The sequence below is a fragment of the Scomber scombrus genome, chromosome 15 (genome assembly GCF_963691925.1).
Source record: "Scomber scombrus chromosome 15, fScoSco1.1, whole genome shotgun sequence".
In the NCBI taxonomy this organism is placed as follows: Eukaryota; Metazoa; Chordata; class Actinopteri; order Scombriformes; family Scombridae; genus Scomber; species Scomber scombrus.
The window spans coordinates 2,537,028-2,609,116 of NC_084984.1; the positions used below are offsets into that span (position 1 = coordinate 2,537,028).

At 39.3% G+C, this 72,089-nt stretch overlaps 5 protein-coding genes across 6 annotated transcripts in view; 3 read left to right on the forward strand and 2 right to left on the reverse strand.

Moving 5' to 3' along the window:
• Window positions 1–7,095: 7,095 nt before the first annotated feature.
• Window positions 7,096–11,797, reverse strand: LOC133995679 (ADP-ribosylation factor-like protein 3). The gene is made up of 6 exons (XM_062435152.1): window positions 11,789–11,797; window positions 10,694–10,837; window positions 10,473–10,589; window positions 10,276–10,326; window positions 9,795–9,980; window positions 7,096–7,143 (listed from the first exon to the last, which is right to left on the reverse strand). Exons 1-6 carry the CDS (start codon window positions 11,795–11,797, stop codon window positions 7,096–7,098), a joined length of 555 nt encoding a protein of 184 aa, XP_062291136.1.
• A 1,849-nt stretch (window positions 11,798–13,646) lies between these two features.
• wbp1 (WW domain binding protein 1) lies at window positions 13,647–19,494 on the forward strand. Its single transcript, XM_062434279.1, has 4 exons — window positions 13,647–13,851; window positions 15,649–15,751; window positions 16,629–16,796; window positions 18,911–19,494. Exons 1-4 carry the CDS (start codon window positions 13,789–13,791, stop codon window positions 19,429–19,431), a joined length of 855 nt encoding a protein of 284 aa, XP_062290263.1. The 5' UTR covers window positions 13,647–13,788; the 3' UTR covers window positions 19,432–19,494.
• Window positions 19,495–29,242: 9,748 nt separating this feature from the next.
• lman2la (lectin, mannose-binding 2-like a) lies at window positions 29,243–38,755 on the reverse strand. The gene is made up of 9 exons (XM_062435153.1): window positions 38,554–38,755; window positions 38,113–38,231; window positions 35,316–35,433; window positions 34,605–34,687; window positions 34,432–34,464; window positions 33,012–33,173; window positions 32,530–32,644; window positions 29,541–29,663; window positions 29,243–29,385 (listed from the first exon to the last, which is right to left on the reverse strand). Exons 1-9 carry the CDS (start codon window positions 38,753–38,755, stop codon window positions 29,243–29,245), a joined length of 1,098 nt encoding a protein of 365 aa, XP_062291137.1.
• Window positions 38,756–41,638: 2,883 nt separating this feature from the next.
• On the forward strand, window positions 41,639–50,914 carry mtfp1 (mitochondrial fission process 1). The gene is made up of 4 exons (XM_062434600.1): window positions 41,639–41,752; window positions 47,165–47,292; window positions 47,877–48,109; window positions 48,898–50,914. Exons 1-4 carry the CDS (start codon window positions 41,683–41,685, stop codon window positions 48,962–48,964), a joined length of 498 nt encoding a protein of 165 aa, XP_062290584.1. The 5' UTR covers window positions 41,639–41,682; the 3' UTR covers window positions 48,965–50,914.
• Window positions 50,915–68,444: 17,530 nt separating this feature from the next.
• Window positions 68,445–72,089, forward strand: part of LOC133995034 (mediator of RNA polymerase II transcription subunit 13-like) — an 88,003-nt gene continuing 84,358 nt past the window's right edge. For both annotated transcript variants that reach the window (XM_062434304.1, XM_062434305.1), the window contains exon 1: window positions 68,445–69,367. In XM_062434304.1, coding sequence (XP_062290288.1) covers window positions 69,296–69,367 — 72 coding nt within the window. In that variant the 5' untranslated portion in view covers window positions 68,445–69,295. The remainder of the gene's footprint in view (window positions 69,368–72,089) is intronic.

The window sequence follows — 72,089 nt, forward strand, 5'->3', positions numbered from 1 at the left end:
GGAAATTGAGAACACTCTCTTTCTCTCCCTCTCTTTTACCCTCTCTGGCACTCGCAAAGCTTGAGCGCAGGCCATAAAAGGCAGGGAGATATAAACAAAATAAAAAACACAAACAATATTTCCCTTTCTCCGCCTGCCTTTGCCTCGGTGGCACACACTCTTGCAGGGAAAGCGTAGAGATTTGTGCACAAATACACACCACTGTTATGCATTGGGATGTATTTATAATATGAAATCATTAACATGAACGTTTTATTCATGCTGCTGCAGGAAATGTGCATCATATTTATTTAAAGAGAGGGTATCTGGTGTTGTTTACTGCAATATCTCTCCATTTATTATGGGTTTGTTAGAGTTTTACAACTTTTTTATTCATAAATTCAAACTTAGGCTGGTAAAATGTGTGTTTACTGAGTGGAGAAAAGAGTTTGAGTTGCACTAAAACAAACTAGTTCTTAAGTGGACATTTGTTGTTTCTGAATATTTACATCAACTCATTGCCAGGTGTTACTGTAGCTTTACTGATTTAACTGATAAAGTTGATGTTATCTTGCTAATAAATTACCCATTCAGACTGACAAGGTGATCATATTACCAATGTGATCGACATATCTGATTTTGCTGATTAAAATGGGGGATCAATAATGTTGTAAAATTATCCCAAATAAGAAAATCATGCCAATAAAGTCAATCTAAATGAGCAAATATTAGTTTAATTGGCTTAATTGGTTAAAAATGATTATTCTACACTACATGAACTAACACACAAGACAGACTCGTGCATTTATAAAGTGATCTGGTGAGGTTAATATATCTTTTGGCCTCCTAAAACATATTATATATATCTTTAATTAATGTTACACCTTTTTATCTTATAGATTGTGATGTTAACGACTTCCCCATTTACATAGTAGATAGATTTTGACTTGACAGCCTTTAGTTTTAATGGTGAAACCTGGTTTAGTATCTCACTAGTTTGAAATTAGTGAGTTACTATGAATTGAGGAACTTAGTAATGATTCATTAATAGCTGGTGAAATTCAATCCAGAGGTTGATTAAAACACCCACACAGATACCAGCGTGCAACATTCATTCACACATTCTTGTTGTAACGCCTAAGAAACACGTGAATAACATAAATTAGCAAGCAACTCATATGAATAATTATGTTTTTATTGCACAAATTATGCTCTTTCCCCTAAAGTAGCCAAGCTCTGAGGACTGGGAAACCTATTAAGGCCGTGCTATAGATCATCCCATCCACTGTGGCGTGTATATAGATCGGTTGGCTCATTTGAGGAATATTGAATCGGTTACAGTAAAGTAAGCCTCCGGATTGAGTCAAATGTAAAAATCCATGCATGTGTGAGGAGCTGTCAGTGTGTGCTGTAATGACGGATGGTGCTGGGTCTCACTTTCAGAGAGAGGTGATAAAAAGTCAAATTATGAGTGCCAGGCAGGGACAAGAGAGTGTGGGGGAGCGGAGACAGAGAGAGAGAATTGGACCAAATCCGTCAAATGATAAAGGCAATCAGTCAATCTGAGAAAGGCTTCGGACGATGGAAAGTGTTATTTCCTCCCGGTGCAGCGTGGAGTCAAGGGGTCGGCGAGGGGTCAAGAGTATGACCTCTGACCTCGCGCTAGTGAAGAGTGAGACACCAGTCGGTAAGTCATTGATTCATGCTCCTTACAGTTTACTCATGTTATTATCTATTGGACATGACTGGTTTCCAATTACACTGATTTGAACAGGAAAATACTTTCACAAAGGATGTTTTTAATGCTGATTAGTGAGTGGAAATAATTTTTAATTTCACTAAAATTACTCAATATACTGAAAATAACATTAAAGTCATGCTAAATGACCAAATAGGATGGTTTAATATTAGCTTAATGGGTTAAAAATGCAACACATAACACACATATTTCTTCATGTATGCATATATAAATTAAACTAATTCATACATTTAAATAGTTGGTATGTTTAATATATCTTTTGGCCCTCTAAAACTTATCTATTTCTTATTAAATTTGAATTCTTCATCCACTGTACAGACATACACTCAAGATTTGTTTCCTTGTAGAAGAGAATGAGTGAGAAATAATGGAAATAATGGAAATAATGGAAATAATGGAGTAGCAGAAAGTAGGAAATAAACAACCATTGAAACGCACTTACTTAATATTCAGATAGCTAATTATGTTGTTTATTGTGATTTTAGTGCTTTAACAACAAACAACATTTTGGGGCTTTTTGGTTAAAGTTAAACATCCAACAGACCATCTTTTCACATAAGGCAGAATTTGTGCTAAACATCATGAATATCATTCTTTAACCTGTTTTTATGAATTAAAAAAAAAAAATGAATCAAAGAAAAATAACATTTAACCTCCAAAGTCAGGGGGTGTTCATTCAAATTGTTTAAATGAGCCGCTGTTTGGGCAGATTTCAGAAGTCTGATCCAAAGTCCAATCATACTTATATCACTGCTGATGGCCAGAACTATTGAAGAGCTCTGTTATAAACTGGTTTACACATTCAGGGAACTCCCAAACACCAGAGTATGAACCTCTAGACCCCTTTATCGCTGTATTACTCAACCTCTGAGTTCATCTGGACACCACCTCTCTCCCTCTCTGCTTTCTGTCTCAGGAGCATCAAACAGAGCTGTGGACCCCCTACCAGGCTGACCCGAACACTGACCCCCTCCACGCTCTGACCTGCTCTGAGGTGTGAACTTCTGTCCCCCAAGCTGATAGAGCCTCATGATCAATTTTATAGTCGCCCCCCCCCCCACATCCCTCGCTCGTTTATGACTCTGCAGTTTGATTATAGCAAACGGGGCTCAGAGAGGTAAAAGCCCCGGAGAGGCAGACACACACACACACACACACACACACACACACACACACACACACACACACACACACACACACACACACACACACACACACACACACACACACACACATCAAAGGAGCTATGAGAGGAATGTGGACATTTGTTGTTTGTTTTATCATCCAGTACCAGCACTTATCTGCTTAATCATAAAGGATTGGCCTGGGAATGAGGCAGGAGGGACACTCGGCTGGCCAAAACAAACTATTCACCAACTCTGTAATTGTTGCATGTGGGATGGACCAGGTTCATTTTGATTATAGCAGCTTAGAAAGGTACATGATGAGTTTTATTTGGGAATAGAGTGGAAGGACAGATTATGAGGAGGCCACAGTAAAGCATTAATTAAAGCAAATAATGGATTACTGCTGTTTCAGTAAAGATGCATTGTTGATATTCCTCAGCATTACAGTTCGAGACAAATAATTAGAAATGATTGATAGACTGGTACTAATATTACAATTAACCATCAATACACTGCTCACTGATATATGGTCAAGATTTACACAGGAAGTTGGTGTTGTCTCCCCGCCTCTTTATCATACTTTGATACAGTGAATGAAATTAGTATAAAATTGGTTCCTGTTTGATCATTTTGATTTTAAGCTATATTTTCACACTTTAGTATTATATATTGAAGTTTGCAACCTTATAGACAAACTTAGCTATTCTATCGGATTAACCGGTTAATAAAAGTACTGTACATGTTCAGATTTGGTTCGCCAACATTTCCCACAGACGGAGATTGACCAGTAGGAGTCAGATAATGCAGATAATCACTTTAAAAGGTGTTGAGTGATAATATATCACACTTAACTGTAACTGTGGCACTCACAAGAGACGGAATATAACAAATTGATCCAGCAACAGTCAAGATGTTGCATACCCTGCTTTATCGTCAAATATAAAATCAGGGAGGCCAAAATGTCCCAAATGAACATCATACTGCATTGAAGAAGGCTTTAAACTAGCGATTGAGACCATAAACACATTTTGAAAACGTTTACTGAGGTTAGAAATCAAGTGAGAAGTTGGTGAATTCTCCATTGACTTGTATAGAGACGGAAGTCCTTTTGACACCAAAACGGTCGCCCCCTGGTGGCCTTTTGATAGAATGCAGTTTTAAGTTACTTCCGCGTTGGCCTCATTGCAGAGGACCGGAACTCCCCGCTTGGTCAAGCTCTATAAAAGCAACTTATTTTCAAGTATTTTTGACTTCAGATGCCCAGCTTAAAAAAAAAAGTAAGCTCAAACCCAAACAGATAACCCAGGTAACATCACAAGGGTTATTTTCTCAGACCTCACAAGGCTCCCTCCAGAACGACAGAAGACTAGAGCTGCAATGATCAGTCAAAATTCATCAGAAACTATTTTGATAATTGAACTTTTTTTTTAAAAGAAGAAATGCCGAAAGATTCTCTGGATTTTAAGCTTTTTTTGTGTCATACATGATACTAAACTGACTGAATCTTTAGATTTTGGATTATTGATTGGACAAAACACATTTTTTTGAAGACAACACCTTGATCATAACAGGTATTTCTTTTACTATTTTCTGACAGCTGACAAAATAATTTATCAATGAGTCAAGAAAAAAAATGGGCAGTTTAACCGATAATGAAAAGTTTCAGCTCTACAGTGGCATACTCTGTCTCACACTAACTATGCATCACGTTCTTGTTTATTTATTGTACTGATGCACTTTATAGTCACATTCATATTTATTTCTTTATCTTTGCACTAAATGTTACCTGATTTATATTGTTTGATGTACTGTTGTTGTGTTTTATGTGCCTTGTAAGGTTAAATAAATGCATTATTATTATTATTATTATTATTATTATTATTATTATTATACAACTGTCATACTGTACTGTACAGCACAACATACTGTATACCAGAGAGATGGCCACACACAACTCACTATCATTATTTGTGTAGAGTAGCTACACGTCTGGTTTATCACTATTTGTTTGGCCTCTATGTATGAGTTTCCCCCCCTTAGATAATTAGAACATCAAAAAACACATCTATCATCCCACAGTTTTCTTTCAGTAATCATCATGTTTATCCCATCTCCTATCTCCACTCCATGTTCTCTGTTACATGAATTAAATGGTTTTTTTTTTCTCTTAACATCTGGTTGAGGTTGCAATACTTTCTTTAAAGTCATATCAGTCACATCCCACATCACGGCTGTAGCGCCCGACTGACTGAACTGTAGTTACAGTGTGTGAGATACACAACACTTTAATTAAGTCACAGGATCTCTCTCTCCTTTTTTTCTCTCTCTCTCTCTGGCCCTGTGAGTCAATCAGCCTATCTGCCCTTCGTTTCCCCTGTGTGGGAGGCCGGAGTGCTGGCTTGAGTTGCTGGGAAAGTCCCATGATTTATGGCCCTTTGCAGGCCTGACTGCCTCTCACCTCGCTCAGATTGAGCCAGAGGTAATGACGACTGGTTGCTCCAATCCACTCTTCTATTTGGTAAATCCAATTTTATTCATTTGGGATTTAAAGGCACTTCACAGCCTCTGCCGTCTGATTCACATGCTATCGGTAGATAAAATTGGAAAGATTTATCCGGGTACTTCTGTGTGTAATTGGGTATATTTTTTATAGGTTGGGTGATTATCACATGGATTAGATGTTAATGATTAAGCAATCCAAAGGGAGAGAGAGGGGCATTTCATTCTCAGTCTCACATGGTAGACTTTCATTTCCTTATTCATTACTTTTTTTTCTCTTTCCATTTATGCTTCATGGAGCCTTGTAAAAGTGTTGGATGCATTTATACGAACAAAATGAAAGCAGCTTCAACTGAATAATGGTAGGTCTCCTTTTTCACTTTGTCCAAGGAGATCTGTTGTGGCTAAATATTTACCTTGTGACTCTTTGCCCTGTTTAAGTGCCTCACAGTGCTGTATCGACAATATTCAAATACAACCGTAAAGCTGAGAACACACTGCTGCATGAGACCAAAGCCCCTCACTCTTGCACTGACGACTGAATCATTACAGGGTCCATTTTGAGGATTTGTGCATTTGTTTCAGTCTCCATCAGAGGATCAAGCAGCTCCATATTAAAATCAGCCAACCTTACACACGGAGAGGGACACGCGTGTACACACACCAGCAGCAGGGCAGTAACTCAAGGCCAAAGGAGGAGGTTTATTTTTATCATGGGCAAAGGCGCCAAATCATGTTGGTATGAAGGGGGCTATATAAATGCAAATTGTATTGGAGCACTATTAGTCCTGGAAAAGGTTTGTATGTAAATGCCCTATAGGACCACAGTGGAGCACTCGTCCAGTTCAGATTAGTGGGGTTTGTGGCAAATGTGCTGCAAAAGACAAAATAGAAAAGTAGACATAAAATGCAATTGCCTTGTGGTAAATCATGGTGAACAAGGTGAGAAGTTGAGTAATTGAATGGCCAAGGTGTTTCTATGTAGTTTATTGTGCATGCAGGTATTGAGATCTGTTCCTGTGAGCATGTTTTATAATCATTTTATGCACGATACAGATCTTTTGTAGCACTTATAGTACATTTTTGTGCTCCTGAGCAGAACACATTGTGGGCATTAGCAGCTCTGCAAGACAGCAAAGTGGGAATGTGAAAAAATGCTGAAGCATCACTAAATAAATTACGGTTGATTAATGTCTGCCTAGTTTATGGCTGTGCATCAGTTTGACAGCATGTCAAAAATAGACTTTGTGATTGGTAATAAAGTAAGTAGCGTATAGTATTGAATGAGAAAAAAAATCGTGATCATTAAATGAACAAATCAAACATGGGACAGGATGCCACATCAGTGGAAGGAAAAGAGAGGGCATAATAATTAGGCATTAAGCTTCGAGAGACAATACTAGCGCAAGGTCGCCCTCTAGCTTCGACTTTAGAGACTCACAGGCACACATCACCTGTCTGTCATCAATCCATCACACAAAATACAGAAGTTTCTCTCAGTTTATTCAGTCATTGTCCTCCTTGCATTTAAGGTCACACATACAAAAATATTATGAGCAGAAACAGCAGTTAAAACAGCCTATTATTTACAGTATATACATGTTAGTTATCATCTGTTTTCTGTTTCTATTCATGCAATCAGTCAACTACTTATCCTGGACACAAAATGACTGAAAGGGTCAAATTTAAAGTGCAACTGCAGTTATTCAGGGGTTCCTTCATCTTCTTGTATTATTTCTTCCGAAAAGATATATTCCTGCAAACCCAAGTCATGCCATCCTGGAAAAAGCAAACAGACAATCAATGACAATGTGCTGTTAAAATTAGTGAGGTGAAATTCATGTGAGCCTCTACTTCAAAGTCTGCGTATGTGCTCTAGTTTATTGCTGATTTTCAGGGCAATAACATCCTCCTCTGACAGCCTACTGATGTTTTTTTATGCACTTAATAGAGTAAGAAGGAAACTGCCTCGTAACTTGAAAGCACTCACTGTCTGAGCCCTCTGATTCATACTAACCAATAAAATTAGTCAGGAAATGCTGCTACTCAGAGTGTCCTTTTATCTATCTGTCATCTATTTGATGATGTTTAAAATACTGACTGACAGCAGGGATTTTGATGTTTAAACGAACTTTCCTCTGGAGACTCAACAGCAAAGCCTCCAAAGAAGACAACATGCTTGACTATGAGACATTTATCTGGGCAATCATATAGTATCTATAATTTAAGGTCAGGCTCCATTATATCTTAAAGAGCTTATAGTACCTTATGTACCTACTAGAACACTTTGCTCCCAGCATGCAGGCCTACTTGTGGTTCCTAGTATCTCTAAAAGTAGAATGGGAGGCAGAGCCTTCAGTTATCAGGCTCCTCTCCTGTGGAACCATCTCCCAGATTCGGTCCGGAGGGCAGACACCCTCTCTACATTTAAGAGCAGGCTTAAAACTTTCCTTTGTGATAAAGCTTATAGTTAGCCAGCTCCTAGTTTATGCTGCTATAGGCTTAGACTGCCGGGGGACTCCTACCTCCATGATGCACTGAGCTCCTCTCTCCTCCTCTCTCTCTTTATCCATCCATCTATATCCAATAACATTCATGTACTATTAATGCATCAATAAGCTAAACTTCTTCCCCGGAGGTGTCTGTGCTTTCTCATCTCACAGGTAATCTGAGCCTGTAGACGTCCGGATGACAGATTCCAGTCCCGGACCTTCTAGCTTCAATGTTGATTTTCAATGTGCTTCTCTCTCTCTCTCTCTCCTCTCCTTCCTCTCTCTCTCTCCTCTCTCTCTCTCTCTCCTTCCTCTCTCTCTCTCTCTCCTATTCTTGTTCTCTCTCCTTCCTCTCTCTCCTCTCTCTCTCTCCTCTCCGTCCTCGCTCTCCTCTCTACCACCAACCGTTCTCCCACTGTGAGCCTGGTTCTGGTTCTGAGGTTTCTTCCTGTTAAAAGGGAGTTTTTTCTTGCCATTGTCGCTAAGTGCTGCTCATGTGGGAATGTTCGGTCTCTTTAAAATTAAAACCTGAAGAGTTCGGTTTAGAACCTGCTCTATGTGTAAAGTGCCTTGAGATAACTTTGTTGTGATTTGGCGCTATACAAATAAAGATTGATTTATTGATTGATTGATAAGCAGGGAAATGTACAGTTCTAAGCCTTGAAGTGGATTATAAATCTATGTAAATGACAATCTTAAAGTCCCCCTTCACTCAAAAATGTGTTTTCTTCTTGTTACTTCACTTGGATTTATGTGCAGAGTCTGACACTAGAAGGATGTTTTCACATTCATCAGCTGAAGGGGTAAAAATACTTAAATCTGCAGCTCTAACAGGTGTGACATGGAAACCAGAAACCTCCAGCACACATACATGTGAATGAACTACAGTTATGTAGGACACATCTTGTTTCCAATGCATTTTTCGATGACGGAGGAGTAGATGTAATTTTAAGAATTTAAAGAACTTTTTTATCAAACCCAGAGTCAGTTGAATAAAAGAGGAATTAACTAATGCTGCTGGCTTGTTAGTTAAAATGAATTGATATTTGTTAGTATTATAAGTATATAAGTATTTGTAGAGAATTGAGTTTTAATGTGATATGTGGGTCAATGACGTATAAGGATTTACAACAACTCAATTTTAGAATAATAAAAACAAGCATATCTAATGCAGTAGTTCAAACATTCAGAATGTTGTGTACCTGAAAATTCATATTATACATTTGAAAGTGATTTTAGTGGGTTTTAAAGATTAATTGGCACTGGCCTTAAAAAAAAGTCATGTGGTGCGACCATGATTCATCTTGAAATAAATTAATTTACTTAACACGCTTCACATCTTTTTTTTCTTCTTTTTTAAAATTTTTTTTTTTACAAGTTTTCAGTAATATAAAGTGTTTGGAAACAAAGTATTTGCATTTTTTCTTTTTTTTTTAAAATTTTTTGTAAATGATGATCTTTTATTTATATAAGATATTTCAAGATGAATCATGGTCGCACCACATGACTTTTTTTAAGGCCAATGCCAATTAATCTTGATAAACCCACTAAAATCACTTTCACATTTATAATATGAATTTTCAGGTACACAACATTCTGAATGTTTGAACTACTGCATTAGATATGCTTGTTTTTATTATTCTAAAATTGAGTTGTTGTAAATCCTTATACGTCATTGACCGATGTGCAAAATTAACATTGTGTTGTCAGTTCAGCTGCAGTTATTGTACATCCTAAGTTTCAGTCAGTTATGATGATTACTTTATGATTTACTGCTGCTTTTAAATGTATAAACTGTGTCGCTGAATAGTACTGCTGCTGTCAAATGTCAATATGCTGTGAGTCCTCAGACTGACTGTGAGTGCTGCTGGTTTCACTCTGCAGTTTCAACCCTCACTGGAGTATTAATGTTGTGTGTCTGCAGCAGCCAGCGTTCACCTGCACTCCCTCAGCAGTGAGTGCTGAGCAGGCCTGGACCTGCCACATGCGGTCTCGGATGGTGTGAAGGTGGAGACTCTCTGCCAGCTCTGAGGCTGGCGTGGCTGTCATCAGGTCCTGCTTGTTGGCAAAGATTAGCAGTGGCACGGCAGCAAGCTTCTCCTCGTCCAGCAACTCAGCCAGCTCCTGAAAGACCAGACACACAAGTCGAGTCAGTAACATGATCAACTGTCTGATCCAGGAAACTAATTAGATTCAAAAGGTTAAAATGAGAATTTATAGACTGTAATTGACACGCTGTAATCCTCATCAACTGTAATCATCCATAATCAAAGTTTGATTCTTACTGTTTGTGAGGAGTCAGCACCCACAATGAGGATATTTTCTAAAACTCAAAATGCTCTCTAGTTTCTGCACTAAAAAAAAAATCACATACTAAAAACTGTTATTCTATTATTGCAAAATGTAAGTTGTGTTTCACCAGACCAGTCTCTTCCAACCGTTTCCTGTCTGAGCTGTCAATCACATAGATCTGCAAACAGTACAGTCAAAGATATTAACAAACTGATCCTAACATATGTAAAATAATACATCATGATAACCACATGTAGATGACGAGTTTATTTCATTCTGGCATTTATAACAAGCAGCTTATGTAATTTTCTCAACAGGACCCACGAGCACATCTGTGTTCTCAAAGTAGTTCCTCCAGTAGGGGCGGATCTTGCGTTGACCTCCGATATCCCAAACATTCAACTTAAAGCCAGATGACTGAACGCTCTTTATATTGAAGCCCTGTTGAAAAAGCAGGTGAATTAAAGCATGATTTGGACATCTGTTTGACTGTGTAAAGATATCACTAAGCTACTGGATGCATGCGAGTGTGTGCACATGTGTACTTGTGTCGGTGTGATGTGGCTGATATCTTCAGCCGCCAGCTGTTTCAGCAGAGTGGTCTTGCCAGAATTATCCAAACCTAGCAACAGTAAGCGCACTTCCTGATCGGGAGACTGCTTTAGTCTTCGAAGAATGGACAGCAGGCCCTGATGGTGGATCAGAGGGCATGTTACAAATGAAGCTTAGCGAAAGTTCAGTCAGAAGACTCTAAAACATACAGGCATAACTGGTAACTTCTGCCTCCTTCAAGCATGCTCATCTATTACCTAGATGTCTATGTTTAGGGCGTTATTCCAATTGTTGCCAGTCACCTGTCAATCTCAGCAACCAATAGCAAATCGCCACACTTCAGCCTTAGCCTATCATCCTGTAGCGGTTCGTTTAAATGTGCCTCTCTCCCTTTGCTTCAGTCCTGTCATACAGCTGTTCCTGTGCCCCACCACCTCCCCATCTCCGCCATTCTCTACAGGATCTGCAGTCTATTCCCATCTGCCATCTTCTCTTCAGTCTCATTAGCAATCACCATCACCAGTGTCTGGACTGCATGGGGGATCTATACATATATGCAGCCGTTCAGAGATGATTCCTCATGGAGTTCAAGCGCCAAAGACCTTTTCATTACTAAGATTTTGTTCATTACATATTTACAATAAATATCTTTCTATTTACTTGTCTCTCCTGATTGAAATTTAGATTGTATTTAAAAAGCCACTTCAAAAGACCTACAAGCATCTTCTCACTTTATTGTCAAAGGATCAAGGCCTAAATTGTATCAGGTAAGGATGGAATAAGCAGTTGGCTAGCACCCAGTGCAGCCTGCAGCAGTCATCAGCCTGCTGACAGGGATTGGCAGACGAACCTGTCGCAGCATGCAAAGGAGGTTAAACACTCAGACTACAGCAAGAACCATCTAGAGCACAAGGATTTAGCTGTTAGCCGCTTGCAATGACACACATGTAGGGGGACAAAAGCTCTCATTGGTTAGCCCAGATTAGCCGTGTGCCCTGTGAGTGGCTTGTTCCCAGAAGGTGCTGAGGAAGGCTTTGACTCGTGCAGGGTGCTTTCCTAAGAATGACAATGTTGTGACTACAACCTACTGTACCCATACTGGAATCAACAGATTGTATGTCAATAAATTGATTCATATAGTAATAATTTCAGTACACATACAGTAAAAAAGCATCTTCATCATCAACAACTCACCTATTCACTTTTCTTTTTTAACTTTACATTTTGTAGTTTGAACACTTTGTCTTCCTCTGTGTCTCCTTTTCTTCCCAATGTCTTTCCTCTGCTAAGCACTTAATGACTAGCTACTTTGAAAAGTACTATATAAAAAAGGGTTTGCTAGCTTGCCTGCTACTAAACAAAGTGAATAATCCCAAAATAAACAATATAAATCAATACATTAAAATAATTACAACTTGCCAAACCACACATTTGAGCATCGCAGGGATACAGCTTCCTATTTCCAGTGACAGCATGTGAACCAGTATGTTATTCATCCTCACTAGCTACTCCATTCATAGGTATCTACTGTTAGACAGTTGTAGTTAACAATATCCAGTATCACATACAAGTCCAGAAACAGCAACTAACAATCATTCAGTGTAAATATAAATAAAGATTTTCATTAAAGCAGCTATGGCTATGATTGTGATAACTCACCATGTTTTTCCTCAAGTGGAGGAAGTGTGGTCCCTGCTCAGGCTGAGTGGATTAACTTCATCCTCACCATGCTTCCTGGGAGAACAGCTATTAAGTTCTGTTGCCAGGGGAACCACGGCGTGACGTGAGCGTGAACAATGATAGACGTCCAAAAAAATGAACCAGAAAAATATTTGCATGATTTTTTCTGCACAGATACAGAAATCATATTTGAAAATGTTGTTATGATGGAAGCTGCAAGTTAGTTAATGAAGTGCAATTTACTAAAAAAGGTAATAATGATATTTCCCAAGTAAGTTGTTCCAAATTAAGGTGCCACAAAAAAAAAGTACACTGACCCATTTTTTTATGTGTTGAATAATATTTCTCAGCATCTATAGGCATATTTATTGAGTCAACTTAAATTTCTTGTTTTTTGATCTTTTGTTGCATCATCTTTGCATCAGAAAGAAATGTTGATGTTGTTATACAAGCAGGTAGCAATCTCCCTTTTAACAGCTTATTTTGTCTGTACAGTCAGATATTGTAATATGTGGGTCAATGACGTATAAGGATTTACAACAACTCAATTTTAGAATAATAAAAACAAGCATATCTAATGCAGTAGTTCAAACATTCAGAATGTTGTGTACCTGAAAATTCATATTATAAATTTGAAATTAAGTGATTTTAGTGGGTTTTTCAAGATTAATTGGCACTGGCCTTAAAAAAAGTCATGTGGTGCGACCATGATTCATCTTGAAATAAATTAATTTACTTAACACGCTTCACATCTTTTTTACAAGTTTTCAGTAATATAAAGTGTTTGGAAACAAAGTATTTGCATTTTTTTTATTTATATAAGATATTTCAAGATGAATCATGGTCGCACCACATGACTTTTTTTAAGGCCAGTGCCAATTAATCTTGAAAAACCCACTAAAATCACTTAATTTCACATTTATAATATGAATTTTCAGGTACACAACACTCTGAATGTTTGAACTACTGCATTAGATATGCTTGTTTTTATTATTCTAAAATTGAGTTGTTGTAAATCCTTATACGTCATTGACCCATGTAGCTTTACCAAATTACATGGGATGGGTGAACAATAAAAAAAAAAAAGTAGGTCACACAAAAAATAGTAAGCAATTTACTTTAACAGAACTTATGAACCCTGAGGCCTGTCTCATGTGAAATCCTTTTTTTTTTTTTTTTTTTTTTTTACACAGGCATACACAGCACCCCCTACAGCTTAATACTCGCCTCAGTTTCAACGGTACTTTTGCAGCCGCTGTTTCTCAGTCCAGGAACAACAAAAACATGTCTGAGTGCGACGAGCCGCACCGATAACCGGCAGCAGAAACCTGCAGTCACCTCAACCAGCCGTCGAGTCGACCGACTGCTATATGATTCCCGTCGAGTTATCGGCCGAAACCCCAGAAAGATGCCGCAGAAAGCACTGGGATCCATTGTAGGTCTTCTTTGTACCGGGACCTGTCTGGTGCAGGTAAGCCGGCGCAAGCGTTCGCCACGTCGGCGTTCCATCGCAGTCGAGGCCGAGGCTTCTATGCTGGGTGGAGGCCTCACGCCGATCCCTTTTTTTTTGTCTCCTCCACAAAGAAAAAAATGGGCACGGCTCGCTACTGTACACTGGGTGACGTCAGTTAGCCAAAGTTTTCATGTTTATATCGACATTTAATTCACTTTGAGATTTAATTAAGCTGGAAACTCGGAAAAAAAACTACATTACTACTACATTTTGACCTCATTTTGACAGTTTGAATTAGCGGTGTCCAGATTGTTGCTAGCTGATGCTAACTGGTACCCGGCAATTTAACGTGTGTATTCACGGTTGTTTCTATTATAGCTGGACAGACACAGCAGTAGGTCCTAATATACTCCCCAGGTATTCACTTTTTATTTTAATTTATTATCAAAACAAGCTGATAACGACATGAACCCTCACAATGGTACTTTATCCCACTCGTTTTGTTTATATTATATATATATATACTAATTAGCATAATGGCGTCATTAGTTTATTATTGTTGTCATAAAAACTCATCTAGCTTGATGTCTTTAACAAACGATATAAGGTTTTTTTTTGCACGTTGCTATATTTTAAAAACACATGCATTGGATTGTGTCTTACTTTCTTACTTGTTGGACCCCCTATTATACCAACCCTACTCTTTTATTTCCTTATTTATTTAATGTGTATTGTCTTCATATTGTCTTTATATGTGTTGGACTAGTCATGTTCTGCTGCTGTTTTTGGATGCATTTTTAAAATTTAGGTTTTAAATCTGAAGCTTGTTTTATTTGTATTTTAAAACGACTGTGAGATGTGTTTGAGCCTCACTGTGCAGACGGATGTATGTGCAAAAAGTTTGACACTGTGTTCATATTCATCTGCTGGAAGTGGAAAGTTTTCTCTGTTCTCTTTAAAAAAAAAAAAAAAATCAAATTTCAAGGGGTGGGCTTACACGCAGGATTTTTCTGACAATCACAAAATAGTTTGGAAGCCAATCCTGATCCAATACTCAACTTTAAACAAGTGTAATGTGGAAACTTGAAGGCTCCTCTGCACTTAAACACTTAAAATTGGCTTTTTTAGTGAAGTAGGAGACATCTTGTGTCCAGCAGTTAAACTTCTAAAGTGAAATATATATTTGCGTATTTATAGATTTTGTCATCTCTATTAAGGGAGAAGGAGTAGATGTAATTTTAAAGTACTTTCTGCACTTCTGACTCTGTTTCCACCTTTAAATCCCTCCTGAAAACGCTCCTATTCAGAGTAGCATACTCTGTCTCACACTAACTATGCAATACGTTCTTGTTTATTTATTGTACTGATGCACTTTATAGTCACATTCATATTTATTTCTTTATCTTTGCACTAAATGTTACCTGATTTATATTGTTTGATGTACTGTTGTTGTGTTTTATGAGCCTTGTAAGGTGTCCTTGAGTGCTTTGAAAGGCGCCTTTTTAAATAAAATGCATTTTTATTTATTATTTATTAAAGGTTTTAGCTTGATAATGTAACTTTTTTTTAGTGGATTAACCTCATCAAACAAATTACTATGGAAAGGAAGGGGTTTTATATAAATCTTTAAATACAAGCATCCCAGTACAGAGAAGAGAAGCACAATAAATGACACTTACTTGGCATAAATGACAACAATGACCCATGTATTGTGATGTCAGCCTATCGATAGCTTGCTATCCTTTTCCTTGTTTACTTGTGTGATTGAATATTGACTCAGACGTCCACTGTGTGTACCCTTTGTGTGTATTTAAGGGGAAGGAGTTCTGTTTCGGGGTAAACAATGAGCAGTACCGCTGTGAGATGGGTTACTGCTGCGGAGAGACGGAGTGCTGCACCTATTACTACGAGCTCTGGTGTAAGTTACGATTATTATTTTTTCTTTATTCAGATAAATCATTTACTGTTTATTTGAGTCCCATCCATATTGTTTATTTAATACTCTAATTTAGTGATTTAAAATTTGCATTGATTTGTTTAATTTGTCTTATTTAATTCTCAAATGTAACTAAAATACATGAATGGGTCAATGGCGTATAAGGATTTACAACAACTCAATGTTAGAATAATAAAAACAAGCATATCTAATGCAGTAGTTCAAACATTCAGAATGTTGTGTACCTGAAAATTCATATTATACATTTGAAAGTGATTTTAGTGGGTTTTTCAAGATTAATTGGCACTGGCCTTAAAAAAAGTCATGTGGTGCGACCATGATTCATCTTGAAATATCTTATATAAATAAAAGATCATCATTTACAAAAAATTTTAAAAAATGCAAATACTTTGTTTCCAAACACTTTATATTACTGAAAACTTGTAAAAAAAAAAAAGATGTGAAGCGTGTTAAGTAAATTAATTTATTTCAAGATGAATCATGGTCGCACCACATGACTTTTTTTTAAGGCCAGTGCCAATTAATCTTGAAAAACCCACTAAAATCACTTTCACATTTATAATATGAATTTTCAGGTACACAACATTCTGAATGTTTGAACTACTGCATTAGATATGCTTGTTTTTATTATTCTAACATTGAGTTGTTGTAAATCCTTATACGTCATTGACCCTTAAAAGTAAAAAGCAACTTGAGTCTTTAGCGATTAAAAGATTATTATGATAATATTTGAAGCCCCTGGAGTTACTCCCTTTGGCCGAAGCTTTGCTCAGTTTCATCAGCTACCTGTAGATGATGATCAGATGACATTGAGCCTCTCCCCCCCCCCCCCCAACAGGGTTCTGGTTAGTATGGACTCTGATCATCATGCTGAGTTGCTGCTGTGCTTATCGACACCGGAGGGTTAAAATGCGCCTGCAGCAGGAGCAACGTCAGCGTGAGATCAGTCTCATGGCCTACCAAGGAGCCTCCAGCGCCTTCATTTCCCCCCCACCACTTAATCTAAGTGAGTAATCTTTCTTTTTTTTGCTATTGGTTTAAATTGGTTGCTGGTGATATCTTTTATTCAGCTTACAGTGTACAATTATTTTGCAGTTCCATACTCTGTGTCATCTTGTAGCTTTATGATTAGGTGGTGAGTTTCCCTGTCAGAGCCGTCTCCAGTCGGATGTCGCTTATATGTTAAATACAGATGCGGACAGGGTTGCAGTTGTGTGTGCTTAGAGGCCTGGATCATTCTTCCATCAGCACCTTCATGCATTTTCATATATGAAGAGATTCCAGTCTACAAAATCTAATAATTATCAGATAAAAGTTAGGTTTCAGTTTCACCTCTTATTTCTGTCCATATGTAGCTTAATGACTTATTCTCTCTCTTTCTTTCTTTCTTTCTTTCTCTCTCTCTCTCTCTCTCTCTCTCTCTCTCTCTCTCTCTCTCTCTCTCTCTCGCGCTCTCTCTCTCTCTCTCACACACACATTTCCTCTTACTGTCTTTTTTCTGCTCTCATTTTTTGTTGGTAAGTCAGTTAAATGACATTTAAATGTTGGTATCACTGAATTACTGAATCACTGAATCACTGAATTGCCTCAGAATGTCCAGCCCTTGTCGAGATGGTCGACTGACCCACATTTATTCATTCAGATAAGACTCCCAACTCCAGTTTGACCTGTACGTCGCTCTGATTGAGGTATTCATCTTGGTCTGTCCTGAGGTCCTCCCTGATTCAGTGGAGGATCTGCAAACAGAATATGGCCAATTATCTTCAAAACTTCACGTTGGCAGCTTGCTTCCACAGTATTATTCTTTTGTTGTTGAGGGTCAGGGTGCACAGGATCAAAAATCCATATGTAGAACTTTGCTTTCTCAACCACGAAGATCCGATACAGTGTCCACCTGGCAGCAGCTGATGCGCTTCACCAGCAGTGATTCTCAGACCAACAAGAGGCCTGAACTGTTCTTGAAACAGCTGCCCCCCCCCCCGCCGCCCCTCTCCCTGAATTAAATGGGCACCTTTCACTGTGAGAGTCATAACCTTAGAATTTGAGGTGCTGATCCTCATTCTGATCTTGTCACACTCAGCTGCAAATTACCTCAGGATATATTGGAGTTCATTGGCCGATGCTGACAGCAGAGATGCCACCTTAATGTCAGTGGACACTCCAGACCTCGCCTGAAACTTGATATTGTGTCCACTAATATCACAAACAGGAGAGGACAAGGTGCACACTTGTCAGAGTCTGAGGTCCAAAGTGAGCACGTTTGACTTAATGTCGAGAATGTGAATCCAACTCGGAGCGTCGGTGTGTGCAGACGGTGATTCACACAGAGACCCTCGTAAAATGTACTCCACTTCTGTTTAAACATTCAAATATTATATCATCTGTTCAATGATATATTACATAACTCTGAAGAAGAATGATCTGTTTTGAAACCATACATATAAAACATTGCTATTGAAATTTTTTGGAGGATTAAAGATAATTGCAGTGTAAACGTTTGTGGGAAAAAAAGCCATCAGACTTTAAAACCCAATGAGCACTTTTAGTATTGTTTGGATTAGGTTTTGTCATATGGGGAAAGTTTATCCTTTAGTAGGTACACAAGAATTTTGCCTGCGGTATATTAGATTAACTATTATTCAAACGGTTGCACAACCTCCATCCTTCTCTTCCAGTTGTATTATAGTAAGAGTATCTGGCAAAAGTTATATGATAGTTAATCAGAAACAAACCTGCCTGTTTTAGCACGCTGACCACAGAGAGGCTTTACACACAGTCTTCTCACGAACTGTTAAGTCATTTGGAAATGAATCAGAGTAAAGAAACAGCTTCTTAAACATGAAACATAAAAAATACTAATCAGTATGTCAGAGGTTTAGCTGCCAGTGATCCTCACAGTCACATTTACATACATTATGATGTACTTTGGCTATAGTCTTTACTTGTGATTGGCGAAAGAATAACTCCAGAGATTTGACAGCATTGGAGAATAATTTGTGTTTTTTGGGTCTCTGGTTTGGTTTGGTTTAGATCACTCTCTTAAGATAATGAGCATGGATGTAAGCGAATGTATAACTGTCTTTATAAAGCTCACATTTTTGCCTTTGCTGACTTTTTTAGGGTTTTGGAACGACTGCAAGCTTCCTGACTATGAAGAGGTGGTTGGTCACCCCCCGACACCACCTCCCCCTTACTCAGAAAACCCTCCTGAGGCGACTCCAGCACTCCCTCCACAAGTGAGCCAGCCTGACGTCGCCTCGGTGCTACAACCCCTGCCTGAGGCGGAGCCGAGGGCGGAGGCCTCAAGTCCACCATCAGACCAGGAAGCAGTGTCCGTGCCGGTCCAAGTGCAGTGTCTGGTGGAGGAGAACGCAGGGGCTCCGTTGATGGCGGCGGCCGAGGAGGACGAGGAGCTCATCACACGGCGCCGGCATGTGACCGGCGACTCAGGGATTGAAGTTTGTGTTTGCCAGCTGGATGTGGACGAAGGCTCGGGGCTCGAGGAGGAAAGCGACGAAGAACACCGGATGTGCAAGGTTGCCGGAGGGGACTGCTGCTCCGGACACCAGCGGCAGATCTTCAGACAGAAGGAGCACACCTCTGAGCTGCCCAGCACCAGCACTGGAGACCACATGGTGTGATCCATGACTCAACTAACCAGCCAACCAGTGCGGCTTTCTGCTTCACACTGGGTGATACAAGATAGCTGTTACCATCATCATCACCACAGGGATTGTCTGTGTTTTAATTCTCTAAACTAACACATAGGCATGATGTTAAGATGATGATGATAACTAATCCTTCACAGCTCCCAATTAGGAAAGACAAGGACTACATCGTGTGGAGAAACTACTTTTCTTTCTTTCTTTTTTTTTTGCTTTGCTTTTGCTTAGTGGGGAAACCAGCATTTTGATGCTCCATTTGGTATGGTTTTTTTTTGTGCTACTTTTAAGCGAGAGAGCGTCAGCAGGTTGTGAGAGGGCAGCAATTCATAGTGACTGAAACCAGAATGGACAGTCTCCCTTCGCTGCCGCTCTCTGCCGTCATGTTTCTGTTTCTGTCTCGCCACTCTCCTCGGTCAGAACATTTCCGGCCATCCATCCATCTGACATTTTACCTCGAGTGGGATGGTCGGCTACAGGCATACCAACACGGTCAGCAACATTTCACCCACTTAGAAGCAGGAGGTGTCAAAAACAAACTTCTTGAAGACTTACGACGATACTGGAGAAATCAACGAGAGAATGCATTTTTCTTTTCTCTAAGCTGTGTGTGTGAATGTGAGAGTTTTTGTTGTTTGTGCGCTGTGAAATCTAGGACACAGCTGCACGGCGATGGCACAGCTCTGAGGTCATGGCAACCAGTGTCTAGTGTCCTCTGGTGTGAACTCTGTGGGATTTTTCACATCTAGAGTGGGGGGAGAATAAACACACACACACACAGCAGAGTAGACAGACAGGAAGGAGTTTGTTTTAATCTCTGGGTTTTAAATTTCATCCACCACCCCCCACCAGCCCTTATTTCCTTCATGATATCCATATTTTGGTGTCCACAAGTGTGTGTGGTCACCAGTTAGCATGACTGTAGGTGAGGGGAGTGATCAGCTTTTCGTTAATATATTGATTGTGTGCATGTGATCTCCCCCACTTCTCATCAGATTGATAGGGCTATGCCACCAAATTTTGTAATAAATAAAGATGGTTGTGGTGGCCCTATGTTAATGTGTTTTATTTCCTGTGTTGCATCAGCAGCAGCGTTTTGCTCAGATTATAGTTTGGATGTTGAATCGAAGAAACGAAGGATGTACTTGCTTTTCTGGGGGTTTTTTCTTTTCCATTTCTTAACCAGCCGTGCTTCAGTAAACCTTGCAGACGTCACCGTTAATTGCAACAAAGCTCCTGTCGGGGGGCTGCTAGAGTGTGTACTAGTTAGTGGATGTGTTAGTGCAGTAGGGATGGGTTGAGTCTTGTGTGTGTATTTTTTATTAAGTGCTGTAGCATCTGGTTGAAGTACTTACTCAGCACTGAGGTGGATTAACAATAAAAATCACTGGTGTTTTGCATGAAGCATGAATTTCAGTTTATTTTTGAGTGAAGTGCTACTTCTTCTTCGTGTTTTGCCCATCTCTTATTAAAATGACAGCGGGACTACAGCGGCTACATGTTGGCAGACGACCGGGTAAAGAAATATGATAAGTGTATATGCCCTGGATTACTTTGATCGTGTTGTTATGGCTGTATGAGCAATGATACGCCGTCATCCAGCGCTGATAGCTGGTCGCTGGCGCTGTCTGGACTCTCTGTGGAGCCCCGCAGCTCTTGGCAGCGTGATGGATTTGTTGTGGTATTTTCCACTGGCAGCAGAGCGCGACTACGTTAGCAAGTTGAGGTGGATGCAGGCTGTGCGCCGCAGTCTAGTCGGTGTTGGCACAGCTGCAGAATCTATTGTGATGAATTGCATGCTCCTCTATGTTGCATGTTGCTTGCCCAATATACTGTATGTATTCAAAAGCATAGTAGTAGAACAAGGTGTTGTCAAACAGGAAAACCACCTCAAAACTAAATTGTTATATGTTGGAAGATAAAAACGCCTTCTGACTTCAAGCAGTAACTGATAAGTCAGTAAATATTTCATTGAGAAATTTGTTTGGAACAACTTTTTTTTTCCTTTTCTTTAATCTGTCTGCTCTGATACTGTGTGTGTAAATGGGCACAGTGTAAAAGACTCAGGTCAGGTCATGCCGCTTCACACAAGCACACGAGCACACACACACACACACACACACGCTCACACAGCACTGCTCATGTCACGATGCAAAACTCCACGGTGCAATATTTATGTTTTGAGATGAATTCATCAGAAGTGAAAACACCTTTTAAATAGTGTTTAAATCACGTTTCCAGCAGTCCAAGTAAGGAGTAAATGTTAAAACTTAATGCTTGCTACAAAACCCCTAGTTCAGGTTTTAAAAATAGCTTGGCACGTCTCTAGTTTCAGCGCTACTTGAACTTTTGGGAAATTCTTGGCTTCTTTAGACATGATGACACTGGGTTGCCCACATAAATGTGTTTTAAATTTAGTACCGTTTCACCTCCTCTGAAAAGAATTTAGTGGCCCATGAAAGTGTTTCCTCCTTTCTTTCAAATGGTAGCAGCCCCCCTGAGCTCGTACCGGCCATGGTTGTGTAGGAAAGCAATACAAGAGGGCCAATGCACCAAAATACAACAATATAGAGAGTGCAACAACATAGTGTACAGAGGCTGAAAATTGGAGGACAGAATTAAAAACACAGTGTTGGGAAATGTTTTGCAGCAGTAGTCGAGCAGGTGCTTTTTTAGATATGAAGCCATACTAACGTGACAGTGACCTTTTCCTGAAGGTGCCGGTACACTGTGAGCATGACTGCACACCGATTAGCAGAAGTAATTAAAAGTCATTTTTTATCTTTTTGACCAACACACACCTCAAGCTGCCTTGCTGCTGCGTCTCTAGAGAGCAAACGTCTTGATTGTGGAGCTGCACAATAACAATAATAATAATAATAAGAACAAGAAGAAAAAAAATAGCCTCTGTCTGTATGTATGAAACAGATGTGCTACTGCCTTACTAGAGTAGTTGTAGTTAAGTGGTTTTGTTCTGATCGGTAATTGATTTGTTTTGTTCCAGGCATAGTTGCGTCAGAGCAGAGGAGGAGTGCTTTTTGTATCAATAGAAAAAAAAAAGAGCTTGTTCCGAGAAAGAGAGTGCGCTGGCTTTTTGAGAAAAGGATGTGGGTTTATCAAACTTTTTTTTTTCTTTTTTTCTTTAAACCCACAACAATTAAACCGTCACATGTTGTGTAGACTTTTACTTTTAGTTTTGTTATACTGAGGTGTTGAGGGTATATAGACTTAAAAATACTGTGTGTGTGTGTCTAGTTAGTTTTGGCACTGATAGAGGTAGTCAGAACCAGATTTTGAGGTTGTGCTCATTCTGTTTTTTGTTCCACGGATCTGGTTACAGTTGGTTGTTAACTGAGGAAAATTAGTAAAGTTTAAAAAGAAAAGAAAAGAGAAAGAGAGCTTTTTTTTGGTCTATGGTTTTGTCGTGATTCATCCTGTTTGTGTTTTTGGAGGACAGAAGTGAACTCCAGTAAGAGATTGCTTTGTAATCTTTTTTTTTTTTTTTTTGCTAATGTGCATTATGTTGCTTATGTGTATTCAGATGTAGACACGATAACAGGGGAGAAGGGTGACGAACACAGGGGAAGGGATTGGGATTGGGATTATTTTGTGCATGAGCGAACTGGAGGTCCATAGCCCCCCCCCAACCATTGCCAAACAACTACTATGCCTCCCTGGTTTTCACATGTTTACCGACATTAAGGGCTATATATCAGTCATCAGTTGTGGACAAACATCCATTCATCCAGTGATTTTTGTCTTGCTCTGTGCTGTTGATGTGAAACCGCAGCGGCTGAGAATCCACGACCACCGATGTTTGGTCCTTTAAATGTTGTGTTGGGCGCTCGTATTTAATAATAGCTGATTGTATACGACCATAGTGTATGTTTGTTTTTATAGGCTTTAAAACTTTTTTGCCTTTTTGTGTTGTCAACCTTAACGGAGGTGCGTGATGCGACAACCCCCCCCCCCCCTCTCACCCCCCACTACTCCTGCCCAATAAGAACGATTGTTACTGCTTGTGGTGACTTTTTTTTTTTTCTTTTCTTTTTTTAAATGTGTGGATTGTGACACCCCCCCCCCCCCCCCCCCCCCCCCACGCTGCAGAGCTGAGGGCGCAGGGCACATCCACCCACGCAGTTGACAAAATATAAAATATTCTACCATGTAGCCGCTGACATCTCCACGCTACGAAGAACCATCACTGTCTTCTTCACCGTTTTCTCTTGTGTTTATATGTATGTGTGTGTGTGGTTGCCATGTCGACGGCCGGTTTGGTTTCCCCACTCTCAGGGTTATCTTTTAACAAGCAGCGCTAGAATATTAAATGACCCTCCAGTCTCATAAAAAGCCAAAGCAGTTGTGTCATGATTGTCGTCTCTCCCCTCTCTCCCCTGATGTTGTTTCTGCATCACGCATCTCTGTAGCGTATTGTACTTTAACTCAACTAGGCTATGCAAAAAAACATAAACCTACTGTTATATGCTGCGACCCCCCCCCCTTTCTCTCACTCTCTCTCTATCTATCATGCGTCTGTGGTCACCAGTACAAGCAATATAACTCTCAGTACTTGTGGCACTGTACTGTACTGTAATCTCCTCCTGTCTGGTTGGTCTATGTACATGTATTTGTTTAAGAAAACTTGTAAAAAAACAAAAAAACAAACCTGTAATGCTACTATAATGATGTGGTGAGTATGTATGCTTCGGTGTCGGCTGAGGGGCTTGAGTTAAAAAGCCATTCTAGTTTATATATTCTTTTTTTTCCTTTTGGCTTTTTACAGTAGAAATACAGTTTTCCTGCCTCCTCAACCACTAACTCTTTATACTCATGACTTATGTATAAACTGCATTATTAAGTTGTGTAAGCCGAAGCAGAAAAAGTTGAATATATTGTGTTTTTGTTGGATGATTTCGTCTTTGGTCTGTTAGCCACTTATTTTTTCCATCCTTCAAATTTTGTTGCACTAATTCAACGTGTCGATTTTCTCCATTTTTTTTTTTTTTAAACTTTTCCTTTTTTTTCCCACCTGGAAGACTTTTTCACTGACTGAATATTTAACTATTGCCTTTTAATCTTCAGTTATTATAATAAACACAATACATTTCAAAGTTTGTATATTATACACATGAAAGACCTCAACACGGGACACAGTCAGCTTACATTAGACCAGGACACATCAGGGTAATATACAGGAATGCTTTGTGGGACCCTTCAACAGTCTGAAACAATATATCTCGGTTATCAGTGTGATTGTTTCCGTCAAGAAACTGGAAACTCCCCCCCCACCCCGCCCCCCCCTCAACCATTGCTAATACCAAACAGATGGAGGCGCCATGGTTGAACTATGTGGATTTTTTTTTTTTTTTTTTCAGTTTTGCCAAAATGAGAAACACCCTAAGCTTGAGAAGGAAGCAGTCATCTACAAACACAAACTAAAGTCTTTGTACATTTGTTTTTCTATATTTAAAACAAGCCAAAATGTAAAGTGGAAAAAAGAGAAGGGAAAAAAAAAAAGCACTGAATGATAGATAGATAGAAAAATGCTTTGGGTTTAGTAAGAAGTCTGCTGTGTACTGTTTGGGTCATCATTTGTATTTTATTTTTTTAATAAAACAAACATTGGCACTCAACTAACTGCCTTGTGTAATGTCTTGAACCTCTTTTTATTACACAATTGTTCCAAGCTTGTCTTAAAACAATAATAGTGCCAAAATAAACATTGAGATATGTGTTTTTCTTCCCATAATCATTCCTCTTCATACTGACCAGTAAAAGATCCCTTTTTATAATGCACTTCAAAACTCAACAGTTCTCCTGTGCAAAAATGTATTTTAAAGTTTTATATGAAGCTAATATGAAGCTTTCGACTCCCAAAAGAGTCACATCAAGTCAATGACTAATGTAAACATGCCAGAATTAGCCAAAATGCTAGTTTACATTTGCTGTCCCTGGACTGGTAACTAATCAGGAGGGAATTTGATGCTAAAAAGACGAGATATTCTCTTTATTTAGCCAACTCAGACTACTGAAGCCTCATATAAGCTTCAGATAGACTTTTAACCCTCCTGTTGTCCTCGAGTCAAGGAAGGAAGGTAGGAGGGAGGAAGGAATGGAAGGAAGGAAGGACAAAGGAAAGAAGGAAGGAAGGAAGGAAGGTAGGGGGGAGGAAAGAACGAAGGAAGGAAGGAAGGAAGGAGGGTAGGAGGGAGGAAGGAAAGGAAGGAAAAAGGGAGGAAGGACAGGACAGAAGGAAGCTAGGGGGGAGGAATGGAAGAGAGAAGGAGGCAGGGGGGGAGGAAGGAAGGACAGAAGGAAGGAAGAAAGGGGGATGGACAAAGGAAAGAAGGAAGGGAGGAAAGAGAGAGAAGGAGGGAGGGAGGAAGGAAGGACAGACGGAAGGAAGGAAGGAAGGAAGGGAGGAAAGAAGGAACAGTCAAAACAGACGGGGTCAATTTGACCCGGGAAGACGACACAAAGGTTAAAAGCATGACTGTGTGGACTCACTGTGGATTTTGGCCGCCATCACTTTACATTTATAAGCATATTTGATGTTGATCTTTTAATAGTCACTATGAACAGAAGGAATGATCACAGAAAGGAAAAAAAACTCTTTCAGTATTTATTTGGGCACCTGACTGTTGTTTTAAAACAGACTTTTTACATTTTACAAGTTTCCTTTTTGCTGGATTCTTGCATGTTGTTTGGGGAACAGCGTCAGAGATGGATCCCTGCCGCTGGATTGAGAGCGGAGCCCCACCCAAGCATGTGACAAAGCTGCAGGCAGTTAGCTTTAATTATATACGGGGTGTTATGTAATGAAAAACATTTGATTAACACAGCTTTTTGTTGCCTTCACATGTTGAAAAGTTACATGAACTCTAGATAGAAACACAAGAATAGGATCATCAATCAATCTTTATTTATATAGCGCCAAATCACAACAAAGTCATCTCAAGGCACTTTACACATAGAGCAGGTTCTAAACCGAACTCTTCAGGTTTTAATTTTAAAGAGACCCAAGGAAGAAACCTCAGAACCAGAACCAGGCTCAAAGTGGGAGAACATTTGCCTCGACCGGTTGGGGTAGAGAGGAGAGAGAGGAAGGATAGGAGAGAGGAAGGAGAGAGAGAGAGAGAGGAAGGAGAGGAGAGAGAGGAGAGAAAGGAAGGAGAGGAGAGAGGAAGGAGAGAGAGAGAGAGAGGAAGGAGAGGAGAGAGAGGAGAGAAAGGAAGGAGAGGAGAGAGAGGAAGGATAGGAAAGAGGAAGGATAGGAGAGAGAGGGGAAGGAGAGGAGAGAGAGGGGAAGGAGAGGAGAGAGAGGGGAAGGAGAGGAGAGAGGAAGGAGAGGAGAGAGAGAGGAAGGAGAGGAAAGAGAGGAGAGAGGAAGAATAGGAGAGAGAGGGAGAAGCACATAGAAAATAAACATTGAAGCTAGAAGGTCCAGGACTGGAATCTGTCATCCGGACGTCTACAGGCCCAGATTACCTGTGAGATAAGAAAGCACAGACAACTCCTGGGAAGAAGTTTAGCTTATTGATGCATTAATAGTACATGAATGTTAATGGATATAGATGGATGGATAGAGAGAGAGAGAGAGAGGAGCTCAGTGCATCATGGAGGTAGGGGCCCCCGACAGTCTAAGCCTATAGCAGCATAAACTAGGAGCTGGCTAACTATAAGCTTTATCACAAAGGAAAGTTTTAAGCCTAGGATTAAATGTAGATCAACTACAGGGACTTAACGATCCCCCAGTGGTCAAAAACAAGGTCAGTGTTGGTCTTGTTCGGTCTTTAATGAGTTCAGGACAAAGAATTACAAAATGTAGATCATTTGAGACACTGAATGGATACACGAGGTACACAGTTTTCATAGGAGACAAGAAACAAAAAGGCAATAAATAGTGAATATAAATAAAAAGGTAGGACCGTTGTCAAAGTGGCTACAGGAAATGAGGAAGTCCTCACACATTGCACAATCAGAAACAAAGCACCGCATAAAAGATCAATAATGCTGATGGTGTGGAACCTTATTGAGAGCATTTAGGAGAAGATGTGAGCCACTAACTTCACACCACATGGCAGCTCGAGGCCAGATCAGCACTATCGTTCAATCCACTGCAAAATCAACAGAAAAACAAAAAAGGTGACATACAATTTTTGTCATTTTTGTACTAAATGTGAAGATAAAAAGTGTCAGCGACCGTAATAAATAAGTAGTCATTTAAATAGTCTTTGATCGACCCCACACTGGCTTTCAGTGCAAAGTTTATGACATTAAATATATCTATTCTTAAATACATTTCAAAGTATTTGCGCTGTACCGATCAAGAAATTTGATACATACATAAAAATGCTTTTCAATTCAAATTAAATATTCCTCTGAAACATACAAATCTTTGCCGTCAGCACATGCATCAATGCAACAGAGGTCAGTCTTCCACATAAATGCATATAAAACAGTGGTAGCCTCCACTTCCATTAACAAAAAAACCCCCTTTACAAATCATGCATACTACAGCAACTACAGGATAAGAATATGCAGAATACTATATACACACACTATGAATACTATACAGCAGTGGCTCTCTAGGACCATTAGACTGTCACACATTTGACCACACACCCTTATGGACCCTTCCTGGAACCTCCTCAAGGCCTCCTGGCGGTCCCCGGACCTCACTACAACCACTGCTATATAGTATACACACAGTTTCTAAATGATTGGGCACAGATGCATCTACAGTTCAGATGACAGTGTGTTTTCAGTGATGTTTGGTTAGCGCTTCAAGTTATACTGCAGACGGTAAATGAAGCAGGAGTAGGTACATATCATATATATATATACAGTCACAGGCCACTTTATTAGGAACATCTGTGCAATCTAATTCAATGTAATACAAACAGCTCTGTTATAAATTCCACATTTATGAAGTTTATACATTTGTTAACATTGTCAGAAAGGTGATAATTCTACTCTATGTTTATTAATGAGGTCATACTAAGTGGTGGTGGTGTACTGAGGTGCATTATATTCACTGGTGTTCCTAATCTTTTGCCCCTCTCATGTATGTTAATGGAGTGGACAAAATATTAGGAACGCCAGTCAATATAAAGCACCCTAATACACCACCATCACCCACTATGACCTCAGTAATAAACATAAAGTAGAATTATCACCTTCATGGCAAATGTCAACAAACACTGAAGATGTATAAACTTCATAAATGTAGAATTTATAGCAGAGCTGTTGTATTGGATTGCATTAGATTGCACAGGTGTACCTAGTAAAGAGGCTAGTGAGTGTGTATGTGTATATACAGTATATATATATGTAAAAAGTCGTAAAATCAATATCAGTGCACTTAAAAGTAGTGAAAAGTCAAATGCAGCGAAAAATAACAAACAATGAATTGTAGCTGCTCAGAAGAAGTCATGTCAGCAGGTCCGCTGTGTAACAAGCACGGAGGTGGAGATGCTAAGGCCCAGTTGGTGTGTGTCAGGCAGGGTCTGAAGACACAGAAAGTGTAAATTTAAAGTCTTCCTACAGCTTCATGACTACCAATGGCAACGTTGAAGAATGGCTTCTTGTAGCAGGTGATACATCAATGCAGGTGATGCTCCATCTCCTGTCGAAAGTGTCCTCTTGTCATCAGGATGAAAACACCCTGCTGCGCTCTACTGGCCGACAGAGGGATCTCACTTATGCCTCAGTGCAATCGGGTCCTCGGACCGCAGCAGCTATCACAATCACCGTCTCCTTTTTTTCCCTCTCCTCCTCTTCATCTTCCTCAGTAGAAGCGCTTGCGTCGGCTCTCGTTCCAGTGGCTGTAGACGACCAGGCCGATGACGATGAGGAAAATGAAACCCAGCATGCAGAAGAGCACGGTGAAGAAAATAGCGATTCCACTCATCCCTTCTTCAACCTCACCCACTTGAAAAGAGAGGATGACACGGAGTGAGAGATGAAGGAGGGTGAAAAACTCATCTGACAGGTGTGAATTCCTGTAATTCCATTATATATGTGTGTGTGTGTGTGTGTGTGTGTGTGTGTGTGTAAGTGTGTGTGTGTGTTTGTGTGTGTCTTACATCTGAGTAGATCAAGGTTATCTACACTGGGTATGGTTATTTCCTCTTCCTCCTCCGCCTCTTCCTTTTTACTCCGCAGCACCGTCAGTTGGTAGAGTTTCAGGGATATGATATCATGGTTATCTATGGTAAAGTCCGATTCAGAAAATATGATTACATTTAGAAAACCAATTAAGGTTAAAAACACATGAAGAATCAATTAGATGGATTCACATTTCCAGAAGAAATCTTCATAGTGAAAAATAAAAATATTGCATTAGTTCAGGATCCCGACTTACCTATCTCGGGATCCCGACTTACCTATCTCGGGATCCTGAGATAACTATTCGAGGTCAATGTACTTCCGGATCAGTTCAGCAGCCATCGGGATAACTTAGCAGAGATAACGAAACCCGTGCCATCTGTCAAGCACTGATTTAATATCTTTATATTTGAGGCCAAGTTCGAAATAAAACTCTATGAACTGCTCCATTGTTGTTGTTCTTGTCTTCCATGATACCAAACTGACCCGGAAGAACATTGACGTCACTACGGAGCACCTGAGGGGACACGGAGAGCTGGGAAAAAAATCTGTACTTATCTCATAGACTGTATATATAATGGACGTAACATCCGTGACGTCACCCATTGGTTTGTGGACTGCTGCTTGGAAGCGAATAATATCGGATCTGAGCAGCGCCATCTTGAAAATTTCCGGTGCATGCTGGGTAAAAAAACAAACACGGATTCTACTTATATGGGCATCAGGAGGAGCATGAGGCGCCCTCCTGAACCTGTGAACCAATCAACCTGTCAATCACAACGTAGCCACGCCCTAATGCATACCCTGCTTTATCATCACATATAAAATCAGGGAGGCCAAAATGTCCCAAATGAACATCATACTGCATTGAAGAAGGCTTTAAACTAGCGATTGAGACCATAAACACATTTTGAAAACGTTTACTGAGGTTAGAAATCAAGTGAGAAGTTGGTGAATTCTCCATTGACTTGTATAGAGACGGAAATCCTTTTGACACCAAAACGGTCGCCCCCTGGTGGCCTTTTGATAGAATGCAGTTTTAAGTTACTTCCACGTTCGCATCATTTCAGAGGACCAGAACTCCCCGCCTGACTTATCTCGGGATACTGAGTTAAGTAAGTCAGGATCCCGACTTAGTTATCTCGGGATCCCGAGATAAGTACAGATTTTTTTTCTTGACCTCCATGTCCCCTCGGGGGCTCCGTACTGACTGAACTAGTATTCTCAGTGAAATATAAATGATGTACTTTTACTGTAATACTTTAATTAACATCAAGCTCATAATACTTATGTAGGTGGTGGAGGAAAAAACAAAAGGTTTGTTGTTATTTGTCCTGAACATTGAGCGGTGAACAGCTGACAATGATGTGACTGTTGACAGATGAAAGGTCAGAGGTGAAGTTCACCCAACAGCTGCTGTGATCAGTGTTCAGGTCATTTGTCAAATCAGTCGATCAATGATGATATAAATGTTACTTTCATGGATAAACTGGGTTTTTAAATATACTAAAATACCAACTTGCTGCATACAGGATTTACAATCATCCAGTAAGGGGTTTAACATGTTACTCACTATAAAGAGCAGAAGCAGCATGTCTTCTGTCAAACTTGTCAAACTGCTTTGCTTCAAGTACAGCTCATGTGTGCTTTGGTAAAATAAAGAAAGGCTTAATGATTTGCAATTTTAAAAGGTTTGTATAGTAGTTTAATGAAGCTCCCAACTGGTGAATTGTGAGTACGCTGAATTTGTTCTTAAACACACACATGCTGCTTCTTTCCAGCCATTCATATGTTTAAAGTTCAAATGAAAGTCAATTCAGTCAGACTGTGAGGCTATTTGGTTTTAAATGGGGTTCTTTGTTAGTGAATCGAGCAGTCATGGGTCATGCTTGTTCTTGATTAAGCCTTAAGAGCCCACAGAAAGGTCTGAGGCGTCCAGTGTACATATATATAAATATACACACACACACACACAGTACTGTACAAAAGTTGTCGGCATGTTCAGATCAGGCGGGGAGTTCCGGTCCTCTGAAATGATGCGAACGTGGAAGTAACTTAAAACTGCATTCTATCAAAAGGCCACCAGGGGGCGACCGTTTTGGTGTCAAAAGGACTTCCGTCTCTATACAAGTCAATGGAGAATTCACCAACTTCTCACTTGATTTCTAACCTCAGTAAACGTTTTCAAAATGTGTTTATGGTCTCAATCGCTAGTTTAAAGCCTTCTTCAATGCAGTATGATGTTCATTTGGGACATTTTGGCCTCCCTGATTTTATATGTGACGATAAAGCAGGGTATGCATTAGGGCGTGGCTACGTCGTGATGGACAGGTTGATTGGTTCACAGGTTCAGGAGGGCGCCTCATGCTCCTCCTGATGCCCATATAAGTAGAATCCGTGTTTTTATTTTTCCCAGCATGCACCTGAAATTTTCAAGATGGCGCTGCCCAGATCCAAAAGCAGCTTCTGAGCAGCAGTCCACAAACCAATGGGTGACGTCACGGATGTTACGTCCATTTCTTATATACAGTCTATGGTTCAGATGTGTAGATGATAATCTATTATGCAATATTATTAGGGAGGCATCTGATCAGTCCTAAATTTATTCTTTGGCATGACAACGACCCTAAACATACAGTCTGAGTCATAAAGAACTATCTTCATCAACAAGAAGAACAAGGAGTCCTGCAGCAGATGGTCCGGCCCCCAGAGAGCCCTGATCTCTACATCAAGTCAGCCTCGGATTACACGAGGTCTAAAAGATGCTTGAAATAACCTACCTGCCAAGTACCTTGAAAAGCTGTGAGCAGATGTTTACTGAACTTTGTATGAATTTAAATGACAAATAAAAACTATTCATGGCATTATTTTTGAAAACTTTTGCACAGTACTGTATATGGTAAAGAAAATCATCTGTTTAATTGTCTTTTATGTTAAATCACATCTGCACAAGTGGAAGCTATTTACCTGAGAGGTCTCCGGTGACTGCAGTTGCTCCGAAATAATAGCCTTGGGGCAGCCGCACCCCGGGTAAGTCCAGGCAGTCCCTCCACTCATGCTGCCCATCGATGTCTATCATCACCTAGTGGTTAGAAAATTGCCATCTTAGATTTTACGTTTTCTGCTTTAGAAAAACTGCACACCAGGCTTGTTAAATAATCTACAGTTCCCACTGTGTAATTTCAAGTCTACTCTCTGCACTCTGTGACCTTCATTCTGCTCAATTATTATTCTGCTGTGTTTGTGTCTGTTCTTGTTAGATTACCGCTATTCGATTGTTCAGCGTAACCAGAAACAGGGCGTTGCTGTAAACAAGCGTGTACGTTTAAATAAATATTACTCGTTCAAACTCACCACACCCAGTATAAACTAACAGCAGGTTGGACAATTGAGGACATGAGGAAGTGTCTGCATGTGCTAAAATGGGGATTAAAGTGTCTGTCTCTCACCGTGAGCCTGCGGCGGATGTATCGTATGAAGAGGAAAGTGTCATGTTTGAGGTTGCGCACCATGGCGTTGCAGCCGCCCAGCTCTGTGGGCCGTCCGTCCCGCTCGTGGTCGTAGGCGATGCTGCCGTTCCCCACCATGGCCAGGACGAAGGGGAAGATCCTCTTGTGGTTACAAGAGTAAAAAATTAAAAAAGAAGAGATTAGGAAATTGTCTTGATTTACATTGGTTTAATAGCTTAACAATCCTGGAGTCATGTTACAGTGTAATGCCAGCCAAGGATATTTCTATACAAAATTGTATGTCGTTTTTTTCTTATTTATTTTGTCTTTTGGAAGCACTGAAATGGGGCTATTAGAGTATCTCTACTGTTTATTTGACAATTTAGTAACAAATAACCTTGATAGTTTAATATTAGAATATGTAGGCTTTGCAGAAAACGGCAAAAAAGAAGTTATGATTTTCATTACTTTAAATCTTAGAAAGTCATATTTACAAACTTAAATTAAATATGCCACTTTAATGTCAAATCCTGCTCGACTTCTTTCTAATATTATTTCCATATATCCAATTCTTGCCCTATCATCTTTGTCTAGTTTTATAACTATTCTAAAATGCATGCTACTCTGGTTAACTACCACAGAAGCAACAACAACAAACACCAGTGTAGTGATTTTTTTTAAGGTTAATGGTATTTTTACAGTTGGAGAAACATGCTTAAGCCCTAATGGAGGCTGTATGAATGCATTAGACGTAGGTTGAGGTCAAATGAGTATGATCCAGAGACTGGTTTGTGTCTACTTGACACTTTTGGCCTCTTGCAACATGTCAAAGGGCCCACACCCCCTCGAGGCCACCCTCTGGATTTGGTTATCTCTAAAGGTGCTGACATTTCTTCTGCTGATGTTAAGGACTTGGCTCTTTCTGATCATTTCTGTGTGTTCTTTGACTTACAGATCATCCCAAATGTTCAGTTAACCTCTGTTTTTATGTTTCCAATTCTTACTGTCAAATGTTTGTTTTATGTAAAGCACATTGAGGTGCCCTTGGGTCAGAAACGCGCTATGGGGCGGCTGTGGCTCAGGAGGTAGAGCGGTCGTCCTCCAATTGGAAGATTGGCGGTTCGATTCCCGGCTCCTCCAGTCCACATGTCGATGTGTTCTTGGGACAAGACACTTAACCCCAAATTGCTCCCGTTGCTGTGCTAACAGTGTATGAATGTGTGTGAATGGTTAGCTTCCTCCTGATGTGCAGGTTTTGCGTGGAAAACCCTGTGTGGTAGCCCCTGCCATCAGTGTATGAATGTGGTGAATGGGGTGAATGAGTTGTAGTGTAAAGTGCTTTGAGTGGTCGAAAAGACTAGAAAGGCGCTATATAAGTACAGAACATTTACCATTTACCATATAAATTAAGCTGCCTTACCTGTGTGCGAGGAGTGTATCTCTTCTTTTGCGCCTGTCTCCAAATGGTTGCACAAAAGAACACAAAGACAGCCCCTTTAACACATAAATCTGCAGAAGCACTTGTCCATTATAACCATTATAACACTCTTCTACTTTCACATGTGAGATCTACTCAGTGTTACTGCAACATACCTCTATGTGTTTCTCCTCATTGGGATACGTGTCCACAAAAACACCCAAGCCAGTGAAGTTGTCTCGATTTCCAAATACAGGACCTGTACATGAATAAGATGACAGAGAATGAAAACTGTATTCTAACCAGGCGGGGAGTTCCGGTCCTCTGAAATGACGCCAACGCGGAAGTAACTTAAAACTGCATTCTATCAAAAGGCCACCAGGGGGCGACCGTTTTGGTGTCAAAAGGACTTCCGTCTCTATACAAGTCAATGGAGAATTCACCAACTTCTCACTTGATTTCTAACCTCAGTAAACGTTTTCAAAATGTGTTTATGGTCTCAATCGCTAGTTTAAAGCCTTCTTCAATGCAGTATGATGTTCATTTGGGACATTTTGGCCTCCCTGATTTTATATGTGATGATAAAGCAGGGTATGCATTAGGGCGTGGCTACGTGGTGATTGACAGGTTGATTGGTTCACAGGTTCAGGAGGGCGCCTCATGCTCCTCCTGATGCCCATATAAGTAGAATCCCTGGGGTTTTTTTACCCAGCATGCACCGGAAATTTTCAAGATGGCGCTGCTCAGATCCGAAACTATTCGCTTCCAAGCAGCAGTCCACAAACCAATGCGTGACGTCACGGATGTTATGTCCATTGTATATACAGTCTATGATTCTAACAGAGATAAGAAGTAAGGTTAGGTCAGTATTATGTCCTAACATTTACCTTTCTGCATGCGCTCCTTAGTATACCAAATGGCCAAACCGTCACCATTCAGGTTCTTCTTTCCTTTTCCATGAATCTTAAAGTGTACCTGCATCTCCCAGTCATTAAGATGGCAGGGCTAGAACAGACAAGTTAAATATATTTGAGCTAAAACAAATTGGTTATTCAATTTACAACCCCCCCCCCTCATTTGTCAACATACATGGGTCAATAACGTATAAGGATTTGCAACAACTCAATTTTAGAATAATAAAAACAAGCATATCTAATGCAGTAGTTCAAACATTCAGAATGTTGTGTACCTGAAAATTCATATTATAAATGTGAAATTAAGTGATTTTAGTGGGTTTTTCAAGATGAATTGGCACTGGCCTTAAAAAAAGTCATGTGGTGCGACCATGATTCATCTTGAAATATCTTATATAAATAAAAGATCATCATTTACAAAATGTTTTATAAAATGCAAATACTTTGTTTCCAAACACTTTATATTACTGAAAACTTGTAAAAAAAAAAAAAGATGTGAAGCGTGTTAAGTAAATTAATTTATTTCAAGATGAATCATGGTCGCACCACATGACTTTTTTTAAGGCCAGTGCCAATTAATCTTGAAAAACCCGCTAAAATCACTTTCACATTTATAATATGAATTTTCAGGTACACAACATTCTGAATGTTTGAACTACTGCATTAGATATGCTTGTTTTTATTATTCTAATATTGAGTTGTTGTAAATCCTTATACGTCATTGACCCATATACCAGTTAAACTCTAACACCTCTTGCTCTAACCCTCCTCCTATCTGCATCTAGTGTCCCCTGACTGTTACTATAAATATATTACATAAAATGTTTCTATTCAACTCAAGGTTCACTGACAAAGTTATCCCTGAGGCTTTCAGCTATATCCCACGGTCTTTATTTCATTATTATTTTATAGGGGGAAGGTTGTACCTGTGGGATACAGCTAAAAGCGTTGGAAATAACTAATTTAGTGAACATTAATGATCCCCTCAAGAGATGTTTGAAGGTATCACAAAATGTCTCCTTGAAAAGTTTAACTGCTGGACTCAAGATTAGATCTATCTCACATTTCACTGAAAAAGTCCATTCTTCAAAATTACCACATCACTTTTGCGTAAGTTGCATACTTGACCACGACTGGCTCCAAAATTGTTGGGATGTCACAAATCATGCTTGTAGGTTAAACTCCTTAAACTCATAATTAAGGTGAACAACAGACAAAGTTTCTACTGTCACCAGATGAATGTGAAAACTGACTTCACGTGTTTTTCCTTATTTACTTACAGTACAGATCACATGTTAAAACCAGGTGTAAATGGGGCCTAATCTTGGATGTATACAGAGAACTGTTGCTAAGTGACACATGAAGCTGAAAAAGCTAGCTCTATGGGCCCGACAGACCCATGGAGCATGCTCACTAGAGACTTCTGCCGGCCGAGGTGGCCAATTTCCGATTTAGCTTAAAGAGGACTCAATCATGCAGCTGTTCTAGACTTCCGAAAAATCGATCAGACCTTTCATTTCATGGGGGTTGTGACGCTCAAAAAAAAGAATAAGCTGATTTAAAGACGTCTCTTTCACAATGTAAGTCTGTGGGAAAAGTCTTTTTGGGCCCAATACCATAATTTTACAGTTACAAGTACACGGTTTGGCTGCTGTGTCACATTGGCTTCAAAGGCCTACGCTCTTCCTGTATCCAGTTCTTTTAATACATCCATGAGCCAAACTTATGTTTATTCTTGTCCAGATAGAGATCACATGTTCGTACCAGGTGTAAATGGGGCCTAGCATATGTTTCCTTATCCAGATAATGCAGAAGTGTCAAACTCATTTTCATTCAAGACCAATTTGATCTCATGTGGGCCGGATCATTAAAATGAAGGAAGGAAGGAAGGAAGGAAAAGAAGAGAGGAAGGGAAGATGAAAGGAAGAAAGGGAGGAAGGACAGATTGAAGGAAGGAAGGAAGGACAGATGGAAGGAGGGACGGATGAAATGGAGGAAGGAAAGATGGAAGGAAGAAAGTAAGGGAGCAAGGACAGATGGAAGGAAGGGAGAAAGGAAGAGAAGACAAGAAGGAAGGAAGGAAGGAAGGAAGGAAGGAAGGAAGGAAGGAAAAGAAGACAGGAAAGAAAGATGGAAGGAAGAAAGGGAGCAAGGACAGATGGAAGGAAGAAAGGAAGGAAGGAAGGACGGACAGATGGAAAGAAAGAAGGAAGGAAGGACAGTGGGCCGGATCGGACCCCTCGGCGGGCCGGTTCTGGCCCGAGGGCCGCATGTTTGACACCCCTGAGATAATGTATCCAGATACACATCACATGTGCAAATGTGGTACTAATGTTAAATCCTGCTCGTACATTATTCTGCACAATGATGCTCATACATCCTACTGAAGGAACAACAACAATAAAACAGTTTTGACTGGAGGGGGACAGTATGTGTTCCCAAGACCAAGATTTATATTTTGCTATCTTAGTATGTATAGTTACCGTATTTAGTATATCGTAGTATATGTATCGCCACTATGTGTCCGTGTAATGCTGCTGCTACACTGTAATTTCCCAGCTTGGGATAAATAAAGTATATCTATCTATCTATCTATCTATCTATCTATCTATCTATCTATCTATCTATCTATCTATCTATCTATCTATCAAATATGAACATCCACGCTCAACTTTCTACTTTACAAGTGTTTGAAGTACAGCACTGAGCTATCATAATGCATCATAATGCATGTGTAGTTCAGGCCAGCAGGTGTACAGTTCATACTCACCATGCGGCTCCACACTGCCCCCTGCCTGCTCTGCATGTCAGGTGTGAGGCGCACCTGGTCGGCTGTTACCATGGCATCACCCATCAGGTCCCAGTGGGAGGAGCTTGACGATCCCACACCTGGGCACACAAGTATCATCATGACAAAAAGCTGACACAGCACAATAAAGACAGACAGAACAGCACTGCTTTGTTACTAAACTAACATCCTCCTGAGTATAAAACAGTACAATAGGCTTCAATTAAGCGTTAATGTATTAAATAGGGTATGAATACATAGGCTGCCTTGATTGGCTGAATGTTATAGCGGCAGGAGACAGATTATAGAGGCATTTCTAGGAGAAAAGAGCTGAAACATAGATGTAATTTGACCGCTAAATAGACGCATGTGCCCCTCTTGTGAATCAGTATTACTGAGTGTATAATGGAAAGCATACTGTACCTTGGTAAGGCTTGGAAAGGGAATATTCCCGCTTCAGAAACTCTTCCATTTCGTGATCATCGTCGGCGAAACATCGGCTTCCAGAAAAAAGCAGAAACGCTAATATCCAGTATGATTTAAAAGGCATTGTATTCCGTGTAGAAAATAAACTGGACATTGATTTGGAGTCGCTATAGCGATCGCTCCTGCTGTCGGCTGCCATCGTAGGTCAGAACTCACCCCTCTAGACGGCCAGCGCTCTTCTGATTGGTCCACTGTGCTACCTAGCTCATCCTTATTGGTCCGTTCGCTTGTCAATCAGAATGCGCTATTTTCATTGGTTGTACTGTATTTTTTCCCCCCTCCACCCAGATAGAGGCTTTAATAGTGAAAATAAATCAATTAATGTATGAAATTTGAAGTGTGAAACTACAGAAAATATGAAATTAGCTGCATTAAGACATTTTAATAAACCCAATCTTAATGTTAATTTAAGTTTTCTTTGTGAAACCCGTGAACGGTAGGTCTTATTTGTGGGTGCAGCCTTTCTGCCTAAGTTTCTAGAACATTCATGGTCCACACATGAGGCTACTTGCTATATTATCTGAATGAAAGGCTGAGAGTTTGTCTGAAACACTATCAGAACCAAATAATCACTTTAATTGAATTTGAAAAAAATATTCTCTGGCCCTTTACACATCCATACTCTCATGCTCTTGATAATTGTTTTGCCTATTAGTTGGTAAATCAGTCCTTTATTACCCCTAAAATAAAACAAAATGCCTCTAAACCCCAGACAGCTTTACCTTCCCTCCTCCTTTCTCTTATAGTGCATCTAATGACCCATACGCAGGGCTAGGGGGCCCCTGGGGCATGGTTGAACTGTGGCCCACAACCCCCCAGTTCCTGACACTCCCACTGCGTTGTGTTTGCATTGCATCGTCTTTAACCAAATATCAGGTACAGAGCACACAGTGACATGGCAGCTTTATGATATTTTAAAAACTAACCTGTGCCCCTGCAGCAACAACACCAACCCTGTGTGAAGAAAAAATGAAGCCTCTCCATTTGCCTGAAATAATACAGGTATTGAAATTGCCTTAATTTAGGTAAAAACATAGTTTACATTGTGCCATAGTCAGGCATATTCTCAAACAGGGAACCGAGGACCTCAGGGGACCGAACTGGGTTATGCAGTATTTATCATATTGGTGTTTTCATACAGATGATACAACTTCTTTCATAAGCCAACACACAAATGGTGTTTATTCCTGTTTTAGATCAATTTGTTAATAGAATATTGTGCCAGTACAAATGATGAAAATGTAAAAATATCTACTGATAGTAACATATTTGGTCTTATAGGCCCATGCAAAGTCATATAATCAGTTATTCAGTCACTCTAAATGGTTTATTTTCGGGGGGAGGGTGATTTTCCAAGTTTTTTAATGCAATTCTTAGTGTTTGGAAGCATAATATGTAAAGTAATTAATTAATTAGAATACAGATCTACAAACAAATGGTTGAATAAATGCACTAACATTAATTTCCACAAAGCCCTGTTGAAGAGAGGTATGTATGTGTTACCTTCCATTCAAAAAAATGTGTTTTTCTACTTATGCCTGTTTCACTGTGTATGATGACGTACAGTATGTGCGGAGTTTGTTGCTATTTTCACATTTTCATTTGCTGAGGTGTGTGGTGTTAGACCTGAGTAGGATTGGTGACATCACAATTACCCATATACATCAGTCTGTACAGTGAGGCTCAAACATCCAGCTGAAAAGAGGTTGGCTTCAGTGAGGTATTTAAGGAAGTCAGTCTACACAGTATACTTTATGTTATAGGCAAGCATTCAATCTTTCTTTGTGAGATTGTCAGACAGCCTATCAGTACTGTAGAACATGTTATCATCAACTGCAATAAATATAGCCTGTGTCAGAAATGAAGGACATGGAGGAAGTGGGAGGATTAGGGACTCAGTCATACTATCACTCAACACAAATATTACTGTTGTACATGTTTTACTATATATATATTTACTGTGTACTTACATATTATTTATTGTTCTTTATCATTTTCAATGACGCCCTATTTTTACTGTCCACTTTGCTGCTGCAATAATGTAAATTTCCCCATCGTGGGGCTAATAAAGGAATATTTTATTTTATCAGCTGTCAGCATGGGAGTTAATTGACTCCAGAAGATGGCAGTAATGCAACAATATGGATGCAAAGTGCTGTTAAACACCAAAGAAGTAGAAGAATATATATATGCGATTGAGGCAAATAGCAGTTTGCTGCCACCTAGTGTCCAGTTAGGACCATTTAAAAAAACTTTTATATGAAACAAAGAGTTTTCATACAAAACAGAAATAGACAACACATTATAAACACATTTTTCTGTATTGTTGGAGTTCAAGGATAAATTGTTGGAAGCAGGGTTTCGAGGCAGTCCATTTTGATTTGTGAATATGATATTTACCAAGAATGATAAGGAGTTGGATTATATGATTTGCAATCTTTTGATATCAAAACATAACATAACATCAGACATTTTAACTTGTATATTAGTACCAATTTTGCATATTTGTCCAACATAAATAAACAATAGTTTCCTTCTCTGACAGGCAAAAAACACAGGAGTAATCTATATTGTTTTAAATCTTTCCAACACTTCTTTAACAGGATATATTCTGTGCAAAATCTTGAAGGATAACTTCTTTCATTTAGTTAATAATACAGTATTTGTTGAGAATATTACAAACCTTTTCCCAATGTAAATCACCAATGATAGAGGACCAAAGGAGGCATTGCACAGTTCAGAGCGTTACTAATGTGTCGATTACTGCATGACTTATTCAAGATATCAACATCTCCAAAATAAATGTGTTTATCTGAAATAACATTGTCTTCTGCAATATAACAGTTCTTTAAAATCTGAATCGATCCATTGGGAATTGCATTTAGAGTAGGACCATAATTATATTCAGTATAATGGTTATGACACTTGCAGCCAGTTGGATGCTGTAGTTAGTTAAAACCACGCCCCCTTCAGGCTCCCTGCCGACTATCGGATTTCTCACACTCCTCTCAACGGTTTCATGTAGCACATAATTGATGGATGGAGTAGAAGAACAAACAGGAAGGCATGGATCCCACTGAAGAAAAACCGAGCAAAACAGTCGACATTTATCGTGATACCTGGGTCCGCTTCTTAGGTAAGTAGTGTTGAATGTGTCCTATGTGTCAGCTCGGTCCAATGTTCCGTGAACTCAATGTTAACCGTCCTGACATTGGACCGGAGCTATGCGCTAGAGAGCTAGCAGGTAGCTTCGCTGGCTAACAACTCTGTTAAACTGCTATTTATAGAAAACTTGGCTGTTGAAGGACATTTTGTTACCACAGGACATAATGTACGAAGTCTGGGAATAGATAAAAATACCTTTTGTTGCATGCTTTGTTTGCTTAATGTATTTAACTACTCACATAGGCTAGGTAGAGTTATCTGTGTGGCTCACTACCGACTAAAGTCAGTTTTTAAACGTCAGCATGTTGAAACAGTGAGTCACACAAACATGTAGGGACGCCTGCAGGCATGACCAGACTGGAACAATGACACACCGTCACTGTTTTAAGAGACACAACAACGTAGTATCCATGCTGTCACTCTCTCATTGATAAGAGCAGGGTCTTTCCTAAAGGGAGCTGCAGGCTGCAGAGAACATGCACCAGCCTGAAGGGCATTTGTACTGCAGCAGTTGTCCCTATGTTGGCTGTGACCTGCTTCACAGCTCACTGACAAGCTAATATCATGCAAATCGGGTTATAGGCTTCATAAAATCATAAACTGTTGGCCCCAGTCTTTAGTTTCAGTTTCAGTCTCAGTATCTCTAAATTGAGAGTTGAACACTGAAAGTAATAGAAAAGTAAACATCTATGATTAAAAGTGGATATTTCAAATGAAAAGGTCCAACTTCTTACCTGCTTTCCTTTTTGTATTTCTCTTTTTTATCCAGTTTGTGGATTTAGATATTATTTTATGGGTCAATAACGTATAAGGATTTTCAACAACTCAATTTTAGAATAATAAAAACAAGCATATCTAATGCAGTAGTTCAAACATTCAGAATGTTGTGTACCTGAAAATTCATATTATAAATTTGAAATTAAGTGATTTTAGTGGGTTTTTAAAGATTAATTGGCACTGGCCTTAAAAAAAGTCATGTGGTGCGACCATACTGCATTAGATATGCTTGTTTTTATTATTCTAAAATTGAGTTGTTGTAAATCCTTATACGTCTTTGACCCTTATATGAATTACTTCTATGAATATTTTATCATTTGAAATGGTTGTCCACTTAATGCCTCTGTACACATTTCAAATGTCATCCCTAAGAGCTGTCTAGCATGTCTGGAACAGATTATCTTTTGCTTCTATTATTGAGATTATGTAACAAGACTGGATTTAATCTAAAATATAGCTGCTTTTACCAACTGAGCACACAGGAAACATGTTGATGTCACTCAAGCTCTCAAGCTGTCTGACCTGAGGAGTTCACTATTCCTTGTGTGTGTGTGTGTGTGTGTGTGTGTGTGTGTGTGTGTGTGTGTGTGTGTGTGTGTGTGTGTGTGTGTGTGTGTGTGTGTGTGTGTGTGTGTGTGTGTCACCACCCCCCAATATTTGCACATCAGGTTAACTGTAGGTGGATAACATTAGGTGAGATAAAAAAGAACAAGATTACTGGGTGTGTAGAAGGTGTTGCAGTGATGTGGGTCACTTACATAGACTGTATATAAGAAATGGACGTAACATCCGTGACGTCACCCATTGGTTTGTGGACTGCTGCTCGGAAGCGAATAGTATCGGATCTGAGCAGCGCAATCTTGAAAGGAGCATGAGGAGCATGAGGCGCCCTCCTGAACCTGTGAACCAATCAACCTGTCAATCACGACGTAGCCACGCCCTAATGCATACCCTGCTTTATCGTCACATATAAAATCAGGGAGGCCAAAATGTCCCAAATGAACATCATGCTGCATTGAAGAAGGCTTTAAACTAGCGATTGAGACCATAAACACATTTTGAAAACGTTTACTGAGGTTAGAAATCAAGTGAGAAGTTGGTGAATTCTCCATTGACTTGTATAGAGACGGAAGTCCTTTTGACACCAAAACGGTCGCCCCCTGGTGGCCTTTTGATAGAATGCAGTTTTAAGTTACTTCCGCGTTGGCCTCATTTCAGAGGACCGGAACTCCCCGCCTGGTCCCTTACAAAATCCACTATTGGTAAATAATCCAACAGAACTGACACGCTGTAGATCTTGAAACTTGATATTTGTTGGTTGTTGAGCAGACAGTTGCTGGAGGTTTCGCTCTCTGAACCTCTTTTTTTTATTGCTCACCCTTCAATCCTTCACACCTGTCCATCAACCTACACTGTCTGTCATTCTTTATCTCTTAGTTTCTGTTTCTTTTTCCTTCAACGTCTCGTGAACGTGCACATTCTCTCTTAGACACACCTTCATGCCTTGCTGGGCAATCTGAAGCCTTTGCTCACTGGTCAGAATTGGGCCCCAGCTTATTTAGCTAGGGCTTGGCACATTTTATTAACTGAGTGCCTCGCTGCAAGATAATCTTATCTAGACTCTGTTATCATGCTAGTACAGCTCTTATCAACTTGTACTCACAATGGCTTGGCTTCTGGAGTTTAAAATCCAATAGTTAACTTTACTTTATACTGCTACAGTATTAAACCAGGCAGCCTGGAGCCAATTCATTCATAATTATTCAGTGATACCAATTTTTATTGCTTTTGTCTATTACATCAAGATTAGTTGTAGGTGTGAAACCATACACTGTATATAAAATGGACGTAACATCTGTGACGTCACCCATTGGTTTGTGGACTGCTGCTTGGAAGCGAATAGTTTAGGATCTGAGCAGCGCCGTCTTGAAAACTTCAGGTGCATGCTGGGTAAAATAAAAACAGGGATTCTTCTTATATAGGCATCAGGAGGAGCATGAGGTGCCCTCCTGAACCTGTGAACCAATCAACCTGTCAATCACCACGTAGCCACGCCCTAATGCATACCCTGCTTTATCGTCACATATAAAATCAGGGAGGCCAAAATGTCCCAAATGAACATCATACTGCATTGAAGAAGGCTTTAAACTAGCGATTGAGACCATAAACACATTTTGAAAACGTTTACTGAGGTTAGAAATCAAGTGAGAAGTTGGTGAATTCTCCATTGACTTGTATAGAGACGGAAGTCCTTTTGACACCAAAACGGTCGCCCCCTGGTGGACTTTTGATAGAATGCAGTTTTAAGTTACTTCCGCGTTGGCCTCATTTCAGAGGACCAGAACTCCCCGCTTGTTTGAAACCCATCTTATTTAAGCGAGTATTTCACTATTTTACCTCCACATTCTTCGGGACTTTGTACATCATAAGCTTTAATTCATCTTACTCAAATTTCGTATTATAAGCACTTATTGCACCTGTGATTATTATTTTTTTGCCTCAATCTGCAGAATTTGCCTTTTTTCTTTTTCCTCAAACCTAAAAGTGGCCTGAATATTTCCTCGTGTTTACAGGCAGTGCTGATTTTGGAGTTTAGAATCATAATCATTGGTTGGGTATTTTCAGCCATAAACATGACTCACAACAATTTCTTTTTGAGTTTAAAGGTTTCAATGTATTCTTCGGCTACTGCTTCGAGATAATAGGAAAACAAAACAAAAACAAAACTGGCAGGTGATTTTTCTCAGCTTTTATTAAGTGAACTGCTTCAAACAGTTAAGAATGGGATACTTTATTTTATGGGATATGGGATTATGGGATACTGAAAATAGTATGTGTTTTTTGTGTGCAGTGTGTTAATCTATGGGAAACATCAGCGTGGACGAAAAAACAAAAGTTAGTTTACATTCAGTGTATTGTGCAGGTCTAATAAATGCATTAAGTGCTTTTCCTTCCATAAAACATTTTCAAAGACGATTTATTTCTAAAAGTTTGAAACCTGCATTGTTTACATCCACGTTTGCTAGTCAGCAGCTGCTTTTCCTGTGGCAATTACAACCACCAGCTGATCAATAAAATAGTGTGAAACCTTTGTAGGGATTATGTATCACTTCACCTGCGTGTTTGCATGTAAGGTAATTATAATAATAATGCATTTTATTTAAAGGCGCCTTTCAAAGCACTCAAGGACACCTTACAAGGCTCATAAAACACAACAACAGTACATCAAACAATATAAATCAGGTAACATTTAGTGCAAAGATAAAGAATAAATATGAATGTGACTATAAAGTGCATCAGTACAATAAATAAACAAGAACGTGATGCATAGTTAGTGTGAGACAGAGTATGCAGCTCTGAATAGGAGCGTTTTCAGGCGGGATTTAAAGGTGGAAACAGTCAGAAGTGTGAATGTCTGGTGGGAGAGAGTTCCTGAGGGGGGGGGGCAGATCGGCTGAAAGCTCTTGACCCCATGATGGTAGTTAAGTTGGCAGATGGGGCAAAGAGCTGGTTGGCAGAGGAGGATCGGAGAGTTCGGGAGGGTGTGTAGATGTGAATCAGTTCAGAGAGATATGATGGTGCCAGGTAATGATGGTGACGGTAACTTCAGTGTTAGTAGTCAACATGAATACAAGTTATATTGGAGAGCTGGATTGGGATTGTCTTTTAGACCCAGAATCGACTGTAATTCCAATAATAACCTCGCTGATGCACAGGCTTACTACACTATCAATAATGTGACTTTTTACAAGCTGAAAACATATCCTGAATATTTATTTGTTAGTTGGAAAGTGGTAAAAGCATTAGCTCATCACCATGCAGGAAATGGTGATAATTTTAGCTTCTTGAAATAAACATGTAGTCTTTTGATGATCTCACAATTATTAACAGTGACTATGGAACCCTGTTTGATTTGTTTATCAAGCAAAGTCAAACATAAAACTGGCCACTGTGTATTGATGACATTATTTATTTAGATAATTATTATTGATGAGATAATAAATGATCACCAAGCCGTGTTAAACAGGCTGTGACGTTGATGCTTGTAACATAAGCGTGTTCCTCTGCACTGTTTGCACAGGAGCCTCCGTTGTGCCCGTTGTGCCTGCAGTAGCAGTGATAGAGACAGACTGTACAGCAGCAGCAGAATTTGACTCCACCACGCTCTGATGGTTCTGTCGTCATTGAACCAAAGATAATGCTCCCTGTATGACTGTAGCTCATTTTTTTTTATCACTGATTTACATGTACTGTGGTGTATGGAACAGGTGACTTCTTAATAAGAGATCAAGGATATATATCTAATGCTTTCCAACCTTGTGGGATGGATATTGCATAATGTTGCGCTCCATTTTCACTAAGGCAATGTCAGAGATGAAGTTCATGTTTATTATCTCGTGTGTTTCAGGATAATATTAATGTACTGAAATCTGGGCAATAAAAAGCAAAAAAACAACTTTTGAATATGAAGTGTTCAGAATGCTACTAAAACTCTAATAAATATGTAGCACACATTTTTTTTTCTGGACCTGAGGGCAGCTAATTACATTTATGATGCATTTAGATGGTTTTAGCAGAATCTGCATTTATGTATTTTCTCCCTCAGGCTATGCAAATGAGGTCGGGGAGGCTTTCCGTGCTCTGGTGCCAGTGAGCTTTGTGTGGGGCAGCTATGCTGTGGCCACTGTTTACGTCACTGCTGATGCTGTGGACAAAGGAAAGAAAGCAGCTGTGGTAAGACTACATTTGTATGCAGAGAGCTTAAAACAGGTGTATTATCTTCATAAAATGTGATATATACCATGATTCATCTTGAAATAAATTAATTTACTTAACACGCTTCACATCTTTTTTCTTTTTCTTTTTTTTTACAAGTTTTCAGTAATATAAAGTGTTTGGAAACAAAGTATTTGCATTTTTTTTTAAATGTTTGTAAATTATCTTTTATTTATATAAGACATTTCAAGATGAATCATGGTCGCACCACATGACTTTTTTTAAGGCCAGTGCCAATTAATCTTGAAAAACCCACTAAAATCACTTTCACATTTATAATATGAATGTTCAAGTACACAACATTCTGAATGTTTGAACTACTGCATTAGATATGCTTGTTTTTATTATTCTAAAATTGAGTTGTTGAAAATCCTTATACGTCATTGACCCATTAACAGTCAGAATGCATCCTGTGAGTTTTAGACGTGGCTCATTTATGGTTCAACCCTGAGCTTTCATGTAAGCCAGTCAAAGATACTAGTAAAAATGTAAATCAACTCATTTTCAGATTTTCATTTTCATTTTCTGATCTGCTTCTGAAGGCACATGGGGACAACCCGGGGAAGACGACCCGGGTAGCGGCGGCCGTGGTGGACACGTTTGTGTGGCAGGCCCTCGCCTCTGTGATGATCCCAGGCTTCACTATCAACCGCGTGTGTGCTGGGTCACTCTACCTGCTGGGTAGAACCACCAAGTTGCCCCTGTCCGTCCGCAAGTGGACCACCACAGCTATAGGCCTCTCCACCATCCCCTTCATCATTACTCCTATAGACAGGTTGGCACAAGTGTGTTGCGTTTAATGTGTGTGTGTGTGTGTGTACGGTGAAACGATTATGTAAGTTGCTCATTATGTAAGCTTTAATAAGGGATATGCTGCCCATGCATCATGATTAGCAGTTTGAGCTCATTTGGGTGCAAAGCAGCTGCTGACAGGTTTAAAACTGATATGTCATTAGTATTTAATCTGCTGCATATGCTGTTTAATGTTTAATTAAAGCTTAAGAGAAGAAAATACACATTTATGCTGATAAAAAATTAAGGTGTCTGTATCAAAATGATGCAAAATAGTGTTTTTGGATAAATGCATGCCACTTAATACTGTACTGTATGTTCCAGAGACATTCTTACTCTTAGAGGTGTGTGAGGTGAAGTATATACTGGTTCCAGTACACAGTACCAGTATCAGTATCCAGCATACAGCACCAGTTAAAAGTTTGGACACACTTCCTCATTCAAGTAAATGGGAGGGTGTGTCCAAACTTTTGACTAGTGCTGTTTATTTGTTGATGCTACACATTATTATTATACAGTCTTTTTAAAAACATCATACACACAAATAAAATGTACCATACTAATACTCTCACATTTCATTTTCAGGGAGTAAAATAGGAAACTTGCTTTTATTACCAGAGCTGCTCTTGTTAAGTCACAAAAAAAAGGAAGAAAAATGAGCTCAAACTGCAGCTCTCTAAAACAGAAGTGTCTTATTTAGGCTCACTTCTGCTTCTGTGAAATGGATCCAGAAAATAATGTCTCAATGTTTCCACTCTCTGTCCCCTGTAGGTCAGTGGATTTCCTGCTTGACTCGAGCCTTCGGAAGGTCTACGGTGAGGAAGAGAAGCACAAATAAGGACAGATCACGCAGACGGGGACAAACCAGTTCAGTCTATGTAGACCTGTGCTGATTATTCACCACTGTGAAGCTGTAAAAAAAAAAGTTTAAAGAAGGACTTCAAGGAGCAAGATTTCACAGCTCATCAAAGATAGAAATGATTAAAGGGATTTTTATTGCAAAGTTACAAAGTTTATATAAGCAGGTAAGGTCCTTAAAAGTGAAATCCGGTTTCTTGAATTATCCCTCTGGGGATACTCAACTTTAAGCTCTCAGGGCAAGCTGGGTAAAAGCACCAAGAAAATGTTTAAAAAGAAATATGAATAGAGAATGAAAAAGTGACATACTGCTTCTTTAAGTGTTCTTCGGCAGGGATACAGTGATTGTCCGTACAGAGGAACCCTCCGAGGCTCTGTAGGCCCTCTGTTAGTTACGAGCTGTTTCTCTGGTTTCACCTCATGTCTACATGTCAAGGAGGTTAAATACAAATCCACACTTGCTGTGTTTTTAGCCATATTCAGTGGTACTGTAATGACAGGCCAACAAGTCTGTTTGCCATGATATCCCTTATATTCATTATTTACACATAATCTCTTAGTTTTCTGTTTCTCGCTGAAAAGAAAAGCATCTGTTTCCTATAATAGATGTTTTAAATGCATTATTTCATTCTACCTTATTGTTGGTGGTGGGAGCCTTTAAAGTTTGCACTGTGAGCGTTTTTATACCATGGTTATAGTCTATGTGATACTGTATATATGTCATGGTATATGGCTCTCTTAAACTTAAGAGTACCTGTAGTAACACCAAGTCATACTTGTGCTGTCAGCCTCACAAGTATTTGAATGTTTTATCCCCGATATGTAAACTGTCGTAGTCAGATTTTCTGAAAGCACAATACTGTTATTTCTTGTTGTCTGATCACAATACACATACAAGTTTATGGCATGTAAGACCTTCTTTACAGCATCAGATTACTTATAGACAGTATGTAATGAATACAATAAGAGTTAATTATAGCTGAAAAATATATAAAACGTCAGAACTTGTAATGTAATACTTCTCCCAACAAGCTTTAACCTGTAGCTGTATAAAGTGAATATGTGGTGTAGAAGAATAGAGTTCTCCATCTAATATAAGTTTGATAAAATTAATTAGTTGCACTTCTAAAATAATAATTGTGGAGGTCAGTTTAGTATCTATGCAGAAAACGGTTTAAGGGATTAACTACGAAATATACACAGATACCGTACGGCTGTTTTTGCCGAGGAGCAGAGTCATATACTGTAGCTGAACTATGCAAAGGGAAACAATGCTTTGTGAATTAAATGGATTGTTATTGTTCTGCCATATTAGAAATGAGGTATGTAAAATATGTCAATGTTATAAAATGAAGGGAAACTGATACAACATGTGGCTTGAAATTTGGATTATTTCACTAAGACAACAAGGAACATACACAGGGAACGGTTACCTCCTGTATAACATTATAGCAATAAATAAATCTATGTGAATCACACTATATTCTCTTTGCTGTGATGGATGTGGTTCACTTTTTCATGGAGACGTGCTGAAAGAAAAAGATTGTGAAAACTTAGGGTGCACCAATCATCATGTTTTTACCTATTTAATGATCATAACCACATCAGGCCAATTATAGTAAATAAGACTTATTTTTTATTACCAGCATTATTGGTTGTTTTCGTTTACATAAAACAAAAGATGTTACTTTTACCTTGAGTAAGTATAAGGGTATAGACTTCTTCTTGTCAGATATTTGACTTGCCATAGCAGGAAAATCATGGGTGTAAATAACAAAGGGTCTAAAAATCAAACATTTAAACATAGTTGTTTAAGTGTCCATGTAACTGCAACTTGGACACCTCAGTTAAATTCACCCATTTTACTTATTATACCCGTTTTACTGCTATAATGAAGATAATAAAGAATTGTCTAACTTTAAAAAAAAAAGGCTTATTGGTGCAACCCACACAGACACAGAACTTCATTGTATGTTTGTCATTGTTGCATACTGCAAATGAAAAAGGAATTGTTTGCTCTTTTTTTTTCTTCTTCTGTGGGAACATTTTCAATTATTTTCATAGGTGGTGGTGTGTTCGGATGTGGGTTATATGAGTCACAGTTTCAGCCTTAACTGAAACGTTGCCAAACCTCAAAAACTCGTTCCGTTTTTTTTGTGAAAAGCAACTGTTGAAAACTTCATCACTTACAATAAAAAAACTGCTTCCTTCCTATTTCTGTAACAACTTCTGAAACACTGGACAGAAATGTGTAAATCTGTAGTGAAATAAATTATATAATGATAAAAGCAAAGTGTCTGATATTTCTTTCAAACATCAAAAGACAGTATTCAGATTTTTAAATTGGTAGAATATAAACTATAAAAGCTCTGTTTTTATCATCTTTTACTTTACAAATAATAAATAAAGCAGAACCACTTTCTAGCATTGGGAAATAATGATTGACAGCTCAGTTTTGGGGAAGTAAACGATCAATTATGTAACTAAAGAGTCTGCTGTATGGCCTTCCTTCCTTATGAGAAGATCTTGAGGTTTCAAAAAAAACAACATGACAACTTGCTCTTTGTGCAGGCAGCTTCCACTTCCTGAGAAACCTACCATCACTTTCAGATAAGAGGTGTGTAATTCAAGGGGACGGTTTAACCAATGAGATGGAAGCACTTACAAAAAAAACACAAGAGCACTGTTGCAGTAATTTATCTTGATTGAGTCAGGAGGTCACAGCTGATGCCAATTCTACAGATCAAGTGCCCACATAAAAGGCTAAAGGAAATCTAAGTCCTGGTAGGCACAGTCATGCTTCTTCTTAATCTTGTGTTTTTGGCTCTTTTGGGCATTTCAAATGTCCAGTCAGGTAAGAAAAGCAATTTTAACATTTATCGGCTAACTGTTTGATCATCTGGGATTTAATTTGCTCGGGAAGAATAACTCAGAAATAATCAGCTATATTCCTCTGTACTATTTATATTCATAGACATTCCTCGATTCGTCCATGGCCGTTGGATTCTCAATGATGAAGATGTTAATCGACTGGCTGATAGAGAACCTCTTCCAGTTGAGGTCATGTGGCCTGAGAGCCCGGCAGTGCTCGAACGGATCATGGTGGAGGAACAGAGCTTTCTGACTACATTAAAGCCGTCCGTTATGAAGGAGCAAGGTAGGCTGATGACAGACAGCAGAGCATCCATCGATAACATTCATTGTATCTAAAGTGTCCATTTTGAGACTACATCTACAGTAAGTGCTCCATTTGTTGTTGTTGTTGGTGTTAGCTTCGGATGTAAAAGGAGAAGAATCGGCCGTGTGGAAGATGGTTCTGGTCGCAGCCGTCCTGCTGGTGTCTGTAGTCGGGTCTCTGAGCGTGGCCTACTACCTGTATGTCTGGAGAGGAGGAAGGATCCACTATCATCCTCAGAAGGAGAATTATTCTTAAATCTAAATAAAGTGCCATTTCTTGAGAAGTCAAAGTTGTCAGTTTTTAGTCCACAGTTTGTGAAGATGTACATCAGGGAAGTGTGAAGTGAACATAAATGGGATATACCCCCAAAAGTGAACTCCTTAACTCTATATGTGGGTCAATGACATATAAGGATTTACAACAACTCAATTTTAGAATAATAAAAACAAGCATATCTAATGCAGTAGTTCAAACATTCAGAATGTTGTGTACCTGAAAATTCATATTATAAATGTGAAAGTGATTTTAGTGGGTTTTTCAAGATTAATTGGCACTGGCCTTAAAAAAAGTCATGTGGTGCGACCAAAGACAGATTTGTGTATTAGAGCTTTTCCCACCTTCTTTCCTCTCTCAATCTCATGACCCCTCAGATTCATCTTTTGACCCTCTGGAGGGGCCCCACCCCTAGGTTGGGAACCACTGGACTAAACTAGCTAACTGTATATAAAGTAGTGTAAACTAGCTCCACCTCCAGCAGCTACAACAGTAACATGCTGCTCTAACACTGATGCTTCACTATTAATAATCTAATGATGTCATAATAATAATATATCAGACCAAGAGAGCACTCTCACTTTAATATTCCAAATACATTTTGTTGCCAATACTAATGTACTTTTACTAGTAGGATTTTTCATGCAACTTCTAATTGAGTAAAGCCCATATACATTTTCTTTTTCTACAAGTTGAACTGCCCTATGTTGATGCCACTTGGTTTGGACAGTGTGCTTTCGGGGACAGAAATGCCAGGAAAAAATCTACATAATGACCTAATAAGATACTTTTGGGGTCTTCAGCCAAAGCTTCTAAGACATTGACCAACAAAATATGCTTAACTGCTCAAGGGAATAATCTAAATAGTGTCGTTGGGTTTTTCTATGTATACACAGTAAAGTTGTGCATAAAATGGAATCCAAGTTGTAGGCTACTTCAGATACAGATGCTTAACATGTTAATCATTGTTAGGTACTTCTGGTACTGTCCACAATAGCTTTTTAATTGTAGTCTTTGTACCAGAAGTGCATGAATCTACATGAATAGCAGTGGTTCATCACATTCCAAATTATGCAACTTTAAATGTGTTTAATACAAATTAGAAGTTAAAAGAACTGGATGTCACTTACACACAGCTTCTATTTCAGGATATACCAAATCCTTTATGCAGTTATCATTATGACCACTAGAGGGCCTTACTGCCCCTGTTTGCCCTGTGCTCTGTCCAACAGTGTAGGACTGCTGTGATGCACACTTGTGGTGGAAGAAGTACTCGGATCCTTTTAATTCAGTGAAAGTAACAATACAGCAGTGTGAAAATACTCAATTAGAAGTTGCATGAAAAATCCTACTCAAGTAAAAGTACATTAGTATTGGCAACAACATGTACTTGGTCTGATATATTATTATATATGACATCATTAGATTATTAATAGTGAAGCATCAGTGTTAGAGCAGCATGTTACTGTTGTAGCTGCTGGAGGTGGAGCTAGTTTACACTACTTTATATACAGTTAGCTAGTTTAGTCCACTGGTTTTCAACCTAGGGGTGGAGCCCCTCCAAAGGGTCAAAAGATGAATCTGAGGGGTCATGAGATTGAGAGAGGAAAGAAGGTGGGAAAAGCTCTAATACACAAATCTGTCTTTGGACTTTCTCTAATCTGATTTTTGGTGAAATATTGGATCTTTTTTTTTTTTTAATTGAAATACCATGTGAGAAGTTTAGAGGGAATAATCACTATTTGGTGGAGCTGTTAACAACTCGTAAACATCTCAAATGTGAGCCCGACTACATGCTGCTTTTTGGGAGATGTCATAAGATTAAAAAAACACTGGTTTCATCTTGTGTTGTATTTTTAAAGCTTGTTATATTATCCATTGTGTCAAATCTTCATCTGAAAAGTAACTAAAGCTGTCAGATAAATGTAGTGAATATTTCCTTCAGATGTAGTGGAGAGGAAGTTTACAGAACCATAGAATGGAAAAACTCAAAAGTACTCGTACCTCAAAATTGTACTAATGCAATACTTAGAGTAAATTTAGTTTCTTTCCATCACTGCTGTTACACTGCACAACACCACAGCTTGAACCCTGACTTTACCTCCTGTGTTGGCTCAATGAGAAGTTTCATGACTCCATTAGTTAGGCTTTTGTCGGTTTATGTATTTTAGAGCATAATGTTCAAAATGATGAAAGCATGAAAATGTGACTTTAGATTTATCATTTTATATAATGATCACATCTCTTGTGTAGACTTTCAGTAACAGCATATTCCTTTTGTAATGGAGATAAAACTGCCCAAACTCGTTTGTGTGATGTCATGTTAATAGATGATGCTAAAAAGTGTTTTGCATCTTCTGTGCCTTGATCAAATTTACATAAGCTGAATCCCTACAGTGATGATTCAGCTTTTTCATTAAAAGTTTTTTCCATGAAACATTTAGAGGACCTGTATTTTCCTCTGTAACCACCACTCCATCTTTCACCAAAGCACTTCTCACTTCACAAACTCCCATTTATGTTCTTGTTGGCTGCCTTTGGCGAACATATTCCTCTTCATAAGAACTCATCTTGATCAGAGTTATGGCAGGATTGGCAGGGAGGCTGTTGGCAAAAAACAGTGTATTGCTAACACTAAAAGAGTAATGTTTTAATTCAGTGTCAAGCAAGCGGGCTCAGATCAAATCCACAAACATTTATAAGTCCCCCTTGAGCGATATCAGGTGGCATTAGGGGGCCCAAGGAGACAAAAAGCTGATGAATTGAATTAATCTCCCCTCCCGTGATGGATGGGCCTGTTCACAGGGGGTTGGAAAATGGGAGCATTGTTCATCTGTCACTCCGATTGCCATGTCCCTCTATGATTTGTGTCTGGGTTGTGAAGGCCACAAGTGGCCGAAAGACCTCCCTCTTCCCCTCTCACTTGTCTCACTCCGTTTTTTTCCAAGGAATTCCCAGCCTTTCAAATGCTCCCACCCCCCACATCACACACTGATATCCATACAGCCAGATGCAGAAAAACAAGCCTTCACTCAGGACAAGCAAACATAAATATCTGTCACTTTTGTCATACTCTGTGTACAGTTTGTGGGGCTTTATTGTAGCTTTCAACGTGTGCATCTCAGATAAAATTCAGACTCAAAATTATTTAATGGGGACTCGAACAGCAGTCATAACAACCCAATTATGTAAGATTTTTTTATGTATACTTAAATGCATGATCACAAACAAGCTTTTTTCAAAACTACTCTAAACATTCTGGATCAAGTCATAATTTGCAAAAAGTGCATAATTACATTACAGAACATAATGTAATTTTAAACATAACACAATAAAAATGGAATGAAAAGAAAGACATCCAGACAAATTTGCCTAATTTCTAAATTTAATCAAGTCAAATATGGAGAAGCTGCACCTCATTTGTTGCCTTGGTGCATATTTGTTTGTTTTTTCTACAAGGTTATATTAAAATTATTTCACTTGGGATGTGTTGTCTGAGCTTACATGCAGAATTCTGTTCCATTAAAATATGTCTTGAACACAGAACGTCAAGTCATGCTTTAATTTATTTTCATAATATCTCTTGTAATCCTCTTTTCTTGCTTTAACTTTAAGGACCATGCAAGTACAAAGTGGAGCAGCTTGGCTTTTGACTAGACCTCTCTTTTTGAGTTGCCTTGTTTGGGAGTCCAGACTTTTAAAAAATGAATGATGCAATCCTTTCCAATATGTTTCTTTAAGGCCTGTGTGTCTAGAGTAATAGATTGACACTAAAACATTTATCAGCTGCTGACAAACAATGTAATCCAGTAGTGTTCACTCATTTAAGATACAAAACCTGTTTAAACTTAGACTTGTACATTTGTGGAGCCACCTTCTTGGTACAGCACTCTTTAGTCCCCATTTGTTTCTTTTAAGCACCTGTGCCTTTAGAGGGGCATGTGCTTAAAGGTGATTCAAAACAGAGCTCTGATTTCTTCGCTGCTTTTGTGCTGTGTGTGTGTGTGTGGATTACTGATTGAGATCTACGTGTTACCAGACGATAAGCACAGAAGGTGAATGGTGAGGCAGAACCTGTGGAGATAAGGGGTGCTACTGGTGCAGAGGCGCTTTGCCTAAAAAGAAACAGCCAAAGAAAGGAGGTATGGTGAGATTGTGGCGAATAGGAGATCCTCCGAAGTTTCAACCCTGAGGACCTATCCCATCCATAGACTGAGCAGCGCCATCTTGAACATTTCCGGTGCATGACGGGGAAAAAAAACACGGATTCTACTTATATGGGCATCAGGAGGAGCATGAGGCGCCCTCCTGAACCTGTGAACCAATCAACCTGTCAATCACGACGTAGCCACGCCCTAATGCATACCCTGCTTTATCGTCACATATAAAATCAGGCAGGCCAAAATGTCCCAAATGAACATCATACTGCATTGAAGAAGGCTTTAAACTAGCGATTGAGACCATAAACACATTTTGAAAACGTTTACTGAGGTTAGAAATCAAGTGAGAAGTTGGTGAATTCTCCATTGACTTGTATAGAGACGGAAGTCCTTTTGACACCAAAACGGTCGCCCCCTGGTGGCCTTTTGATAGAATGCAGTTTTAAGTTACTTCCGCGTCAGAGGACCGGAACTCCCCGCCTGCTCCCATCATGATCGCAGGAGACTGAAGGAGAACGATTGATAGAAGAGGCGGGATTGTAGTTCTTCACTCCTTTTTAGAGGCACTTAAATGGTAAGGCGATATACGATTTTTTTTCTCTTATTGTTAATAAATCTTGTGCAGAGCAAATGTTGCAAACCAACAATGAAGTCATGCTACTTACAAGAAATGGGCGTGTATCCAAGATCTGATAGATGTTATTCCTCTTTGCTTTAGACTTCTGTTGTTGTCCAAAAACTATTAAAATCACATCAATGAGCCACACTGCTGCACTGGATGACATGTTGATTCATCCTGAAGACAATGGCTGCCACAGTGTGGGAACGTGATTCTTTTTACAGAGCTTTGCTAACTTTTTGTCCTACATATCACAACCTCTTGACTTTGTAGGCAAGGCAAGGCAGTTTTATTTATATAGCGCATTTCATACTCAGTGGCAACTCAATGTGCTTTATATAAAACAAACATTTAACAGAAAAAATTGAAAAAAAACATTGAATTTGAGAAATAAAAATAAAACCCAATCATAGTAAACACATACATACCCCCCCCCCCCCCCCCCTAAAAACAAAGTACAGAAACATAGAAAGAGAGAGAAATAAAATACTATAATAGAGCATTAAATATAAGGTTGCAGCATAAAATAATGATTAGCTTTAAAATCATTAAAAGGACATAGAGTGCAAATGAAAGATTAACATTTAAAGTGCTTTGAAATAAAGAGTTCAATCATAAGCACAGGAGAAGAGAAGTGTTTTTAACCTGATTTCAGTTCTGCTGGTAGTTTGTTCCAGTTGTGTAAAAGCTGCTTCACCATGTTTAGTCTGAACTCTGGGCTCCACTATCTGACCTGAGTCAGTAGATCTCAGAGCTCTACTGGGTTTATATTCTACTAACATGTCATTCATGTATTCTGGACCTAAACCAGTCAGTGATTTGTAGACCAGTAGCAGAACTTTAACATCTTGTACTTGTACTGAAATTCTTTGAGAAGTCAAGATGCTTTGGACAGACACACACAACACTTTGGATTGGCTCTGCAATTTGTTGCATTAAGAGATTTGTTGACAGTAAGAAAAATATAGAAATTTCCCCATCATATGCTTTTACTGAAATAATGAAAAAGAACCATCTATTATGACTACTCACATCACACACATGCAGAAGCATCAGTGATCAGATGCCATTTGACTTCCTGCAGATTCCCAGATAAAGGGCAGACTGACTGGGACCCCTTCCCTTAAAATACCATAAACTAAAATGATCAGACACAGTCATTAATTATGGTCAATCAACCATAATTCTATTACACTACAATTGTGGTTACTACACTGCTCTCTCACTCTGTCTCTCTCTCTCTCTCTGACACACACAGCTCTCAGTGCGCCCCCCCCCCCCCCCCTTTGAGTGAATACTATGTTTGTGGAAAGGCCACTTTAAGGGCACTAACTGAAATGTTTGACGCTCGCTGGTCGATTTATTGAGGTCAGCGGAAGGCTACGTTTTAAGAAACAGAAGAGTGGGCTATGTTTGGATTGATTTTCATGAATGATTTTATGCTGTGAGCAAAAGAGAAACAAAAGACAATCACGCCACATCAAATCACACCGCTAAAGAAATGAGGGGAGGGCAACATAAAAAATGAAGGGCAAGACCAGAGCCGTGTCACTGAGCATTAAACTAATAAATATCAATTTCTGTCTGTGAGACGTGAAAACAAAGAGCATGGAGAATTATGTTGGATTACGCTGTAATGTTGGTTCCATCAAGTTCTTTACTCTTGAGGAGGATAAAATTAGCACATTATAAAACACACAGGCAAGCACCAACCTCAATCAAATGAAACGTGTTAAAACAAATACACTATTTTAGATTTTATTTTTAAAATATAAAGGGTTGAAACCGGCATGGAAGATGCATATGTGCAATAAAATGTTTAATAAAAAGCCTTTAATTCCCTAGAGTGACAGAAAACAATCAATATTTTATTACATTGTAATTTTTATTAACATGGAGATACTGTATACACTGAGAAATGATGTCCTTTTTTGAACAGAATGATGCCAGAAATAATCCTGATTCATGTGGCTCAGTATGTATTGGTTTGATATTCAAGTCAAACAAAAAAATGACCTGACAGTTCTTGTTTCAACAAAGAAAGTCATTTGTGAAAGAGGTGATTCCTTGATTTGACAGCGCACAGTGTGATGCAGGCAGTGTGCTCAGTGTGCTGGCAGAGCTCCCTCTCTCTTTGTGAAATGAATTAGGAGAACATGAAAACTGAGCAGACCTTCAGCAATACATTATGTATGAGAAGCTTGAAGGCTCCTACTGAATTCTGTTCAGGTGGCATCAGAGGGTGCAGCCAAGTGGAAATGCTGGCCGGTCACTTAAAGCATACTATCTGTGGTAATCTTTCTACATGAAAGCACCTCGCACGGCCCGGGCTGTATTCTTCTACTTGCGGGATGAAATATGCAACACAGGCAGGCGTCTTATAGTAGCCACAGAGGAGGTTTACTGGGGCAATAGGGGATTAAAGGCCTTGCTCTAACCTTCAGGCTATCTCCTACCCTGCATAACTTATAGTAGCATAAGCTACTATTTGCAATGTTAATCAAAATCTATATTTTGTTTCCCACTTTCACTCGATTTACTAGTTGCAGTCCATCTGTGGTAATCATCCTCGTCTGCAGTGTGAGACGAGGCCTGCAGCACACATGTCATCTGTGGATCAGTGAGTTTGACAGCTTGACATGAGTCCAAAATCAGATAACGCACCATATGATTCCTCATCATCTGTCGTTATGAGATAACATCTAATTTCCCATCTCTCGAGTCATCTTATGAAGACATTGTCTGCTCATTGTGAAATCAATATGCCACGGAAACGTCTTCACAGTGCTTGTGTGAATCACTCGAGATCACAGATGAACATGTGCATGTAGGCAGATGCAGAGACACACGCACATGCACGCACACACACACACACACACACATATGCAAACACACTGTCACCTCCAGTATGTCCTTTGATATATAACAAATACAATAGCCCACAAAGCACGAGTGTGCTCAGTGTGATTAAATTGTGTCTCACTGCTTCGAGTCAAATCTATGGCATGTTGAGAAATGTGCATGTTAAACCACTCCAGTATCAGGATGAATTACACTGGGTGCACTGGGCTCACAGAGTAGAGAGGATTGCGGTCAGTGGAGTGTATCCTTCGCTAACAGACACACAGCACATTACATTCACCGGTAGCAAAGTACAGAGAGGTAACGCAGGACACACAACAGCAAAATATACAAAATATGTGATACCAGAACGCAGAGTGAGTGAGTGATTAGTCAATCAACAGGAAATTAATGGGCAGCATTTCTGATAATAAGTCAATTGTGAAGGAAAAAAACACATTTTTCACAGGTTCTAATTTCTTAGATGTATTTATATCACTGTAAATGGAATAGCTTTGGGTGTTGGACTGTTTCTTGGACAAAACCAAGCAATTTGTCACCTCACTGTAGACACTTATGATGGGCATTTATTTACTATCATCAAAGTGATTAATCATAAAAATAACCAATAGACTAATTGGCAATGAATAAAAATTCTTAGTTGCAGCCTTAATGGATTACAGTAAAAGAAAAGTCAAGCAAGCTTGTAAAGAGAAGAGAAGAAGAAGAGTATTTTAGGGAATATGCAATGAGAGAGTTAAAGTGGGGATACAGTAAACTGAAAGGAGACAAACAGTTAGACAGTCTCCCTCTGCGACCCGAACCAGAAGTGGACCGGACAGTTGAAAAACAACAACAATGAGCTGATGACAGTCTGAGAGAGGAGTTAGACCTGTAGACGTCCTGTGATTTAAAGTCTCTCTCTCTCTCCCTCTCTCGTTGGCACTGCTATCATTTTCCTGGGTGGAATGATGGATGAGGCGGTGTCAGCCCATGTTCATTATAATGCACACCATCTATTCTTCTCAGCCAGACTCTCCGCGCTCCAGGAAATGCCAGCGAGGTAGCAGGAGCTGAAGAGAGGTAGAAACTCTCATCTGATTTCATAGAGAGAATTTGCTGCTAGGTGTGTGTGTTAACTTAGCGCGCAGTGATCCATCAATCACTAATGAAGATACTGCAAGGCTCTTTCTTAAGAAAAGAATAATCCTCTGGGTATGGATGATAAACACCCTTCTATGTCCATATGAGCCTAATCCCTTGCAATGTGCTGATCCTGAATCATTAATGAGCACTCCAACAGTTAGCTGTGTGCAAAAGAATTTAGAAAAACAGGAAGCAGGAGTATTGTAGCCTATTGGTGATATTAAGATAAACCAGCAATAATAACAACAAATGGGCTTTTTATCTGTTAGGGAATGAACAGTGAGGCAAGGGCACAAGTTTTATTGTTTATTTCATAAATGTGGGTTTTTATTTAACCACAAAACGACACTCAAATAAGCAAATGTGATAACAAACTAAATTGGGGCCTAAAAGAAGTCGAAACAGAAGTGAACTCAAAAAACAGCAAACTTAACAGACTTCAATAAAGATAAAAACTGACTAACAGATGACACCAGAGGGGACTAGCCTATATATACTGGCTGGTCAAACCAATTAAATGACATGAGGGGTGACAAAACACAATATTTGAATTAACTACAAATAAAGTCAACATGTACAGTTTGCTGCTAACTGTATTGAATGATCTCCTTTAAAACAAAAGCTGTTCATTCTTAAACTTACAAAATGTAACTGTAAAGTATACAAAATATATAAGTTTCACCTGTAAACCCCCTGCTGCTGCAGGAGGTTGGTATAGTACAAGGCCCAGGTGGAGGGATTTAACCAGGCGGGGAGTTCTGGTCCTCTGAAATGAGGCCAACGCGGAAGTAACTTAAAACTGCATTCTATCAAAAGGCCACCAGGGGGCGACCGTTTTGGTGTCAAAAGGACTTCCGTCTCTAAGTCAATGGAGAATTCACCAACTTCTCACTTGATTTATAACCTCAGTAAACGTTTTCAAAATGTGTTTATGGTCTCAATCGCTAGTTTAAAGCCTTCTTCAATGCAGTATGATGTTCATTTGGGACATTTTGGCCTCCCTGATTTTATATGTGACGATAAAGCAGGGTATGCATTAGGGCGTGGCTACGTCGTGATTGACAGGTTGATTGGTTCACAGGTTCAGGAGGGCGCCTCTTGCTCCTCCTGATGCCCATATAAGTAGAATCCCTGTTTTTTATTTTTCCCAGCATGCACTGGAAATGTTCAAGATGGCGCTGCCCAGATCCGAAACTATTCGCTTCCAAGCAGCAGTCCACAAACCAATGGGTGACGTTACGGATGTTACGTCCATTATATATACAGTCTATGGATTTAACAGTGCTTCCTGCCTCAGCCACATTTTTACATGATGAGACTACTGCAGTAACCCAAAAGTAAGTGATGACAATACAAAATGAACTAAATGTGCGTGCTTCACTTAGAAATGAAGTATGTTAAAAAATACTACCAAAATTGCACAAATCAAATTGTGGTGGTTCATGAGAATATTGAATGTCAATCTAAATGAGAAGAAACAGTGAGTAGAAGTGAGGGTGGATGGAACACATGAATGAAAATGAATGAATGATTGAAGGAATTAAAAAGGAAAGATCAGATCTAAAATTAAACTTGAGAAAGGATAATTTAAACATGATTCATAAAGCAACCATAGTTTCCTTAACTAACTTATCATTCTGTCCCCAATCCTCTACTGCTGTCGCTGAAGCCTTTTTTTTCTCTTCAGTTCAATTTCAAAAAGAGAAAACTAGAGCAGTCAGAAAGTCTTGTTAGCTTTATTTTCTGTCATTGTTTCCTTTGTTGCTGTATTCATGTTCTACTGTCTGTATTTTCTGTATTTTAAACAAAAGGTGACTTGAAATGACACACTTTAAAGCACATTTTCTAAAATAACACTAACAAAAATTCTGCCTGTAAAAAAAGAAAAAACATGATAAATATTCCAGACTGCTGGTGTGACTGTGGCTATGAACAGCTCTATTTCTAACCTCAATTTCATTTCTGGCTTAGTTCATTAAATAACTGATTAATAAGCTTTAAAAGACAAAAATATAATAACAAAATTGACCAAGTTGAAAGATTTTACAGCTATTAATCAGCTTTACTTCCTCACAGACCCAGCTGCTCTATAATGAAATCAAATGAAATGATGAATGATTGATGAAATAATATATCTATCAATGCAAAAATTCCCTATATAAATACTTTTATTAAAACCCAATGTAAAAATGAATGACAACCATTCCCTTTGCCACAACCTGAGCTTAATGAAGGTGACATCACTCATGTTTGGCATCAATCAGAGCCCAGAGAGGTCAGACTCCCTGTTGGACTTTTTAAGAGCAAACTGTGTCAATTAAATCCTAAAAGACTAATTTGTGGTTTTAGGAGAGGTTGTGCCGTTGACACCACGTCACTGATGTAGAAAATCAATTGTATTTATCCAATACTTCTCAAATATTTCATCTTATTATTATTCTTATAAAATTAAAGAAAGTCATCAACTGTTGGGGTATTACAACATTATTTAAGCATGTTTTTTTTGAGTGGTTAAAGAGGGTCTGTAGAGCAAACACAATATTATAAGTGAATTTTATGTGTGGCAAAAAGATTTGTGCCACCTGAATATATGTCTGCATATATTCAGGTGAGTATTTACTGCACCTTGTCATTTTATGTGTCAGGAGACTAAATGAAAGGTGCACAAACCCTTCAGCAGAAACACACACACACACACACAAACACACACACACACACACACACACACACACACACACACACACACACACACACACACACACACACACAAACACAAACACTCAAATGCCTATCCACTCGATCACGAAACAAGTCTAAACAGATTGTCTAGACAAACATATTATCTTTAATCAGAGCAGTAATGCATCTTTTCTCCTCACACAGATCAAGTCAGTGGGGGCCTGATGAGGGGGAAATGCTTGGCATATTGAAATAGATTTATTCCAACTGATAACATCTCATCCTATCAGCTCCACACCAAGTGTGCCAAACTGTGTGTGTGAGAGTCTTTTTGAAAGCCTTTAAGGATGTATTGAACAAAAAAGGAGGGGGGACAAAGTCTCCAAATGAGTTCTGGATCATTCCTAGAGCAAAGGGATCAATAACCGCCAGGCTAAGCCCTCGCTCATCCATCTGATTCATATCTTTTTTCCCCCTCCTGCTTCTCAGATAGAAGAAGAATCACTGGACTAAAGGCTCCCACTCTGTGGCAATATGTACCAGCTGTTTCCTCACATACATAAAGCTGTATTAAATGATTCATGTCAGAATTATGCTTGTATCATAATGGATTGGATATGTCAGTATATGATGATTTTTTTCTTGAGATATATGCCAGCAGAAGGAACATAGAGTTGTCTATAAATAGCTCAGTTAGATTTACACTGGAGGGCTAACATCTCTTACATGTAGAAATGATATTGCATTCAGCCTGAAACAACCTATAAATTATAAAACAAATCCAACTGCTGCCGCGGTGCATGTTGTATGCTGTCGTTTATATACTTCACATGATGCTGTTCAGATGGCTAAAAGAAAACATAAAAATACCACAACCGCAACATAAAAATTACATTCCCGTGTCATTTATTTACAGTACCTGAGTATGATGGCTCTCGTACTTGACTAGAGACTTTTGCATATTATCTTTGTTGTCCGTAAAAAGCTGCAAAAAATATTTAATAGTGTATTTCTGTGATAAACTGTTAGGATGCCTCATTTAATCATACAGTAGCTCTGCAGCTGATCGCCCCTCTTCTTCCTGCAGCTGATACGCTGTTATTATTATTTTGTAAAGGCTCTGATTGAGGCCGGCATAGAGAGGAAACTTCACTTGTCACTGACCGTAACTAATTTACTGTAAGACATAGTCTCAGCCGAATCTTCATGCAGACGCACTGCCTTGCAAAATAAATCCCTGGACTCCCTGGAGCCTGATAATAGGTTAAAGGGTTAGGTAATTTTTGCAGTGCAAGTGTAGGCTTTTAAAACTTATTGCAGCTTTATGGCTGCAAATAAAATAGTCATTTCAGCTCAGTGTGATGCATTTTATTTTTCCGTGAGATTGAGGGATAAAAGGCTTATTGACTGAATAAAGTAACTTTTGAAAGACCTCTAGGGGGATCCATGTGCAAAGGTCTGTAGCTATTGACTAGTCTGCCTGTTTATTAATATTGTTAAAGATAACAGTAAGGAAATGTACAGTTAGCTCTGAAGCATAAACAAGAAATCCAGATATGTTAATAATAAACATAATGAAAATCCAAACACATATAGAGCATATAATGAGCACCTCTAATAAATGATTAATAGTCACACAAATATTTGATGGACTGACGCCTGGATAGCCCCTTCTGTCTACCTCAGGAAACTGTGGCTTTAATAATAATCTTTTGTTCTTCAGCCTCAAAGGCCACCACCTGCATTCCCAGACAACAGAGAGAACAGCTGATGCACACTTTGTAGATGGTGTGTAGACAAAACCTCCAACAGTATGCACAATGCCTATATGAGTGTAACAAAGCGAGTGTGCATTACATTGACTGGGAAGCAAACGAGACATATATGTTTGTACTGTCTAAGCTGAAATCATTGATTATGATATGATTGGGGGCCATTGAGGTCATGATCTGTGTATTTTCTTCTGGGAACAGCAACCTTGGAGGGAGTTTACAAGTTAAACTTAGTGATCCACTATGTTTATTTAAAACAAAATGAATAAATTAATGCAGGATTTCCTCACAACAGATTGGTTTATTTTATAGCCTGTGATTTTCCAATAAATTCCTAATCATTTTGTAATCTGGTAATGATTAGAGGAAAAATAGGCACAAAGTTCTCCTATTCAACTATTTGAGTCAGACTTTAGTGGAGTTTATGAGCAGTGATTTCAAGAAGACTGACTCAAACCTTAATCAGTGGATTTTTTTGGCCAATCAGGTGCAGCACAACAGTCTGTAAACACAACATTGACGTAATGTCACCCTATAAAGTTCAAGAGGAAAAGATGTTTATACCTCTAGCAGACACACAACAACAAGCATTCATTTAGAGTCATTATTGTGTCGAGCTAGGTAATGTAAGTCCACCTTTTTGTCTCTTTTTTAGCTCTGTTTTGGGTCTTCACTGACTCATAACGGAAACCTTTAGCTGCTAAAATGCTCCACTATGTCATAGCTAAGTTTGTTTTTTTCTTGATGGACAAGTTGCATACATAGACTGTATATAAAATGGACGTAACATCCGTGACGTCACCCATTGGTTTGTGGACTGCTGCTTGGAAGCGAATAGTATCGGATCTGAGCAGCGCCATCTTGAAAGTTTCAGGTGCATGCTGGGTAAAAAAAAAACACGGATTCTACTTATATGGGCATCAGGAGGGGCATGAGGCGCCCTCCTGAACCTGTGAACCAATCAACCTGTCAATCACGACGTAGCCACGCCCTAATGCATACCCTGCTTTATCGTCACATATAAAATCAGGGAGACCAAAATGTCCCAAATGAACATCATACTGCATTGAAGAAGGCTTTAAACTAGCGATTGAGACCATAAACACATTTTGAAAACGTTTACTGAGGTTAGAAATCAAGTGAGAAGTTGGTGAATTCTCCATTGACTTGTATAGAGACGGAAGTCCTTTTGACACCAAAACGGTCGCCCCCTGGTGGCCTTTTGATAGAATGCAGTTTTACTATTTCTGGCTTCAAAAGTTTTCCTAAACATATTTTACTGTACTGTTTGGCTGTTATTTGAGAAAGTTTGTGACACTCGCTATCTTAATAAAATGGACATGGAGGACACAGGGGATTCATGTACTAACATGCATGCATGAAAATATTGTTGTTGACATTGTTAATTAAATTTATTTCATTTTAAAGCTATAATAATCATTATTTTTGCAGATATAATTGTCTAACTCTGTGAATGCAATTTGAGAAAATCCCTATAATTAAACAATTTTAGGCTTTCTTTGAGGTGTCTTCGGTGGGGGGGGGGGGGGGGGGGGGGCTTTCCTCATGACCTCAGCATCTCTAAAATCCTGACTACGCCCCTGGACAAAACCATTTTGGATAACAGCAAACAAAAAAGCTTGATTTGATGTGTTAATTTATGTCATCAGTACTTGATTACCTCCTTAAAGAAAGATGTTGCAAGCGTTATGATGTGATACTGTAACCTACATACAGATCTCTTATGAAACAGCTCAGTAAGTCATTCTGACCTCTATTCTGTCACATCCTCTGTTGTGAGAACACAGTTACATTATATAACAATGCATCACAGAATGACACCGTGCAGACATGAAAAAAATAATCATATACAATTGTATATTTTATTCAAGCACTTCAACAGGAAGGTTACATGAAACAACAAAGCTACATTTAACAACAATAAAAAGACTCCCTTTGACTGCGTCTCGTGCAGCCTCATATCAAAAGATACCAAACAGTACTGTAATCCCAGACTTTGATCACGTGAGCTCAAACTTGGTCAAATGGGAAGGCGAGTCTGTGTAGTACGCTTCCGACCGCCATTACATTACAATGCGCGGTGGGCTGGACGAAAGCAAACAGACACACACACAGGGTGAGAATGGCACACTCGGGCTTCACACACACTCCTACTTATTTACCGATATAATAATAACAGCAGCAGCAAGAACAACAACAACAACTCTGAGAGACAAACAACGAGGAAGGGGTCGCGCTTCTGCTTCTGCTGAAATCATGCTCACGTTTGAGGATTTACTCCAATAATCCAAAAAAATCATCAACAATTTTTCGAGATGGAGGATTTTTAAATGCTGCGGTGCTTTCTACAGAACAATCCTGCAGCGTGCAACACATTCTCCAGATGGGGACTGCCTTTTTTTCTTTTCTTTGCTTGAACTCTTGCATTTAAGAAATCATCTTTGTGTGTGTGTGTGTGTGTGTGTGTGTGTGTGTGCAACACTGAGGCAGCTGTGGCCGTGAGAGGACGTTTCGTAATGATATATAAAAACTGAAAGGAAGGAAGGATTTTTTCAAGCCTCCGTCTACAGCAGCCTGCTCGTCGTTTTCCTGGTGGTGGAGTAAGAATAGTTTCTCTCGATCGGAAGGCTTTCACTCATGATTCGGGTTACTGGGAACCCGCTCGACTTTGTCCGCCCTGCCACGAATTGGAGCACTATAGGCTATAGGGGGGGCGGGAGGGATTGGTGGTGGTGGTCGTGGTTGGGGGCTTTTTTTCTTCTTCTTCAGTTTTTAGCGACCCTCGTCCTGCGGTCCGTTTAATTGAAGAGCAACAGTGGGATTAAACATTCCTGCTCGCAGTTTGCCTGTTTGTGTGTGTCTCTGTGTGTGTGTGTGTGTGTGTATGAGAGAGAGGCAGACTGGGTTACATTGAGAGAGGAACGGTTGTGGTAAGAAAGGAGGCTATAAATAGCTCATGCAATTCTCGAAAACTATCACAAGTGGTGCATCAGCTTGTGGAGCAGACGGAATCAGATATCCTGCATGTAACGCCTCGCCTCTAAGTTAATTGTTTCGCAGAGAAGAGAAAGTGATATTTGAAGAAAAAGAAGTTTTGAGGCTGATTTCTCCAATTTTTTTTTTTTGTGTTTGTTTTTTTTTGCTGGGGTGAGGTGAGGATGGGTTTGGGATGGGGGGGCGCGCGGATGAAAGCAGTCGTTTTCCAATGGATTATGCTCATTTAATGATGAAACTATCAGCGGAATGACTGATATGGAAACAGGCTGATCTTCCCCTGCGTGTGGATTGAAATGGATACATTCGTGTGCCTTTGACAGTGATCAGATTTTGGGAATCGCCTGACCTGGATTGTAACAATGTTTTGATCCCCGCTTGGATTTACAACATTACAGCTTTTTGCGTTTGGCTTTTATGGATGCATTCTGCACTTCTTTCTGAATACGCCCATTCATCTGCCCGACTGTCTATTATCTGGACCTCTTGTGAGGTTTATAAGCCTGCTTGTTTTTGGCCGTGTCGTGGCAGGCTTGAGGGAAACCGATTTGTCAGCCCTGCTCGGTGTTTTGATGCCGATGTAGGATTTCGACATGCCCAGCGCTGACGACCCCAACGGCGGACGATTATGACTACAACAACGAATTGGGTGGCTAACGGGGCAAGCCTTGAGGACTGCCACTCCAACATCTTCTCTCTGGTACGGTATAAATAAATCATGCTCGTCACAGACACGCGAGCCAGTTGTGATCGACATGTCATAAGACCGTGGGAGGCACGCTTAAATGTGTGTCTGCTGTACAAAGGTGAACCATATTGCTGATGTTGTTATTAGGCAATCATTAACACTGGTTAGTGGTGTAAAAAGCTCCGTATTTTTTTTATTTTTTTTTTACAGCTAAGCCTGTTATAATAAGACACATCATCCCCAAAGCTTAAACCAACACGGTTTAAAAAGGAGCAACTCTATTTTATTGTCTTGTTATGCTTAAAATTACATTTTTCAAACGCTGCCAAAACAATCTGACCAATTATTTTTATGTTACTTGCAGTTTTGGCATAATGAACAATAGATAAACACTCATTTTCTCCCTTTAAGAGCACAGTTCTCTATTGCCAGTATCTCCCCTCCCTATAAATAATCATTTTACTGGAAATCTGTCTGGAACTCAGTTTCATTGCCAAGCAACTAACTTGGAGAGAAGGCGTATTGCTGCCTCTGTCAAATATTTCTATAGCCGGAAAATTAAAAAAAGAGATTTTCTGATATGTCAAGCTACACAAATGGCTTACCAGGTCATAAATCAGAAGATTATGTGAACTGAGGAGCAGCCAAAAGCCCCCCTCCCTAATCATCTTATCAGATAAAAGCTGAAAAAATTATAATGTTATCCCTGTGAAAGAAAAATAAGATTTTGACAGACAGCAGCATGTATCTGGCACACAGCGGAAACAGCACTTTCACACTCACTTTATCTAAAAAAAAAAAAAAAAAAAAGGGAAAAAAAGGTGGTTTTTGATCATCATTTTTTGCAGAAGTCACTGTTTGTTTTTTTTGGAGGGGGTGTGGGTAGTGGAGAGTGTGCCGTTTGTCTTTTTCACAGTTTTCATCCTGCAATCAGCGAGTTAACTGTCCTACTACAACATGCAGCCAAGTGGAAAGGCATGCGGTAGACTGAGCCCAGGCAAAGGCTGCTGAGAACCACAACAACATAGGGGTCCTGAGGGCTTTTTTAAGGTGAACATGCAGGATGTCCACCAGCAACAGCAGCCGGCCCCTGTTGCACTCCACAAATCACACTTAAGCTAAATAAACAAAAGTCACACGGTATGGATTAACATGTTCTTGGCATAGACATTCAGTTATCATGCAGCTTACAGAAATATCTAAAATCTAAATCTCTAACAAATCATATTTTCATGTGTGTCAGTCATTTTTGTGACTTGCAAAGGAGAAAGATATTTATCTTTAGCTTCTTCTATTCAAACCACTTCCCAAAGGCAAATTGATTGTCTGTGAAATAAATGGATCAGCGCTCCAGTGTCAGACGTCTTAAATTCTCTCAGTCTCGACATGCAACAGTCAAAAACAGTGATTACATCTCTGTCAACTTCCCAGGCGAAGTTATTCCCTCGTGGAGAAGCTTTCATTCATTCACCGTGGCGTTGTTGGCCATCGTGCCGGCCCCGTAAACATGCCTTTCAAACTGAAAGAGAAAGAGACCATCCATCAGCTGGCTTGTTGAGAATATTTATGACTGGCTTGTGCCACAGCGGTTAGTCACTGGCAAGGCTCCTATAGGGAAGTCCAAGACAGAACAAAACACTAATGACAACAGCGAGTGTCCTGGTTAGAGGGAACGACGGAGACAAAGAGACAAAGAGATGCAGCATGCTTCCTGATGTTGGAGATGAGACAGATGTGAGCTTTAAGCTAAAGTAGTGGCAGTTGAGTGGTGGAAGTAAATGAATCAAATCAGGTGTGAGTATTGATCCAGAAAAGCAGACTCAGAAAAAAATGTAATCAATCTGAGTAAGTGCACAGTTAGTATTTCCTGCATGCATTTCACCGCTTATTACTTAGATTAGTGCTGAAACAATTAGTAGATGAATTGATTAGTCAATTGACAGAAAATGATTGTGCAGCTTTTTTCACAATCAATAAGTAGTTGGAGTTATTTGTCAAGTAAAAGCAAATATTTATTGGTTCCAACTTGAGAATTGTGAGAATTTCCTGATTTTTGGATTTATTTTACTGTTGGTGCTACAGTTTTTTAAGATGACACGTGAGGTTCCAGGAAATTTTGACGTGCATTTTCAGCATTTTCTGAAATGTTATATTTGAAAAATATAAAAAATGAATCAGCCAATTAAGAAATAGTGTAATATTTCTTGGCCATGTTCTCATATAAAGGTCGTAACCAGTGAGCATTCTGGTCTGACAACCTGTTAAACAGCATTCCAGCATGCACTAACCGCGTCCCTCACACTGATTTACTGCCTGTTATTGCAGCCTGCATCAATAAAAAGCTACCTAAAACACATAAGTGCCCATACTGTGGGACTGTATGGGAGCGCAGCAGCTTACTGTCATGTGCTCTGTGAGGCCGGTGTCAGATACTTGAGATTGCTGCAATCACACAGCCCACAAAACAACTGTCTCATGTGTTGATGATCATCCATCTGTGACAGAAAGCAAACAAGACCCTTGTAAGTGGGGGGAAAAGATCTGAACTGGGGAGCTAAGTTGAAGTGGTGACTGAGGAGGGAAGGGTGGAAGAATGGGGGAGAGAGAGAGAAGGAGAGAGAGAGAGAGCCAGAGAGAGAGAGAGAGAGAGAGAGAGAACGAAAAAGAGAGGCTGAAGGACTGCAGCAGAATCTGTTTTCATTTTAGGAAAGTATTATGACTGATGTGCATTTCC

Excerpts from the sequence above, each read along its gene's own strand:
- LOC133995679 (XM_062435152.1), bottom strand. Across the intron at positions 10,327-10,472 it reads TTGAGAACACAGATGTGCTC|ATCTATGTGATTGACAGCTC; the intron begins GTGGGTCCTGTT and ends TACTGTTTGCAG. Across the intron at positions 7,144-9,794 it reads TCACTGCTGAGGGAGTGCAG|GATGGCATGACTTGGGTTTG; the intron begins GTGAACGCTGGC and ends TGCTTTTTCCAG.
- wbp1 (XM_062434279.1), top strand. The coding sequence starts at position 13,789 with ATGCCGCAGAAAGCACTGGGATCCATTGTAGGTCTTCTTTGTACCGGG. Across the intron at positions 13,852-15,648 it reads CCGGGACCTGTCTGGTGCAG|GGGAAGGAGTTCTGTTTCGG; the intron begins GTAAGCCGGCGC and ends TGTGTATTTAAG. Across the intron at positions 15,752-16,628 it reads CTATTACTACGAGCTCTGGT|GGTTCTGGTTAGTATGGACT; the intron begins GTAAGTTACGAT and ends CCCCCCCAACAG.
- lman2la (XM_062435153.1), bottom strand. The coding sequence starts at position 38,755 with ATGGCAGCCGACAGCAGGAGCGATCGCTATAGCGACTCCAAATCAATG. Across the intron at positions 32,645-33,011 it reads ACATCCGCCGCAGGCTCACG|GTGATGATAGACATCGATGG; the intron begins GTGAGAGACAGA and ends TCTAACCACTAG. Across the intron at positions 29,386-29,540 it reads TAACCTTGATCTACTCAGAT|TGGGTGAGGTTGAAGAAGGG; the intron begins GTAAGACACACA and ends TCTCTTTTCAAG.
- mtfp1 (XM_062434600.1), top strand. The coding sequence starts at position 41,683 with ATGGATCCCACTGAAGAAAAACCGAGCAAAACAGTCGACATTTATCGT. Across the intron at positions 41,753-47,164 it reads TACCTGGGTCCGCTTCTTAG|GCTATGCAAATGAGGTCGGG; the intron begins GTAAGTAGTGTT and ends TTTCTCCCTCAG. Across the intron at positions 48,110-48,897 it reads ATCATTACTCCTATAGACAG|GTCAGTGGATTTCCTGCTTG; the intron begins GTTGGCACAAGT and ends TGTCCCCTGTAG.